Genomic DNA, 62,821 nt, shown 5'->3' on the forward strand with positions numbered 1-62,821 from the left:
CATGGAATGAAAAGACAGAAGCAAGGCAGCCTCAAAATAAGCATTTTTCCAGTACAAATCATGGCCAAACAGCAAACAAGGATAGGGCACCAATGGCATGCAAAAATGGCCCTAAACATGAGATTATGAAGCAACTCATGGCTGCTAACTCCAAATAGGTTAGGGCCCTTCAACAAAGTTGAAGAGGGGCCCAAAATATGATGTTTTCCAGAACTGTAAAAACCCCAAAAACAAACACAGGTATGGCTGCACTCCCATGCAAGAAAAAGGGCCAAAAGGTGGCCAAAGAGGCAAGTGGTATATACAAAGCCCAAACTGAAAAATTCCCTTCTACAACATTGAAGAGGGACCAAAAATAAGCATATTTTCAGAACTGTAAAAACTCCAAAACAATATACAAACATGCTAGAAATGCAATGCAAAATGAGGCTCAAAAGAGGCTATAACATGAAGTATGCAAAATATTCCACAAATGGCCAAAGACCCTTAATGAAACATGTTAAGAAGGTCAAAATAAGGCCATCTCTAGGCCTGTAAAAAGACCAAAAACAGAAGCATGATAGGCTGCCAAAGCATGCAAAAATGGGGACCAAAAGAGAGATATAACATGAAGTGACATATGGAGGTCCCAAACAGTGATGAGCCCTTCTTAAATATTGAAGAGGGGCTCAAAATAAGCCTATTTACAGAACTGTAAAACACCCAAAAATGGAAGCATAATGGGTTGCCAAAGCTTGCAAGAAAATTGACATACAAGGGGATATTGAAGCAAGTGCAATATGGGGGCCTCAAACAGGGTTGAGCCTTTAATGAAACAAGAAAATGAGCTTAAAATAAGGCCACTTTCAGTTTTGGTCGGAGCTCAAATCAATAAGCATGTATGGCTTAGAGATGGTGCAAAAATGAGCTAGAAAAGAGGGCAATTGGACTTACCTTTGAAGACTAACACTTTTGTTGCTTCTTGGACCAGATTTGGTGACTCTAAGCTGCTGGAATCCCCTCCTTTGCTGCTGGAACGGAGTGGTGATGGTAGAGCTTGAAGATGATGAAGAAATGAGGATGAAACTTGGATGTTTTGAGAAAATGAGAGAGATAGAGGGGGGGGTTGGATGCAAGACTTGAAGACAATTTTTTCTAACCCCCAAAACAAACAATGGCAGCTGGTTATATGGACCAAAAGGAGGGAGCAAAGGGAGGGAAAGAGTGGGAAAAAGGACCAAGTTCCTTTTCCCAAAAGATATTTCCCCCGGATACAGATATTTTGGGGGAAAAAAGTGCATAGCTGTAAAGTGCACACAGTGAGGAACAAGGCTGGCCACTTTCTGGAGCTTCAGGTGGCCGGCCGGCCACCCCCATGGCCGGCCGGCCAAGGGTCAAAAGGGTCAATGAGAATTAGTAGCCGACCATATGATATTGGTGGCCTCCCAGGTGTGTACATCACAACCATGTGGTTCAAAATTGCAAACTGTAAAACAGGAGAGAGAATAGGCCACTTTTAGGAGGGGTTCAAAAGGGTCAAGCAATATTACTGGCCGACCACTAACTTTTAGGGTCCTCCCATGTGTGTACATCACAAATATGTGGTTAAAAGTTCAAGAAAATGGCCCAAGGTTGTTCAACATTGGCTCGGAAGGAGGGGTTCAAAAGGGTCAAGCAACATTAGTGGCCAGCCACCAACTTTTAGGGTCCTCCCATGTGTGTACAACACAAGTATGTGGTTCAAAGTTCAAGAAAGTGGCCCCAAGGTGTTCAACATTAGCCCGGAAGTGTGAAAAACGGGCATCGGAGGGCGCCGGAGGAGTAAAAACTGGTTTGCCAAGATAATTTCTGGCCTCCCACCCTTCAATGACCTTCCTGGTTATAAAACAGAGGTACCTGCCAAAAATGAACGAAAACCGATGCAAAACGAGTGTTCGGGGGCCAAAACGCGCAGTTTGGGGTCCCGAAAATGGGCTGTTAAACATCGAAAGTGGTATTTGACCACGAAGTGGGTCTCTCAGACCTCAGTGTCCCTCAAAAGGGAGAAAATAAGATGTATGCCAAAAATCAGAGCAAACGGAGATGGTTAAGCGGTCCCGAACCGAGGCACACGGCCTGACGGTCCCGAAAACCGGAAACCGGGCTCCGAAATGGGCAAAATGGCCTGCGGCCACAAAATGTAGCCCACGGCCACTGAGAGATGGTCTACTGGACCTCTCCCTCCCCTCAGGAAAAGAAACAGAGAAAACCGAGTCTGGTTCGCAAACCGAGGCAAGGCACAAAAGAGGGTTCGGAAGTCCGGAGGCAGGGCTCGCAGCCGCGACTCTGAGACTTCTGAACAAGCACAACATGCAATATCACCAAGTGCTCAACTGGCGACGTCTGAGTCTTAAGGTCGGTCAAAAATGGGGTGTCTACAGTGAGTTTAAGTCCTCTAATGGAAAGAAGGCTCAAACTAAGAGTTATTTTAGGCATGAAAGAGACATCATACCGTTGGTAATGAACCCCCTAAGGGATTAAACCATTAAGCATGACATCTCAATTTCATGCTTTCAACAAACAAGTAGTTTGAACCACTTTCAAAGCAAAACAAAAGCCAAGAAATGAGGAAGGTTGCAGAGATTATTATTGCTGAAAATGAGTGAGAAAAATATAAATAAATGCTATCAATTCAAACAAGATGATGTCTAAGGCCTAGAACACCAAGCTTATGAGGATTATTGCACTACAAGCATGCAAAACAAAGCTCAAATGCAACTAACAGCCAAAATTAGTTCTAAAATAGTCTAAAACAATTCTAAAACATGCTGGAATTGAGCTAAAAAAGTCTAGATTAATATGCTAAAACATGGCACAATCTAAGCTAGTAAGCAAGACACAAGGAGGGGAGGCTAACCCCTCCAAATTTGAACTTCAAAACATGATTTTGGCTACTGAAAAAGCTCTAAAAATTAGTGTTTAAAATCTCAGAAAAAGATAGTAAAAGGGTGGGAAACACAAGGGTTGGGGCCTCCAAAACAAAGTATAAAGAAGGGTGAATGTAGACGCGCCCTTGAGGGCTTCATGCTACTACAGTTTGGACTCAAATGTCACGGTTCTGAATCTAATCCTGCAAAGTGCAATGCAAGACCGATAAATCACCAAAGAGTCCAAGTCCGGCAAATTATTTTGGAAAACTGATTTTTAAGAAAGAAGTGCCAAACATGGACTGCTTGCCAGATACAGAGTCGCCACCTAAATATTTTATTTTGAGAGAATTTAGGAAATCCTGACTCGTTGCCTAAGGCCACGTGTCCGTCATCACCAAAGTTGCCTCGGCTCAGGAACTTGGGTACGATTGAAGAAGGTCATCTATGAGCACCCCCGCTTGCCCGATCAAAGATCGGCCACTATTAAATATGATATCTTGTTTTTGAAAACATATGCGTTCTTATTCCGGTTATTAGCTAGAATTTACTAGGTGATGCGCACAATACACAAGTATAGACTAGATCGCCTAAATTAGAACAAAACATCTCATGTTTGTTTTGAAAATGGTTTGAAGGTGCTACTTGCAAGTAGGCTAAGACGTGGATTTGCCACCCTCAAGTGGACTTAAGAAAACATGATTTTGCCACTCTCAAGTGGGCTTGAAACATACATTTTGAATGAATTGTTCTAATTCAAGCAATCTAACCTTCATCCACAGGCATTCAGGCAGTTATATCACATAAGCAATTAGCCTCATGGCAAGCATGCTGTCATGTTAACACTTACACACAGGCAAGATGCTAAAACATAAACACTCACAGTGTACTCCGAGCCAAAACGAGAAACTAGTTAGAAATCATGCATGATCCTAGTTCATGTTTAAGATGGCTAATGCAACACCTACAAAATACAACTAGAAGTAGGCTCAACTATTCTAAAATGTCATGTGAAATGTAACAATTGGTATATGTATTCAACTTGGTATTGAAATACAATGCGGTTTGTATGATGCGCCGAGCCCTGTGCATGCAAGACAGATGAATGATGTAAACATGCGTAGCATAAGGATGCTAATTGAAAATGATCCTAAACTAACCATCAAAAGCAAGTAAATAAAAGGGAGAAAGACGTGGGGTTGGAGGACATTTACACACTCGCGCACACTTATTACAAAATTCGCCCTCTCGATGGAGGGTCCGAAAGAATAATGCAAATTGACTAATTAACTAACTAACTAACTAGCTAATTAATTATTACACAACACTTAACTAATTGAACAAATTAATTAAGCAACTAAAGCGGTAAAGAGGCCTCGGAAAGAGGGACAAATGCATGCATGCTCGGCTCCGCTCGGAAATCTATCGCTATGCTCATGCTGCCTCTGTTTACACTGTTCTGCACCTTTGAAAACTGTGCAAGTATCAAGGATGCTTCTGAATCACCTTTTAGGTGCTTTGAGAGGCCATCGGCCAAGGGGAACTAGTCATCGACCAATAATGGAGCCCTCGGCCATAAATTGGTAGCCGACTGGCACTGAAAATGGCCGACCGGCCATCTCTCCCTGCAGAATGTCGTTTGCTACAGCAGAGGACAAACAGAGCATGGCAATGCATTTTCAAGGCAATGTGTGCACAAACACCCTCCCTATCATGTCATGAACTCAAGGGAGTATGGTTCTCGACCCTCGGGCCATCAATCATGCATTTCAATGCATGATGGCCAAACGAGCCAAGTGTGTAAATCAATGTGGAATGAATGCGACAAAAAAAAAAACATATGAATGCCTAGAACTCTATTATGCTTGATCAAGAGCGTCGACAACCGAGGATTGAGACACGTTTCGTCACTTCAAGTACGAACGTTCCTCGTTCCCCGTATTTGGTTTGACACCCCAAACCAAGCACAATGCAATGCATGCAACCAAGTACAATGCAACATGGAAATCCAAGGCAATGTAACATGAGCATGAAAAATACAATGCAATGCAACCTAGTCAAGCATGTGACAAAATACAAATTAGCAAGCATGCAAAATGCAACCTAAACGCACAAACATGCAATATAATAGGCATACGACAACAATACCAACAACAAGGATGCGACAACATGCAATGCGATAAGCATGCAATGACACACAAACCACATGATCTATAGACTTACATTGAAAATGGATAGGCTTCAGCCACACCAAAACAGTGGCCAAAATGATGAAGTGATAGAATGAAACGCACAATGAGCATGTACATGCAATGGTTCAAGAGTTAAGGCATAAGGTCATAACACCCAAACATGAGTGAGGGGTGACAATCATGGTAGTATGGTGACACCATAAGCTCTGAAATTATGTTAAGAGTAATGCCAAATCAAACACATAACACAAGCAAGGCATGCTAATGGACTTCAAGTTCAAAGCTAGCCAAGGTACTTGAACCATGGCCATATCAACCAAGCCCCAAAGGACCAAGGTGACCCAAAACAGTCCCAAGGCAGTCCAAAACAAGGCTAAAACATGCATGGGATGAGGCCAAAACATGCTACAAAGGTGAGCACAAAACAAGACGCATACAAGGCCAAAAGGGGCAATTGCACTACACCTATTACAACCAAACATGGCATGACTTAGGCCAATAAAATCAGAGTTATGGCATGTTAGAATGAGCCCAAAAACCCACTTAGATGGCATCCCAAAGGTCTAAGTATGATGGCATGCACAATGACCTATTCTTAAGGCATGAAACACAAACTATCCAAAGCATGGAATAGGTGATAAATGCAAGTGTGTGACCATGAAACATGGACTGAAATTACATTTCACATGATGCCAAATCATGAAAATGCTTCAAGTAACACACGCTAATGAACTCAAGGCACAAAGCTTACAAGCTAGAATGAACCAAGGTTATGCAAAACAATGCATGCATGACCAAGACAACACCGAACAGAGTTTAATCATAGTAAAACATGAGGGAAAGCTCCTTGGAGTCGAGCCAAAACATGCAAGAATAGTGGTCTAAACACAAGATGCATGTTATGCAAACATGCAAGATTACTCTACAAGTATGTGAAGCATGCAAGATGCCGTCAAAACAACATGGAATAAAGTTAAGGCAGGTCCTAAAAGCCACTAAAAAGTGCTGAAATAGAACCAAGACATGCTAAGTAAACATGCTACTCTTATAAGCCAACACCCAAGCATATGAGACATAAGGAGAAAGGGGTGTCCCCCTTCTATACAAGACTCCAAAACCACTTCTCCACCACTGAAAATCCTCTGGATTTCAGTGGTGGGAAGGTCAAAATAAGATGATTCCAAAGCTCAAAAGTAAAGGCACAAAACGAGGCCAAACAAGGCCTAAGAGGGGGTAGACAACCCCCAACCAAAAAGTGACCTTAAGTAACCATAACAAGCATACAAAATTAGAACTTTTTGTAGTTTAGAGTCAAGTTTGAAACAATATAGAAGTATGTGTAAAAGCTTAAGCAAGAATAGGGTATCTAAAGTTTAGAATCTCACCTTTGAAGAACAACTTCAAGAACACAAGACCAGCAACTCTCTCTGATCAAAACCAGCTCAAGAACCTTAAAACCAACCTCCTAGTACCTCAGCACACTAGGATGGTGTAACTCTAGGTGTTCTAGTGCAAAAGTATGGACAAAATGCACTTTAGAACACAAATGCACACACAAATGTAGAGAGAGGGAGATATAGAGATAGATAGATATATAACTTCTCCTCAGATTTTTTTTCTAACCCTTGAGAAGGGAGGAGGAGCTCCCTTCTTATAGGAATCCAATTCCAAGGCTTCTTGAAGAAGCTAACACAAGGTGCAAATCCCTCCATACACGTGTATGGAGGGAATGAAATGTGCATGCCAGCTGTGACAGCTGGCGTAAAATGTCTGCCAAAAGAAGATGGAAAGGGGTCGGCCGGAAAATATGGCCGATTGACCAACAAAGGTGGTCGATCGACTAAAAACAGTGCCGATCGGCCAGCACCTTTGGCCGATGGCAAGAAAAATGGGTCGATGGCTTCATGCCTTGGCCAATGGGTTGAGGAAATGGCCAACAAGCCACCCTCTTCCCTTAAAAGCAAAAACACAAGTGCTTGGTCCACAACCAAGCACAAAGCAGTCAAGTTGAGAGATCTTGAGGCAAGGCGCGTGGCTGAGACCTCCGGGAACTCAAAACGAACACGAGCATAGATGATCATCGAGTGTTCAAACGATGACGTCCAAGTCTTGAGGACGGTCAAAAATAGGGTGTCTACAGTGAACCACCCCTCAACCTTTAATGGCCTTAAGACCCAAGTTTCAGCCCAAAAATACATAATTTTTACAATCCAAAATCAGTCGAAAAACAACAAGAAAAATAGTAGATAAAGCAAGCTAATAGACAAAGCTTTATACCTTTGAAAGGAAAAACACTTCCAAGCACTAAAACAAGGCAAATAACACCCTCTAGAGTTCAAACCAAGCTCAAAGACACCTCAGCTCAAATATGGAGAGATTTGGTTAAGGGTGTATAGGCAAATGTTGAGAGTGTATAGGCTAAAATGTAGAAATTTGCTAGAGAGAAAGGAAAAGTTTTGATCTCAAAATTTTCTAACCTTCAAACATGAGAGAGGGGTCTCCTATATATAGAAAACATGAATTCTCTACAAGGATATCCAACCCTACACGTGGGTGCAGATGCATACACCTGTGCAAATAGCTGGCACAGCTGCCATAAAATATTTGCAAAACAAACTGGTGGCTGGCCGACCATCACTGGTGGCCGACAGCCTAAAAGTGATGGCCGACAACCCAATAAAGTGGCCGGCAGGCCACCAAGGGTTACAGGCTTGAAGGACCAAGGCTTGGTCCAAAAAAAGGAGGAATGGAAGTCTACTAGGCGGATGCAAATCCTTTTGTTGCTGATATTAACAACATGGAAGATGTGTTGTATTATGAGGATTTGGGCCCAATTGTGATTGATGAGGAAGAGGTTAAGTCCTAGGGGAAAGGTTTGACAAATGAAGAGTTCAAGACCTTCATTGAGGAAGGTTTTAAACAAATAGGACATAAATTAGCCAAGCCAAGCTCGATGCAAAAGCAGAAAAAGCCTGTGATGGAGGAGGTTGCTGAAGATAAAGAGTAATGCAAGTACAAGTGATAGAAGAAGACAAGTTGGATAAGACAGCTAATGTAATTATATCTACTTTTTCTAGGCTTTTTTATTTCTTTTTAGAGAGTAAGTTTAGCCCTAAGTGTTTGCCCAATTGTTCTTGGGCAGAATGTGTTATCGATAGTAGCTCTCTGAGTTATAAAGAGGTGCAACTGGAACATTTGAAGGCTGCTCTTGCCAAGCTTGATGACCTCAAGGCAGATGTGCAGGACCCTTTAGATGAATATAACTTAGGAAGTAAGGCCTGTAAGAGGCCCATCTATGTAAATGCTAATCTATCTAATGAATGTAAGAGCAAAGTAGTTGGTTTGCTTTCTGAGTATGTGGATTGCTTTGCATGGAATTATGAAGAAATGCCTGAATTAGATAAAACATTGGTAGAGCATAGGCTCCCAATTAAAGGAAATTTCCTTCCCCATAAACAACCCCCAAGAAGAATAACCAATGAAGTCACCTTATTGGTTAATGAGGAAATTAAAAGATTACTCAAAGCAGGTTTTATTAGAAAAGCCAGGTATGTTAAGTGACTGTCTAATATTGTCCCTGTTATGAAGAAAACTGGTGAGTTAAGAGTGTGTATAGACTTTAGAAACTTGAATCCAGCAACTCCCAAGGATGAGTATCCTATGCCGGTGGCTGACTTGTTAGTAGACCCAGCAGCCAAGAGCAAGATTTTGTTCTTTATGGGTAGTCATGCTGGGTATAATCAGATTTTTATTAACCCAGAGGATATACATATGACAACATTCAAGTGTCCTGGTGCTTTAGGGACATTTGAATGGGTAGTCATGCCATTTGGATTAAAGAATATAGGAGCAACATACTAGAGGGCAATGAATTTTATTTTCCATGATTTGATTGGAAAATACATAGAAGTCTACATACATCATCATCAAATTTGACAGTTTTGATGACCATTTGGAATATTTACAGCAGACATTTCGAAGAACGAGGACCTACAAACTCAAGATGCTCCCCTGAAAGTGTGCATTTGAGGTATCTGCTGGAAATTTTTTGGGCTTCTTAGTACACCACAAAGGGATAGAAGTGGATGCTAATAAGGTCAGAGCAATTTTAGAGGTAAAGCCCCTAACCAATAAAAAAGAGCTGCAAAGTTTTCTTGGAAAGATAAATTTTTTGAGGAGATTCATAGCCAATTTGGCTAAGAAAACTTTAGCATTTTCTCCCTTGATAAAAATTAAGTCAGACCATGAGTTTAAATTGGAAACATGCCATCAAGAAGCTTTTGATTTACTCAAAAGGTACTTGATAAATCCTCTAGTGCTTATGCCCCCAGTGACAGGTAAGCCTTTGAAGTTGTACATCTCAGCTTCTAACCTGTCGATTAGTTGTCTATTAGCTCAAGAAAATGATATGGATCATGAACAAGCCATTTATTACCTAAGTAGAATGTTAAATGATGCTGAAACCAGGTATAATTCTGTTAAGAAGCTATGTTTGGCACTTTATTTTGCAGCCATTAAATTAAGGCATTATATGCTGCCTACAGAGGTATATGTGGTAGCAGAAACATATGTGATTAAATATATGTTGTCTAAGCCCATCTTGAAAGGAGACAAGACAAATGGATATTATTTTTAATTGAATATTGTCTCAAATATATGCCATAAAAAGCAGTCAAAGGACAAGCCTTTGCTGATTTTCTGACAGAACACCCTTGTACATCAGTCGATTTAGATTTATATGAGATTAATATGGTGGAGAATGAACCTTGGAGGTTGATGTTTGATGGTTCAAAGACAGATGAAGGAGTTGGGGCCGATATTGTGTTGATTGCACCAAACAAGCAAATATACCAATTTGCATATCAGTTAGAAGCACAACATATTCAGTCTTGTAATCAAGCTGAGTATGAAGCTTTGATAATTGGCCTAGAGGTGGCCATATAGTTCAAAAGTTGGCCATAGTGTTCAAAATTAGAAGTCTTCATGTTTTTGGAGATTCACAGTTGGTCATTAAGCAAGTCTTGAGAGAATTCAAGTGTGTGAGTGGTGCTTTGGAGGAATATCTAACTGAGGTCAAATGGTTAATCAGTTTCTTTGACCATGTCACATTCACACACAGATATAGATTAGAGAATAAAGAGGCCAATGAGATGGCTCAAGCAGCTTCTGGTTTAAAAATACCTAAGGGAGCTCAGGAAAAGGTGATTCGAATTAAGAGAAGAAACTTTTCTGCACTAAGGAATAGGTGTAGAATTTCTTGCCTATTTTTACTTTGGATGTGACAGAGAAAGATTGGAGGTTTCCTTTAATAAAATACCTGTCGAATCCTAGTGAAGAGAGTAATAGGCAAAAAAGGTATCAAGCCCTAAATTATGTTGTCATGGGAGATGACTTATTTAGGAAGGCACATGATGGTTTGACTTTACTTTGTATTGGTAAGGTAGACCAAATGAAAGCCATGGCTGAAGCAAATGAGGAAATTTGTGGGGCCCATCAGGTTGGTGATAAAATGAGATGGTTGATTAACTGGTATGGTTATTTTTGGCCATCTATCGGAAAAGATTGCATAATGTATGCAAAAAGATGTTAGAGTTACCAGAAACATGGCAATATTCAAAGAGTTCCAGCCATAAATCTTCATTCAATGGTGAAACCTTGGCCTTTTAGAGGATGGGCCATGGACTTGATAGGGCAAATTTTTCCAGCCTCTTCAAAGCACATTCTTATTTGCTAGTAGCCACTGATTACTTTACCAAATGGATAAAAGCAGTACCCTTAAAAGTGGTGATACTGACTCAAGTCATTGAGTTCTTAAAAAAGAATGTGATCCATAGGTTTTGTTTACCCTAATCCATTACTGTCAATCAAGGCACAGTGTTCAATGGAAATAAGATTAAAGGATTTGCCATAGAGTATGGCATTCAAATATTGAATTCCTCATCCTATTATACCCAAGCAAATGGGCAAGCTGAGGTAACAAACAAAATTGTCAAGAACACTTTAGAAAGGATGATTGAAGACAATCCTAGGGATTGGCATAACCTCCTATCAGAAGTACTTTGGGCTTATATAAATTCTAAGAGAAATAATACAGGCACAACCCCATATGAGTTGGTTTATAGGCATGATGTTGTATTGCCCTTAGAAGTGACAGTTAGATCTAGTCGATTGGTTAGACATTTAGATATCCCTATGGATGAATATATTGAAGCCATGTCGATTGAGTTGCAACACTTGGAGGAAAGAAGGATTATGGCCTTTAATCACTTGATAGCTCAGAAAAAGAAAGTTGAAATGAGTTATAACAAGAAAGTGAAAAGTAAAGTGTTTTCTGAAGGAGAGTTAGTGTGGAAAACCATTTTACCAATTGGTTTAAAAAGTCCAGAATATGGCAAGTGGTCCCCAAACTGGAAAGGTCCATTCAAAATACATAAGGTCCTTAGAAGAGGGGCTTATCATTTTGTTTCATTGGAAGGTGAGCCACACAGGAGAGTTATTAATGGTAAATACCTAAAGAAATATTATCTAACCATGTGGAAGTGCATAAATAAGCCATGACAACATGAAAATGAACATATGTGGCAAACCAAGAGAAGCCAGAATAAATATGAGATTCCATTAAAGATTGTGTCAAAAGTACAAGCAAGATGATTACATTCGGTTTAATCTTTTGAAAGTACATTGAAGCCTACTCCAAGCTTGAAGGGCAATTTGGTGCCTAATTTTATTTTGCCTAAGTCTAGTTTGGGCTTGTTTGATGACAGGTAGGCCACCTTCTGCTTGAAAAAGAAGGTTGGAATTTGTTGGGAAAGGTTGGCTTGTTTTTGTTCAACGGTAGCTTTCTGAGCTCTCACATGTGCCAGTTAAGCTTCCAGTTGAGCCTCTTCAGCTGTGAGAATAGTAAGCTGAGCAATAAGGGCTTGTGATCTGGTAGAGGCCTCAGTTAGAGCATTGACTGCTTTTCTCATTTGATCCACTTGAGTTTCAGTGCTTTTTGGCTCAGCATGAAATTGATTCATAGCTGCTAAGTGTTGTGGAAGCTCTAAAAGGAAGTTCTGGAAAGCTTGCACTTGGTCTGGGTCAAAAGCTTGAGGCACTAGAGGTGCAATGGCTTCCAGGCAGTTAGTCAAAACTATGGTGTGAGAAAGAGCCAGATCATCTAAGGATTGGTCAAGTAAACTGAAGAACTGATCCATCGAGTGTTGGTCTTCACTAGTCAGTTGTTTCACTCTTCCTTCGACAGAAAGATTGGCAACAGTTTCTTGTACAACAGAAATGCCCAGAAGCCAGTCTTGGATTATAGAAGAAGAGATAACTACAGGCTGTGGCAATAAGGGAGTGAAGTTAACAACTGGAGTAAATTAAAAAGAAAGTAATTTGGAGTGTTGTTACCTCTGTAGAGGGTATAGTAGTACCTTCAGTATGAGGTAGGATAGAGATGGTCAGGGCCTCTCTTGAAGGACTTTGGATTGGTGTGGTTTGCACCCCCATTTCAACAGTCAGTGATCTTTGAGAATGCATAGTGACCTTGCAAAATAGTATAAAGAAATGGTATTAGGCCATAGAGAGAATGTGAGAAGATAAGGTATATATTTGTAAGGAAAAAAAATGTTACCTGTGTTGGTAATGTTTGAGCAATAGAAGTATTGGTGGCCAGAACATCTGGAGTTGGTCCTTTGATAGGACTATGAATTTGAGAGGTTTGAACCCCCATGTCCATGGTGATCGGTGAGGATAAGGGTAAGGTTTCTTAACCAATAGAAACTTTAGGTGAGGGCTGAGCATAGTTGCTAAAAGGGTGTGTAATCCCCTCAGGAGAAGTCCTTTCTTCATTTGAAGATGATTCACTCTCCAAAACTTTAGTATCAGTTTTGTCAACTTCATCCCTTTGATTGTAGAGTGGGGCATGATTGTCTTGATGAATGTCATCATCTTGTTTAGGAATAGGGACATGGGCAGGAGAATTTCTATCGACAAGAAATGTATGGCTATCAACGTTGTCGGTTAAATCAATTAGACTTTCTCTGACATGGTTTGAGTCAATTGGAGTTTCTTTGGCATGGTGTCACGGGCCGACTCCTTTAGAGGCACAGAGGATCAATTTTTCGCTCGTGTGGTGCTCAAACTCCACCAAGTTTAAGCTTGCTATAGCTCATTGACAAATTGAGTGTTGATGGTCTCACCCGTTTGAACATTAGGGCCCAATGCTTTGTCAAGCAAAACAACTTCACAAGGAAGCTCCGTCTTCGCCCGGATGCCACAAGTAGGCCTAACGCCTCAAGTGCACCAAGCACGACATAAGTCATTTCATAGCGCCAAGCCTACCTCAAGCAAGGTGCTCGCCCAACTTAGGTTTATGTCACCAAGGTGCCTATCCACACAACAATGTGTTAGCAAAGGCCCTCGACTTAGCCAACAAGCCAACATTGCATGTTGGGTCTTTAATAGCACCTCGAAGTGTCGTAGGGTCCAGCATGCCTCAATAGATGCATATCGGATGGCCACTTGGTCATGCGAAGCCCACAAGCCACCGAGGGTCAATTTCTTGCCGACGGCGTAGTCCTCGTGCTAACACGGGTGTTAGATTCCGCCTAAGGCCATTGCGCACCTTAGTGTTGCACCAATGTGTAGCATGAGTAAGGCAACATCTTAATCTGTAGCTTGCTTGTAGCATAATGTAGTCCCTCAATGGACTTAGTCAATGCATAGCTTGATGCCTTCATTTGATAGCCCACATATGCGATGTCGCCTTCCAATCGCTTAGCTTAAGCCATGGGATCCCCTCGTGCAAGGTTGAACCCAAACCAAGCACTTGAGTCGGCACACGAGGCCTTTACTGGTGCCTCAATAGCCCATTCGGTCCAAAACGAGTCCCAAAGATGCCATATTGGGTGGCATAATGGAAACAACGTAGTGAACCTCTCCCTCGGGGAGGTACGCACAGTGCCTCCATTATTGCACCGTCCATGGGGTTTCCAAACCCATGTGGAGACTCTAGACACCCCTCTAGATGCCTAAAGCCCACCCTTGAGTTGCCCTAAGGTTGCTCACTTGAAACCCAATTTGGGCGGGGAGGTAGGTAGGTAGCACACCTTGCCTCCTTATATATGCTTGTTAAATAATTAGCCCTCTAGCAGAAGGAAACATCAATATGTTCGAGGAGTCATAATGATTTTTCATAAATTCCACAAGTTGAGAAAAATCATGAAACTTGGTCGGGAAAACACTTCCCCCAAGACCTCTTTCCAGTAAAAATTTCAACTCGAAACTCCTTCATTTGGATGCCCAAACAACGGGCCAAAATTCTGCACTGCATGTTGTTGCTATTGGTTGTTGGCTGCTGGCAGCGCTGGTTGACTACCAGCATGGGTTGCGGCCTTGCCATTTGCTAGCTATTTGTGGCCTACATGCCTTGGGCTGCTTGGGCCAATGTTAAGCCACATTGAGGAACTCTCAATGGCCACTCTTGAGCACTCAAATGGCCACACCACCACGAGCAAAACGTCACGGAGTTAGCCTTGCAAGGCAACCCGTGACACTCTCTTCCACTCCAACCATCAACGTCCTCGTTGATGTAGCACAAAGCTGATGCTGATGTGCGTGTATCGGCTCCTCTGATGAGTCCAACACCTGTATGTTGATGGCCTACCTTCAACGTCCAACTCTTTTAGCCAAGCGCCCCTCTAAAAATGGCCTCTGCCAAAGCTCCTCTGAGCGTCTCTATACTCCTCTAAGCATACTCAAGCTCCTCTGAGCTGACTCCTCTAGACGATGTTCCTCTAATGATTCCTTATGCTCCCAATACTCCTCTGAGCTAACTTGCAGTGGGTCATCGCATCACGACTTCCTCCTCCACTCCAGTTGTCGACGCCCTCGTCAACTCAATGCAAACCAACAGTTGCTCCTCAAAATGATTAAATAATGCCCTCTAGCAAGCACAAAGCCCTCTGGCTAATATCTTCAATAAACTCAGGTGTCTCTATACTGTGCCCTCTGGCTGCTATACATTAACAAGCTCATGCCTTTAAAGCCTTCTGGCTGATGCCCTCTGGCAAAGTCAATCTCTGAAGCCCTCTTGGTTGTTGTTCTCTGGCAAACTCAAACTTTAAAACACTTTAGCTGAAGCCCTCTGGCAAATTATAGCCCTTTATCTAATGCATTCTTTGCAAACTCAAATTTTCTCATGCTCTCTAGCAAAATGAAGCCCTCTGGCTTAACTCAAACTCGTGCCCTCTGGTAATGGGTAGCCTTCTGGCTGGATATGTACTTATAACCCAAAACTTCAATGCTCTTGTAAAAGTGTAGCCCTCAGGCTGAATTGAAGCCCACCAGCTTTGCTCAACTCGCTCTTTTTAACAAAGTGTAGCCCACCAGCTGAATATGCTTTTATAACTCAAAATTTTAATGCTGCTTTTAGAAATATAGCTCTCTGGCTGAAATGAAGCCCACTGGCTTTGTTCAACTCATGCCCTCTAGAAAAGTGTAGCCTACTAGCTGAATCTCATGCTCGTGCCCTCAGCCAAGCCCTCTGTCGCGACTTATATCTTCTGGCTAGAATTTGACTCATGCTGCTCAGTACCTCGGCCACTGCCTTCACTCGAGTTAGCTATCTCATTAAGCTCAAAGATTTCGCCTTTCAAACGCTCACCGCTCCTACCATCCACAAAGCTAGCCATTTCAACAATGATGCTCAAAACGGTGCACTGATCTTGGCACCAAATTATGTCTTGACTTTACAATCCCGCTACATGGTTGTCCTCCAACAACGATGATTTCATTCATCACCCTGCTCTCTAGCAAGCATGTACACTCGGTGCCTCTGTACATGGGAGTCAAGATCTCAAATTTTGTCTTGAAAATTTTCCGAACAAACCCTTTAAGAGTCAACAACCATGCGTCTGAAGATGCAAAACCACTAACAAGCACAAGTTGCAAATGCCACCACGAACGGTCGAAACATAGGCCCCCTGAAGCGAACCAGTGATAATGCCATACCACGTGCACGACTGCCAACGAAAATCCGTCTCTAAGGCTTAATAGATGAAGATCACATGCCCATAATTTGATACAAGCATTCCACAAGTCCAAACTGTAGTAAAGATCCCCTTGTAGCCAACAAAGTAACACAATCATGCCAACCCTGCTAGTTAGGAAGTAACTCGTCCACAAAGGTAGCTTACTTGTTCCACATTGTGCCCACAGTGTAGAAATGCTCACCAAGTCCACAAAGTGAGAGGGAAACACCAAGTTAGCAAGGAAACACTAGATGCCACAATGCTGCTCAATTCGCACCCTCAAGAACGGTTGTTGCATTTAAGGCATTGCTGAAAAATAGCACAATAGGCACGGATACCCCAAGATATCACCAATCAACTCCTGTAATTCAAACATGACCAGAAAACGAACAGCGGTCTTGTTTAGAGTCTAGAATGTCATACACGTCCCCCAGGATGAGTTTCATGCAAAACTCCTTCAAGCAGCAGCATCGGGGTCCACGGAAGAATGATATCACAAGATAGCTACATGTCCGCTCTAGATCGAACTCACCCCAAATGAGTGATCTAGCTCTGATACTAACTGTCACGGGCCGACTCCTTTAGAGGCGCAGTGGATCAATTTTTTGCCCGTGTGGTGCTCAAACTCCACCAAGTTTAAGCCTGCCATAGCTCATTGACAAATCGAGTGTTGATGGTCTCACCCGTTTGAACATTAGGGCCCAATGCTTTGTCAAGCAAAACAACTTCACAAGGAAGCTCCGTTTTCGCCCGGATGCCACAAGTAGGCCTAACGCCTCAAGTGCACCAAGCACAGCATAAGTCGCTTCATAGCGCAAAGCCTACCTCAAGTAAGGTGCTCGCCCAACTTAGGTATGTCACCAAGGTGCCTAGCCACACAACAATGTGTTAGCAAAGGCCCTCGACTTAGCCGACAAGCCAACATTGCATGTTGGGTCTTTAATAGCACCTCGATGCGTCGTAGGGTCAAGCATGCCTCAATAGATGCATATTGGATGGCCACTTGGTCATGCGAAGCCCACAAGCCACTGAGGGTCAATTTCTTGCCCACGGCGTAGTCCTCGTGCCAACACGGGTGTTAGATTCCGCCTAAGGCCATTACGCACCTTAGCGTTGCACCAACATGTAGTATGAGTAAGGCAACATCTCAATCCGTAGCTTGCTTGTAGCATAATGTAGTCCCTCAATGGACTTAGTCAATGCATAGCTTGATGCCTTCATTTGATAGCCCACATATACGGTGTCGCCTTCTAACCGTTTAGCCTAAGCCACGGGATCCCCTCGTGCAAGGTTGAACCCAAACCAAGCACTTGAGTTGGCACACGAGGCCTTTAGTGGTGCCTCGATAGCCCATTTGGTCCAAAACGAGTCCCAAAGAAGCCATATTGCATGGCATAATGGAAACAATGTAGTAAACCTCTCCTTCGGGAAGGTACGCACAGTGCCTCCATTATTGCACCGTCCACGGGGCCCCCAAACCCACGTGGAGACTCTAGACACCCCTCTGGATGCCTAAAGCCCACCCTTGAGTTGCCCCAAGGTTTCTCACTTAAAGCCTAGTTTGGGCGGGAAGGTAGGTAGGTAGCACACCTTACCCCTTTATATATGCTTGTTAAGCAATTAGCCCTCTGGCAGGAGGAAACATCAATATGTCCGAGGAGTCATAATGATTTTTCATGAATTCCACAAGTTGAGAAAAATCATGAAACTTGGTTGGGAAAACATTTCCCCTAAAGACCTCTTTCCAATAAAAATTTCAACTCAAAACTCCTTCATTTGAATGCCCAAACAATGCGCCAAAATTCTGTATTGCATGCTGCTACTACTAGCTGCTGGCAGCACTGGTTGGCTACTAGCATGGGCTGCGGCCTTGTCGTTTGCTAGCTATTTGTGGCCTACATGCCTTGGGCTACTTGGAGCCAATGTTAAGCCACGTTGAGGCACTCTCAATGGCCACTCTTGAGCACTCAAATGGCCACACCACGCGAGCGAAACGTCATGGAGTTAGCCTTGGAAGGCAACCTGTGACACTCTCCTCCACTCCAACCATCAACGTCCTCGTTGATGTAGCACAAAGCTGATGTTGTAGTGCGTGTATCGGCTCCTCTGATGAGTCCAACACCTCTGTGTTGATGGCCTACCTTCAACGTCCAACTCTTTTAGCCAAGCTCCCCTCTAAAAATGGCCTTTGCCAAAGTTCCTCTGAGCATCTCTAAACTTTACCTTTTGCCAGTATTCTTGAAATGCCAAGTTCTCTTCTCGAATGGCTTCTCTGCCAATACTCCTCTGAGCATACTCAAGCTCCTTTGAGCTAACTCCTCTAGACGATGTTCCTCTAATGATTCCTTATGCTCCTAATGCTCCTCTGAGCTAACTCGTAGTAGGTCGTCGCATTGCGACTCATGGCCAGGGATTTCTGATTCTTCTGAAGAAGAGGCCACACCAAGAAAAGTGATAACCTCATTTGTTCCATGACGTACCCCTCTAAGAGGGAAAGCCATTAAGTCCCCTAAAGTTATTCCTTGGGGGATGTCAGACAGAAGTTGGGCTAATTCAAGGGCCAACTCTCTTAGGCCTGCTCTCTCTTGACCAGTTTGTGCTCTCTCTTGGCCAGTTTGTTCTTCATAATGGGAATGTTAGTGCTCTAAGTTGGTTTAAGGAGAGGGAAATTTGGTCTGGTTTTTAGGCAAATGAGGGGGTAGATTGATTTGAGTTTCAGGCAATTCCTCATGAGAAGAATGAGATACAACTGGAGAAAGAAGTTTTCTCCTCTTGTATGTCTAAAAGAGAAGAGGAAAATGTCAGTACATTAAACATAATGTGTACTGGTTTAACAAAGTTTGAATGAAATCTATACCATTATAGGTAGAGAGGAAAAGCTGCTAGAAGGAGAAGAGATTGGTGCAGCAGGAACTATAATTTGAGAAAGAGCTGGTTGATCTTGTCTTCTTTTAGACCTTCTCTCAAGGGCTGCACCACCCTCCAATTGTGGTTGAGAGGATAGAATTCCTTGAATTTCCTCTTGTCTATTCTTGGTTTTCCTTTCAATCTCAACACCTTGGTTGTAAGGTATGAATCTTTCACAGCTAATGGTGTTCAAAGGATTGCCTTTGTACTTCCTTGATGAGTTTATTGGAGCCTTGCCTTTGTTTTTAGGGCCTGGAACAGTCTGGGCAGGCATCTCTATAACCAAAAGAGTGGCCTTGACAGGAGATTTGGCTGCATTGAGGAAATAGAACAAATCAGTATATTACACACCCAAGGAAAACAATTTTAACAACAAATATAAGGAAATACAAGTGTTTACCAATGCTCATTTATACTCTTTTTTTGTTGTCAGGGTGCACATTCCAGAGACAGACTTGAACTTCCTTGTCAAAGATTAAGGCACTCATGAGAAGCCATCATTCTTTGAATCTTGTGGTAGTGTAGGGTGTGGTGTTGCAGTAATAAAAGCTGAACTAGTCAAATAATTCCTGATTCTTAGCTAAGAGAGCCTCCACATCTGAGGGGTCTTTAAATTGAAGTCTGGCCCTAACTTGTTCATGAATTGTGGGGTGGAAATAAGGGTAAGGAACAGCTTGATATAGATCCATTTGCCTGGCCCATTGGCAAGGGTTATAGCTGTCAAAGTTGCAATTTGAGAGTCTGCTAATGGAGATAAACCCTCTCACCAAAATATATCTTGGAGTAAGGATCTGAGCCCAAAAGATTTTTTGTTTTTGTCTCCAGTCATCATCCAGGGTTTGGGGCTCAACATTAATATATGTGAGTCTAGATGAAGTAAAATGAAATTGTTAGAAGGGGATAAAAAGTTAAGGATCTCTGTCGATAGGTAGTTCATAAAGAGTGGTGAACGCCTTAGTGAAAGAATTTGAGGTAGCTGGTCTAAAGGAAAGAAAAAATTCAGCATAACCTTCACATCGTGAGAGATATGGAGTTTGGGGGGTAGGCTTGATTTCAGGGAAATAGGCATAAAGCTAGGCTTGGAAAAGCCAGAAGGGGCCACCACAGTTATGATCAATCTCTTTATCAACTAAAGAAAAAAGGCCTCTGTACAGAGTGCCTAATCGAAAAGGAACAAAAGCCAGTTCTATGCCCTCTTGGATGCAAGTAGCAAGGACTAAGTATTCCTTGGTAATTTTAAAACCAGGAGCACACAAGAAGTGTTGAGAAAGCCACAATAGGTAAAAGGTTGTTCTCTCTTCATCTGAGGGTTCAAGGCCAAACTTTTGATACTTGGTTTGGAATTTTCCATAACTAAGGTCGGTATCGAGTTGATAGATGTCTTGGGGGCTAAAAGTGCACTGATATGTTGGCCAGAAGTAGGGAGGCCAGTTAAGTGAACGACATCAAAAATGATGGGAGAGATCATACCACATCTCAGGATGAGGGAGTTGCAGGATACAGACAAAAAATAGGCAGCAGCACTGATGGCCTGTTTGTCCATGTCTAGGGCAAAGGTTGATAGCCTGATGGCATCATAATTACCTAAAGCCCTCCATAGATCAATATCGTACACTATTATTCGCTGGACCCATAGTCTCTAGTCAGGGTTAGGTTTTTGCCATGAGCATAGAGGGTTAGGGCTTGAGTCCCAATGGTACCAAGCTAGCTTCGCCTTATTGAAGAGCATCACTTCGGTGTCTACAATAGGGTAATAATGAGTAAGTTCGTCAAGAATGATGGCAATAAAAGTAGGGGCCAATTCCCCTTGGGCAGGGCTATCACGACGTGGAATAATGCAGCTATTGAAGATGTGTTGATGGAGTAGCTGCTGGAAATCAATTAGGAAACGTTGTACATGTAACGTTTCTATTTGTTTCTTTCCTTTGGTTTAAGCTTGTTTGGGCACCATAGAAGTATGTGAGCAAAAGGGTTTCGAAGCAAAAAGGTTGAAGAGTCGAAGTACAGAGCAAGGTAGAAGAAGTGAGAATAGTAAAGTGATGATTTGAATTCTGGCATTCAAATAGCTTATGGTGGACCCTCTGATTGAACTTGGGCCTGTTACTAATAATTGGGCTTAACAGTTGGGCCTATTTAATTCGTATTTTTGGACCAAGTTTAGCATCTGGTAGGTATTTGGGCTTTGGTATGTGGATTTGTCTTTATGAACCCAAATGTTCATTATTATGAACCGCCCAAGTATATAGGTGTCAAATTGTTCCTTCTAATATTCATTCAAAACAAAAACATTTTTTTGTCTTAAATGAGGAAGGCATTGTTGGCACTAAAATTTATTTTTCTCTGTCGAATAAGCATAACAAAGTACAGAGAGCTGATCCAGCAGATGCTAAGGAAAAAGATCACGAGCTTATAATGGGATGTGGGTCCCAGAATGCAAAACAAGTGATAGGAGTGAAACAGTTAAAGGAGCAGATGTGGCAGACGCAGTTTTTCCTGTCGATTCATCTGATAGTGCAGTAGGATGTAGCCAAACGTGGCCCAAGTGTCAAGCCATGAAGTTAGGCATGCAAATGATGCAGGATACATGTCTTGTTTGCAAGAGAAAGAGAAGACTGTAGCAGAAAAGCATTTACCAGCGTTTATAGAGATCATGGGCAGTTATACAAGAAGTTGAGGTAACTTGTTCCATGGTGGGACACATGGCAGCAAAGAAGTAACAAGGCCAGCAGCATAAAGGCTTGAAATTCGAAGTAAAGAAGGATATTTTCAACAACATTCAAAACCCATGTGAAATTAGGAGTAGCATAACTTAATTAGCAATAGCCTTTGTACTTAGGAGTATTTTTTTTTTGTAATTTAGCCTCTGTGGCTAAGTTTTCTTCTGTCGATTGTAATACACATTGAACTTGAAATTTAATTCTTGTAATTAAGTGGCAAGTTTACTTGTTCTTCAATCGAATTTCAGTTTATTCACACTTGTTTCTTCGCATTACAACCTCCAAAGAAGTCCTTGAAACTGTCAAGGCATAGGATATTCAAACCACAATTGCTTGATCTGTTGTTGTTTGTGAAACTTTGGTTGTTCTTTCGATTTGACCCAAACTAGATTTTTGCTAACATATTCATTGTTACATATTTAACAAATTAGATTGACGTGTTACATCTCTAACAAACTACTTACTTTTAACAAATTTTCAATCCATCATTACATAATTTATTAACTCTCAATCCAACCATTTCCCTTTTTCCCTCTATATCATCGACCTTGACGCAATCGGATTAGAAAGGAGATTGGTGTCAAATGGCATATCAATGTAGATAGATCGGAGATCCACGTAGTACAAGCATGGACATGGGTAATTATTCTTCGTATTCGAACCTCACAAACAACAATAAGATGATGGAAATGGTCTTGAAGTGTTGGGGCGGGGGTGGGCTTGACAAAGGTAGGAATTTGTGATGATGATGAGGAGGAGGAGGAGGGAGAGAGAGAGAGAGAGAGACAGAGAGATAGTGAAATGCGGTTGGTGGATGTTGAGAACTTGGGAGGAGGAGACAAAGGATGTGATATGGTGTGGTTAAGTGCACAAGAAAATTAAGATGGGTGATTACATGAGATATACTATGTGAATAGTTGATTTTACTCTTAAGTAATAGGGAAATTATTAAATATTTTCGGAGTACCGCGTCTGTACTCTTTAACCAATTATTATTCAATATGTCTTTTTATCTTTCTCAATCACTCAACACAATACCCCACCTACCCACATTCTCCACCAATCATAATACTATGGAATATCACGTGTCCATATATTAGTGGCTGTTACTGTTAGTGGAAAAGAATGCAAAATTACGTTAAGGAGTCAAATGTACTTTAAGACTATTTAGAATTATAATTTATGTATTTTTATTTGTAATGTTTAGATTTTGAATAGAGGTGGACAATATAAAAACTGGTGTTGTTGAAGGTGTTTCAGCAAGTAATTTCAGTTGTATTGAACTTGCTTTGCCTAATTTATTTTCTCAGCTGAGGTCATGATACAAACAAAAGAGTATTAAGGTTGATAAAATATTGATAAAATATTCCCCCATTTGCGTGCCCAATGTCAGTGGGTTAGTCAGAGTAAATGTTTATGATCGGAGGTTAGATGGTAATGACAATCTGCAAGTGTAGTTTCTTTTCCCTATGGATTGTCAATGCGAGTTAGTCTATTATGGGAATGGTTATTGTTCAATCAACGACAAGCAGGTGCCATGGATGGTGAAGTATCGACTTGAAAATTTGAATATTAAAAGGGGGATTGCATATTGTAAAATGAAAAGGTATCTGAAATATTCTATGAGTGACATGCCAGAAGATTCACAAATAAGGGCCCCATATATTGTTGTGTTATCTAAAAACTATACTAATGAAAATGTTGATGTTTGGCCTTATTCTCCAACGAAGGCCATTCCGATTCTGATACGGACTAAGTCTGTGGGTTTACCGAAGAGGCGAAAAGATTTGTTGTTAAGAGGTTTTGGGGAAAGTGATTCAATTATTCATGAACACAGAGGTCGTCTGAGTTTGTCTAAGATTGATATACACTGAGGTGGTGATGGAACTAGTGATATTGATCCGAGTCTGTCGATTTCGGAGGTTGGTGTTAGCAAATAAGAAATTGATCGTAGAGGATCAGTTGTTATGGATCTAGCAGAATTTTTTGATGTTTTAAGAAATGTAATCATTACTGTAAAAATAGTGATGTGACTCAAGATGTAATAGTTGATGATAAGGGAAATGTAGTAAGTAAATAAAACTTTGAGTAGCTTCATAAATAAAAATAATAAAATTTTTCATTAATCATGACAGTGGTTACATTAACATCAAACCATTCTCTCATTTTTTAGGACATTACATCTAACCAGCTACTGTCCCCATTAGTTAATATAATACAAGAAATTCCTCCTCTAATAGTGAGATTGGTTGGAATTTAATAAATACATGGAAGTCTCTCTGGCAACCTATTAAATTTTTCATTAATTCGATAGGGACTGTCAAGTATTTGATGTCATCTATGACGTTGTACACGGTGTTTTGATCGTAGTCCTTGAAGCTTATTCTGCCGGAAAAATAATTGTGTCATTCGAGACTTCTGGTCGAGGCGGTTTTGCCTGTTCTTGAGAGTCCTTCGAGGTAGAGGGAGATTGGGCAAATGGGTCGCTGCTCTGGGTTCTATTATCAGAGGAGGAGGAGAGTTCTTCATCAGTATATAAATTATTGATATTATTTTTGTGTATCCCTAATCTAATCCAATCATCTTCCCTCCAAACAGAGAGACAATAATTTTGACATAACTCGTATTTAGTGGCTGCTACTGTAATGATCATGTGACTTGCATATGATCATCTTCTATCTACAATTCTAACTTCTGTTATTAATTGTGCTAAATTAAAATAAATCGTAAAATTTATTATCAAATGTGTTACAATTAAAATGATAGGAACCAAATTGACACAAGTGTTAGACTTGAAGGACCATTAGTATAATTTGTCCTATTTGTTTTGTTTTGAAGCAAAAACTCCACAATAAGTCACATCATTTGTAAGAGCCACAAGGAGAAATGCAAGGCATTATGGCATGTTTGGTTTGAATAAACTATTTTCTAAAATTATTTTGACAAAAATAATAATAATAATTTGACAAAAATGAACATAAAAAAACTTATTTTAAAATTTTAAAAATTATTTTTGTCCTTAAAAAGGATAAAATTATATAAAAATTGTAAGTAATTCTGATTTTTTTTTAATTTTTTTTCACCAAATTATTTTTTAAAGAAAATTTTTGAAAACAGATTCCTAAAAAAACAACAGAATGGAGAGCTTCCAAGACAACCCTCTATACAAGAGCTAGATGGAGAAACATCCAGTCTACCCACTAAAACCGTATCGATCAGCCACAATAGATGGTTCCGATGCTCCGAACAGACTTTTAGTGAATCAATCTGTCACAATGGACGGTTTCAATGGTCCGAACGAACAGATGCGGATGCATTTTTTTGTCTAACAAAAAAGTGCTGCCGCTATGCCCGCATGTATATACAAGAAAGAAATAAGCAAAACAAATCAAACTAAATCCAGCTCAGCTCCATATATAAATATGCTAGAGATTTCAAAATTTTTACCAAATATCTCACATGTTTGATAAAAATTTTGAGATCTCTATCATTTTGCAATCAAATATGGTTGAGAGTAGCTTCAAGAAAATTGAAACAGCTTCAATAAACAGAAGATTTCACATTTGAGTAGAGCCTAAAATGATTGGATAGAAAAATGACAATCTGAGAATTTCATATATAATGTTACATCACCGGCACCCTACATCCCTAAAGCAACCGTAAAAACAAGGCTACTTGAGTATGTACCTCATATTAAAATTAAAAACAAAAAAATACTGTACAGTACAACTGTTCTACTGTTGATGTTTTAACCCAATTACTAATAATCCCTATTATATCATCCAAAGAATGGAATGCCATTTTCATTCTTTGCAGGGTTGAGGGCTTTTTACATGGATTGGTTACTCCCAGGAGGTTTAGAAATCAAAGAACGCAACATCATCAACAGGGGCAGTTTCCGGAGAGTATACATTGCATCCAGAAGGAACAGGAACTTCTAGGGCCCCAGAAAAAGATTGATTCTCCAACATCCAATCAAATTGGAAGTCCGGTAAGCCTGGATTTGTGTTTACAGGAATCTGGGGATCAAACCCTGTGACAAGAGGAGGATGATGATAAGTCAGCCCTGGAATTTGAAATAGGGAATTATCTGCCAAAGGTTGGTTGCTCTGGCAGCCAGTTGGGGCAACCCAACTTGAGTCAAAATCTGAAAAACTTGGATCCACAGCACTTTGAGTCTCGTTTCCTTGCTGGAAGCCATATTGGCCATCATTTGCTGCAGGAATAGGCTGACTACTATACACTTGGGGTTGCGAAGGCACAGGATAGACAAAGCTGCTGCCCATGTTTGGCCGTGAGGACACTTGCGGTTGACAAGACAAAGGATTTTCGAAATTGCTTCCCATGCTTGGCTGGGAAGAGACTTGCGGTGAAGGCACTGAATCGACAAAGCTGCAGCCTATGTTTGGCTGGGAGGATAGTCGGGGTCCAGAAGGCACTGAATTCAGAAAGACACTGCCCATGTTTGGATGTGAGGATAACAGGGGTTGAGAAGGCACTGAATTCTCCAAGCTGCTGCCAGTGTTTTGCTGGGAGAGGTTCTGATATGCTTCTGAGTCTGAAATCATTCCACTTGAAAGGTCTCGCCACCTAGTGGGATTGTTATCATTTGAAGCTGCCACAGGAGAGGGATTTCTGGAGAATTGAGTTGCATAATTGTTGTCAGATGAGCCATATCTAGTTCGATTTGTTGCCAAAGCAACTCTAGTTGATCCTGCTGCCCTTTTGAAAATTGTGTGGGAATTGATATATGGAGGCCCTGAATTACCAAACCTTCTGTCCCTTCGAATGATATTATTACGGGTACTAAGCAACTGCCGAGAGACCAAATCTGGGTGGAATTTGTTTCTTACATATACAGACTGTTGGCTTCTGCCTTGATCTGTGATATTTGGGACGCCAAAACTGGTAGGCATAGAGCAAGCACGGATTGTGGCTGACCTGGAGATCTGATTCTTTGGTTGCAGCTGTGTGATTGTTGGCGGTGGTCGAATTGAGCGAGAAGTGTCAGGAAATTTAGGACCTGGTAGTGGGGCTTTATTCCCTTGCTTGAAACTCTGCCTCTGAGATTTCCAGAACTCATCTTTATCGGTAGCGTGACAATGGTCATTTCTGGAAGTGCCATTGCCCCAATTGACACATGGTGCAAGTGAGTCACATACATAGCAGTGGCACTGAAATTTAGCAAAGGTTGAAATCAAAACAGCAGAATGCTTACAAAGGACTACAGTACCATCCAGTACTTTTTAGAGAGACCGAAATTTAAAAAGGGTGATCGTACCTGAGGACAATGCCTCTCATGCAGAGAGGAAGTGAAAGGAAACTTAGCACAGAGGTGGCGAGCGTGAGGGTAATCTCTGCAAGCAATCTGTGATCACAGAAAACAAAGAATATAACAAACAAAAAAATACAAAGCAATTTTATAAATAAAATGTAGTAATGTTGTGTGTGAAAGATGGGCCAGAAAGGGAGAAAAAAAAAAAAAAAAAAGGCCAAATGCAAGACATTGAAGCAAATCAAATGGTGCAGCATTGGGCCTAAAATAGATAAGACACGAGAATAGTCGCACTTGATCACATTTCAGGCTTCTATCAGTAAGAAACATTGGAATGTCAGCTGATTTCAATTCATTCTCAGGCTACATGATAACTAACTTGGCATTATTCAGATGTCAGCATTGGTATTGCTAAAATAATTCCTGAATCCAATCATCAGTAGTTTCTCCTCCCACTGCATATACCAAATGATTTCATATCCTCCAAATAAGTCATTCATGTGGTCCTATAATTTCTTTTTAATTTATGATTGTACATTTTTACCTTTGAATACGAATATTGAATATGAAGCAAATGATGCAGCAATGATGCCACTAGAAAATCGGGAACCAAATAAGTACATCATATGAGAATAATCTCCATTCAGGCTTCTTTCAGTAAGCAGCACTGGATTTTCAGTTTATTTTATTTAATTCCCTGAGTGAATGATAATTTAGTTTGTTAATTAGATGTGGAACGTTAATATTGCTCCAAAAATTAATGATCCTAATCAGCAATAAATTCTCCTATCACTGCAGTCCTTATATATCAAACATATCCTTGACAATGCATCTTTCATGTGATCCTACAACTTTAAATTTATGGTTGTACTTGTACATTTGCAATTTCAAGTGAAACTAATTTAAATTAAAGGAGAATCAGCAGGAAAAATAAAATTAAAAAAATTGATATAGGACAGTGCTTTTATGGTGGTTTAAAGCTGAAAATCGGTGGGAATTTTAGGGTTCCTATTAATGAATGGAATCAACTAGGTATAGGATTAATAAACTAAGAGAAAGAGATCAAAACAACTGTTTATGAGCTGTGAATAGTAGACTATGAATAGTGAATTGAAACAGAAAAGAAAAGAAAGAAGAAGAAAAAGTCTAGGCATCACACTAAGGTTAGGGTTGCATCAACCCAACCCAAAAGAGGCATTACACATGACTTTATATAGACTTCGAGACAACCTTTTCCAACTAAGACTTCAAAATAGGAAATTACTAATATTTTGACTTCCAAAACTGATCTAGGACCAAATAAAAAACACAACAAAACAACCCACGTGCGACCCCTATTGCATATGTCAACAAATCTAAAAATTACCAAAATGCCATTGACCTAAAAACTCTAAAAAGCAAAAAATAACCATAAAATAAGACTCTAATAACACTAGTAACATAATTATCTAAGGATCCTATCGGTTTCTCTTTGAAATCATACCAATGTCCAAATATCATTGCTTCTTTGAATTTAACCTTCCTTGAGCTTCTTACACTCTGCATCAACAATACATTTAAAAATAAAAATAATTTGGAAAACAAGACCACCAAATTACCAATCAAACAAGCACTTGCTTGCCCTACCAAAAAAAGTTGAAAAAAGAAAAAGAACACATGCACACGCGCACATGTGACCAGAGAAGGTCAAAAAGCATAAATTCATTAAAGGAAGGAGACATACGTATGAAGTCCCCACCCCCACCCCTTTGCCGAGTGCCAGGCCCCACCGCCCCCATCCCATCCAAAGAAGGCAGGGCAAAAAAAATGAAAAAGACAAAAAAGCAAGCAAACAAACAAACAAAAGGAAAGAAAGGGAGAGATTTTTTCTTCTTTAAGAAGTAAATAATTTTCATTAAAAGCACCAAAAGGGGTACAACCGATATATATACAAGACTTATATAAAAACTAAAAATCTTCAACAAAATTCAGCTCCCCTAAAATCAACAAAAGAGAAAAGAAGATATATTTATTTTGTGCTTTAGGGGAAAATGGTTATTAAGGTGACAATGGATTTCTTAATCTCTTAAACTCTAGGCTAATGCTATGCCTTGATTTTGTCTTCTATTGACCTTACACATGTCTAAAATGCTCACACTAAATTAGTTCTTCCTCTCTACACACACACTAAAAAAAAAGAAAAAATATACATCAAGCATAACCATCCATATCAATAGAGCTCATCTTCATTATTTTGCTAAGCTAATCTTGTGAACTTCCTCCAAAAGAACCTACAAAACAACGCCAGCCATTTTGCAGTTCCATAAAATTGTACAATCAATCCAATAATTGGAAACTAGTGCTCGACACAAGAAGGGGGAAATAAAAATGGAGAAGCACTCATGTCTATTGCCTATTTTCCTCATAAAATGCCAAAATGCTATCTGTGAGCTCCATCATGAAAAAGTTAGAGAGAGAGTTTTGTCAAATTTTGAATTTGCAAATTTTGGAAAGTGTTTTGACACACAATTTGTAAAGATTTTTGGGAGGACTTGCCAAAATTTAGCTTTGGCAACGGTTATCGCATGCTGTCAAAGATGCACTTAGAATTCCATCAAATAAAAGCATTGTCTAGACCCTCCAAAAACTCGAACAAACAGATATCTCACTTTGCTAATAAACTTACAAAAAGGTTGACAACCCATTGGGTCATAGGCCAGGCCAAGCAGTCCCTTCGTCCCAAACCTCTTCTTCAAAAGAAATTTTTTTTCAAATCCATCAAGCCAGCACCCCCTACCATCTTGAATTAACAATTTAATTTTGACTAATCTTCAACAAATGGACCAAATTTGACCGGTTTATGAATTATGAGTGAGTGCCTAATTCAACTGAAGAGAAAAATTAACACAAAAATAAATAAATCAGAGCTGCTTATTTCCCAATAAAATTCTTTGATTTATAGCATTCAGTTCCATGAATTCGTCTACCATTCAATCTCCAAGGCAATATAGGAGATAATTCTACACCCTAATTGTCTTGATAATCACAATCTTTTCTATCGTAAGAGGATGAATTGAATGAATGAATGAATGAATTGCACAATAAAACTAGTGAATTTGCAATACCTGCCCCTTCTCGCCAACAATGGACAAATCATCCGAATCACCTTCCGTATTGTTCTCGATCTCGATCGCAACCGGTTTATCTGGATCACCCTCCAATACCACACAATCATCATCCAAATCTTTCGGCTTCGCAGCAGCAACACTAGAAGACTTTGACGACCTCTGCTTGTGATTCGCCACAACTTCACTCACCACCACCACTTCATCAGAGTCATCCGCATCGTCCAAAAACTCCGATATCCAATCATAATCATAATCTTCGTCCGAGCTTATATCGAGTACCACATGCGTCGACTCCATCGAAGTTCACACTAGTGCCTAGGTTTTTCAACAATTTTCGCCCAAATTCTCGAATCTTTCATGTGTTTTCCTCTTCCTTCTCACTGTCATCAAAGATATTGAAAGGAAATAGATGGAATCTTTGATGGGGTTTCCAAGAAAGTACCTGCTGTGTCAAAACGTCTTTCTTACGATTTCTCGCATTTACAATTTTTTTTTCCTGGAAACTACCTGACAACGATAAAATTAAAAGAAAAGAAAAAAAAATTGATTCGATGGAGGGTTTGAGAGAAAGCGCGCAAGAGTGACTGAAGAAAAATAGAAACCCTAATTTAGAGAGAGAGAGAGAGAGAGAGAGAAACCCTAGTTCCTGAATAGGAAAAATGCTTTGCAAAGCTAGGGTTTCATACATGGAAAGACATTGATTGATGATGGTGCATACGGGGGGGTCTGGTGACTAACTTCTTGTGAAGTGCAGATGAGATGAGTCACGACTCGCGACGACGACTCGTGTCGTCGGTGTTTTTTTTTGTTTTGGTTTTGTTTTGTTTTTTTTTTTTTTTGTAAAGTACCATCAGGCCACCCAAACCAAAAAAATAAAATAATGGGCTTTGGGTTAGATATGGACCGGCCTTTTAAGCCCAAACAAAATTTGGACAAATCACTCGAAAATCCTATTTAAAATATGAGAAATTTATTTAGTTTCATAATTTTTTTTGATACTCTCAAAAGTGCATTACATATTTTTTTTCTTCGTTCTTTTTTGTGCATTCATTTTTCTCTGCCTCTTTCTCTTCTTGATTTTCATCGACCACGTCTTACTTCTTCTCTTTTTCTTTTTAGTATATAGTCACCAACAACTACCATTGATTAAGGTTCATTGGCAACCACCGACCATTGACTTCTTACTTCACCTTCACTGACGGCAAAGGAGTCCAAAGAAGAAATTGAATAGATCTAGAACTGATTAAATATAAACCAAAAATAGTTGTCAGAGTATAATATTCTCTCTATATCTGTTTATCTCCTTCGATCTCTTAATTTTTTCAACATTTTCTCTACTACACACTTCTATTTTCTATTTTAATAAAGAAAATTTTCAAGTTCTGAACAAATTATTTTCAAATTTTAGTTACAGACGGTAAAAATTGTAAAATTTTATAGTTTCAATTTTTTTTGTGGTGACATGAATTATACTTTAAAAATGTAAAATTTTATAGTTTTATAACATGGTTTTCAGTTTAATTAATAAAGATAAATACTTAATAGAATTATACTTTGAAACTGTAGCATTTTATAGTTTTAAAACTTAATTTTCAGTTTGATCAATATTGGTGATTATTTAAACCCTATAAAATTTTAAAAATAATATAAGTTTTTTTCCTATTCTTACTATTTGTTTTTTTTTTTTCTTCCCCTTTTTAATTTATCAATATTTAGTACATTTTGTTATGGTTTTTAATTATAATTTTTTCGTTTATTCTTATTTTTTTGGACAATATTCTGAACATTCTGGTGAGTCTCCAACGATATTTTTGACATCCAGCAAACTTTTTGAACATTCCAACGACTCGCAGTGACATTCAGAACACTCCGTATAATTTCTAGCAATACTATTACGACTTCCCGATGATGTTGAATATTCCGGCAAGTTTTCGGTGACCGTCTGATGGACGTCTAGCGGTAGTAGAATGTGGCATTGTTTTTCAATTTATTTATAAAAAAAAAAAAAAGAATTTTTTGGTAACAATTAAAAATATATATGACTAATTAGTGCGAGTGTTTTGTTTTGGAATAATACTATATATACCAATTAGTTTACTAAAACTAGTGTACTAATTGATAAAGTGGCATAATATAAGATATTTTTGGTATTTGTAATTTGTATAATGAGTGGGGTCAATAATAATGTCATAACTAGAGATGAGCATAGTCTGGATTAGGATAAAATTAGGATCAATCTGTTATCTACGGTTCTTGAAAAATTAGAACCAATCTAATCCTTTTAAATCATGGAACCGGTTTAGGAGCACAAATTCATATAATTAAATAACAAAAAAAATTATAGAACATTTTAATTTCATAAAAATATAAACATATCATCATATTAGTTTTGCAATAGCAACTTGTCTTTCCATAATTACGACGTATTGTTCTAGAATTTAAACAATCAAAAGAAAATGGTTCCATCATAAGTATTTAGACCATTACAAATTAAAACTAGAAACTAACAAATAAAAATAATAAAAGAAGATACTATGCGAGTTTAGATTTAGATTTAGATTTAATATGGAATAAGAGAAGATACTATGCGGGGGGTGTATAATACAAATATAAACTATTTGTATACGGTTCAGATCGGTTCCAATCTGGAATCATGGGATTCAATCCGGGACTGATCCGTGGACTACGGATTTTTAATTTTTCAATCTAGAATCAAACCACAGATTCAAAAAATCAATCCAAACCTACCGAATTGGATTGGACCAGATCAAATTATGGATTTCATGGATTCCTTGCTCAGCTCTAGTCATAACTAGTATTTGTATACTAGTTAGTACACTAATTGATACATGTAGCACCACTATTTGTTTTGGGACTAAATAGATTTTGAACTTTGTATATGAGACTTATCAGTAAATGCCCCATTTGTTTTTTTGTGGGAGGGTAAGTTTGGAAACTCCCTACAATAGCTAAAGAGTAAGAATAAAGATATATGTTCAAATTAGTGTATCAATTAATGTATTAACAAATGATATGACATAATTTTAGACGCTTTGAGTCTTTATAGTTTATATAATGGGTGAGATCCATAGTTTTAAAATGACAATGTCATAATATATGTTGATACACTAATCGGTATACTAATTGGTGCATGTAGCATCACTGAAAAAGTAATAGTATTAAGTGTATCAATTAACACACTAATTAGATACAATATTAAGCAGGACCATGTTAAGTGGTGGAATCCATATGTATGTTTTAGCGTACCAACTAACACACTAACTGCATACAATATTAGGTAAGACCATGTTAAGTGGTGGAACTCACATGTATGTTTTGTGTCTTAGTATGTTAATTGGTACACTAATTAGTATTTCTAATATTAATTGAAAAAATGAAATTCTTAACTGATCTCTTATATAGTAATAAAATTACGTGACTTATTAGTTTAAATATATTTATTATATCATTGAAAACTATTAATTGACTTAATACTTTATTACTAAAATGGGTCATTTGTTATTAAATTAGACATTTTAATGGGTAAGATATAATTTTTAAAATCACAATGGACCATTCGTATTTTAAGCAAACTTTTTGTAATTTGCCCAATAAATAAAAACATAAAAAAAATGTTTGGGTAATATAACATAAAAGATTTATTTTCTTTTGTGTAGTCTATATCCAAACAAGATATGAGAGAAATCATTATATTTTATCTCTTAGACCATCTCCAATGCTATATCTAATATTTTATCAAATTTAGATTTGATGAAAAACGACAATTGTTTAACCTTCAACCCTTTCATCAAATCATATCAAATGAGGGAAGAATCAAAATTTTCATCAAATGAAGAAAGTCTTTCATCTTTAATCAAATTTAAATTATTATCGTTAGACTGGACGTCATCCTGAATGTCCACCTATAGTAACTTTGACAACTTTTTTTAATTCATTTATGGATGTCCTCCTAGGCAATTAGAGATGTGAAAAAATCTAATGAAAATTTTAATTTTAGTATTAGTGTGAATGATATCAAATTAAAATTTTCATCAATTTTTTACTAAATTTGATGAAATTTTTTATTTAATATTAGAGGTGCTCGCTCTTGGCTAATCAAACAAAAGGAAAATAAATTATAATATTTTAATTTATTTTTTCTCTCTCTTTATTTAGCAAATAATTTATTTCCTTGGCTAATCAAACAAAAGGAAAATAAATCATAATATTTTTTTTTCTCTCTCTCTTTCTCTCGAATTAGGAAATAATTTATTTCATTCTCTTTGATAAATATGCCGACATAAAGTTAAGCCTCGTTTAAGAACATGCTATTTTAGTAACTTTTTAACTAAAATATGAGGTAAAAAAAAAAGAGAAATTTTTTTTAAGGTCCCTAATAATAGTAATTTAGAGGATAAAGGACACACAAAAAAAAAGAATGATGTCTCAGGTCCCTCAACTAATAACGCGCACTTTTTATTTACTTCTTGGACCAAAATACCCTTCACAATCAATAGGGAACTTGAACTACATTCCGACAATTGATCAGTTTCATACTTCACATCCAACCATCTTCAGAATTAGGGTTTTCGAATCATCTTCACTATCGACATCAGGGTTTCATCATCTTCTACAAAAATCTTTTCCATTCCTTCCTCACAAATTTCTCTGATCTCATTTTCATTGTTCATCGTCATCTCAATTCATCTTCTTCACAGTGTATCTTCATCTCAAGGCATATCAGTTCGTAATTAGGCTTTCATACTCACTCTGGTAAGTTTTTCTACAATCCAATGAGTTTTTATCTGGAAACGCAATTAATTACATTTTATATTAGCCTTCCATTAATTAAGGTTTCAATTTCGTAATAAAAGCAACATGAATTTAAAAAGTGTTATTTCTCTGCGTTTTGAACTTATTCTTGAACATTGTTGTGTGATTTTGTCTGTAAATTTCTCTGGTTTCAGAATTTCTCTGGTATTTGCTTGATCTATGTTTTTTCTTTGAATTTTCTATGACATGTTTATTCCCCATTTGTTTTTGTTTATTCCTCAATTTTCTCTGGCATGGTTAATTTCTCTGTGTAATTTTCAAATTCAATTCATTCAAATTTCTCTACTCTACAAATTTCTCTGCATTTTAATTTTCTCTGGAATATGTAATTTTCTCTATCATTTTCATTTTCTGTGCTTGCTAGATTTATGTTTCTTTCTTGAATTTTCTCTGGCTATATTTTACATCTATATGTAATTTTTAGCAATTATTCAAAATTTCCTTGTCATGTTTATGTTGCTTTGTTTATTTTTTCTGTGAATGAAAATGAACTGTGGCTGCATGTATTCCATATTGCTTTTCTCCCTTGTGTTTGTCTGTCATGTTTAATTTGCTCTGGTTGTGTCTGTAAATTTTTCTGGTATTTTAATATTATGTGGCTTGCTAGATTTATGTTTCTTTTTTGAAATTTTCTCTGGCATGTTATTTTGTTCAATTCTTGGTTTCTCTGTTCTGTAAGTTTATGTGGCATGTTTACGTTACTTTATTTTTTTTATCTTGCTAATTGTGAAATGAAAATTTTCTTTGGCTTGCCATGTTTATTAGTACTCAGCCATTTAATTTTCAGTGTCTAATTTTCTCTGACATTGATAATTTTCTCCAGCCACCTTAGTTTTCTCCCTTATGTGTAATTTTCTCTGGGAATGGAAATGAACTGTGGCTGCATGTATTCTACATTACTTTTCTCCCTTGTGTTTGTCTGCCATGTTTTAAATTTTCAGTGTCTAATTTTCTCTAACATTTATAATTTTCTCTAGCCATCTTAGTTTTCTCCCTTATGTGTAATTTTCTCTAGGAATGGAAATGAACTGTGGTTGCATGTATTCCACATTACTTTTCTCCCTTGTGTCTGTCTGCCATGTTTTTAATTTTCGGTGTCTAATTTTCTCTTATATTTATAATTTTCTCCAGCCACCTTAGTTTTCTCCTTATGTGTAATTTTCTCTGGGAATGGAAATGAACTGTGGCTGCATGAATTCCACTTTACTTTGCTCCCTTGTGTCTGTCTGCCATGTTTTTAATTTTCAGTGTCTAATTTTCCCTAGCCACCTTAGTTTTCTCCCTTATGTGTAATTTTCTCTGACATGTTCAATTTTCTCTAGCATGTTCAATTTTCTCTAGGATTTAACGTTGACATTTTTATGTTTTCATTGTCTAGAAATGGTGAAACGTAAAACCAGCAAAACACCAAAAACACCAAGAAAGAAACAGAAACTCTATGAGTCTTCTTATGATCTTAGATCAAAAAGCAACAAAACACCACAAATTCCTTACCAAAAAACACAAGTCCAAGGTGATGAAACAATAAGCATCAAGATGAGTACCCCAACTTCAAAAGACTCAAGCTCAAGGGGGAAAAAAACTATTAAACTCCAAAGAAAAAGAGCTCCTTGCAGCATGTAATATTGATCCAAGCTCTCATCTGTTGTCTCCATTTTTGAAACACTTAAATTCAATTCAAACCACCTTGAAAAGCTTCAAAAGACTCCATTTTGGTATTTGATCCAACCTCTAACCACTGGAAGGTTGGATCTAAGGAAGTCTAGGAAATCTGATGATGATGTAATTGTAATAATCCAATGTTACCATGAAAAAACGAAAACATTCACAGTTGATAAAAAGAACTTGACCTTTACAACCAATGACATGGCCCTGGTTTTTGGTTTGCAAGGTGGTAAAGGAGCCATGTCACTAAAACACTCAAAAAACCCAAACACTGCATTCCTAAGGCGAAGATTCTCAAAGGACACAAGACTCATTGGTCCTGTTCTTAAGAATGCCTTGGATAAAACAATGAAAGGCAAGCAACCAACTGACTTCAAAGATGTAGCAATCATTGTTACCTTGTACTTGTGTCTCACCCTATTTTTTGCTACAAGTGAGAATTCAATAGGGTGGATTTTTATCAAGTACGTGGAACCTCTTGAATCAATGACGCAATATGATTGGCCAAAAGCAATCACAGTAATATTGATAGATTCTATCACAGCATTGCACAAAACTCTAGAAAAAGTTATGGGGTGTGTCATTGCATTGCTGGTAAGTAGAATTTCCATTCAAATTTACAGTTATGATACTTACAAATTTGTATGTTTAGAAAAATTAATTACTTCAATTTCCATCACAGTATTGGCTATGTGAACATACGGATATCATCAACTGGGAAGATAATAACACAATTGAATTCCCAAAATGTACCAAATGGAACCTGCAAAGCTTGACCAAACAGCTACATAAGACACCAGGCCACTCTCTTGCACCTCGACAGGTTAGATTCCTATTGTTATTGAAATCTCAGTGAAATTTTAAAATTTCTCTGACCACTGGTTTGTTTCCCTCCTTGTGCCTTGCTTGATTTGATCAATTTTCTTTGCGATGCAATATCTTATATGGAATAACATATGTACCTTGACTAATTAAGATCAATTTTCTCTAAAATTTCAATTTATGTTGCTTTTTTTATTACCACTGGTTTATTTCTACCCTTGTAATGAATTCTATCTGAAATCCAAATTTCTCTTACCACAATTATAGTAACATTAATTTATATGCCTTGATTGATTTTCTCTGATATCTAAAATATATTGCTTGTTTCATAATTTTCTCTGGCCTATAAAATTGTTTCTCCTTAATTGGTTTTCTCTGACCACTGGCATTTGGTAGATCTTCTTTGAATTTTTCTCTTAGTGAAATTTTAATATTTCTCTAATAAAAGAGACTCCTGTTATAGAAAGATAACAATGAGCTAGCTAAAACCCCATAAGAGGAGTTTTGTCTTGGTAAAAAGAAGAAGAAAGAAGCAAAAAAGGCATTGGCCAAATTCAAGAAGACATTAGAAGATTCATCTGAAGAAGAAGCAGGGAATGAAGAAAGAGAACGCAACAAAGAGGGAGAAGAAGCAAGCAATGGAAAAGAAGATCAAGTAAGCAGTGCAGAAAATGAAGAAGTAGAAGACAAAGAAAAAAATGAACAGAAAGAAGAAGAAGACAATGAAGAAGAAGATGAAGGCACTGCAACCAAAGATGAAGACGTAAACAATAAGGAAATTGATAAAGAAAAACATAATGAGCTAATGGACTAACATCATGATAGCATTTGTGGCTCAACAATGTATCAGCCTCAAGAATCTGAGGAATCTAAGGATGCTCAAATTGCTAATCTACATCAAAGACTGAAGACACTTTCTAAATCCAAAATAGAATAAGAGAAAAATTGGAATGAATTACTTCAAGAAAAGGACATTTCAATAAAAACCTTGACATCAAATAACTCGGAACTTCAAGAAATAAATAGCACAAACCAAATGAAACTAAGGATGTTGGAGATTCAAAAAGAGTATGATAAAAAAAAACAATTCAATAATTGAGATGTTCAATTTCAAAGCTTGAAACTGAAAATGCTAGATAGCATAAACAAATTCAAGAACTATCCGTCCAACTAGCAACACAACCTTACGGACCACCAACACAAGTTCAACCCCAAGGTTAGTGAAAATCTTGAACCACATAACTCAGAGAAATTTGTATTTATTACAATTTTCTCTGTCAATGTTAATTTTCTGTGGAAGTTAAATTTTTCTAACCACATTAGTTTGGCCAGTTTGATTTCTGCTGCTTATTTGATTTTCTCTGTCTATTTACATATTTGATTTTTGGGGCTTGCTTGATTTTCACTGTGTATAATTGAAACGGAAAGAACAACAACCAATAACCTAGCAAGAACAAGTGGCACACAAACAACAACCAAAACAAAAGACAAAAGTCTATGGTAACTGAAAAATATTGAATCAAATAAATTTACATATTGAAATATAATCTATTACTTCAGAGAAATTTAACTTTTACTGATATTTTCACTGTCTACAGTGAAAAAAAGATCCTACATCAATGATAAAGAATTTAAACGCAAAAAAAAAGGAAAGAAAAGCAACAAAATCTAGACTTTCAATATCCCAAAGTTGTGAAGGTGACTAGAGGTTCAAAGCAAGCTACAAAGCAAAAAGAGCAAACCATTAAAAACAAAGAAGTACTTGATGTCGATGACTACGTCTTACCTCAACCAACAAGCATCAGAAAATCTTGAGTTTTTCCATAAACTCTACCGGTTGCAAAATTTGTAAAAGAACATGTAAAAGATATCTTGCAGCACATATCAAATGTGTCTGGACTTAAGTAAAAGATATCTTGCAACACATATCAAATGTGTCTGAACATGTAAAAGATAGCTTGGTATGTTACTACTCTTTTATTTGATTTTCTTTAGAATTTACTTACTACTTTCTTTTGTTAAGATACTTCTTGAAGCTAGTTGTGTCACTAGTCTAATTTTCTCTGGCTAGTTGTGCGCATTTAAAATTTCTCTGTGTGTATATTTATGAAATTCTTGTCATTTTAACTCTCTCATAACCATTTTTTGATTTTCTCTGACCACAAAACTTCATCAAGATGATGAAAAGTCAAACTTTTCGAGTCTCATTATTTGACAAGCATATTGAAACCGCATGGAGGAACTATAGGTTCCTATGTTTCCCAACATACCAGGGGCAATGAGAAGTCAACAGATGGAAATCACTAAACCTTACTTGTCTTGGACAAACAAGACAATTTGTAGAGGTACTACAACTCACTAAGGCCAATGAGGGATGATGCACAAGACAAATTTATCAAAGATGCAAAATAATTGGTAACGAGTGTAAATTTCTTCGATTCATGATAATGTTTATGTGATGATAATTTTCATAGAATCCCATTAATTTGTGTGTAAATTTCTTTGTTATTTAAAATTTTTCTTTTTTTTACAGTAAGATTATGTGGAAAATTTTCTGAAAGCTTGCCTTGAAAGAGAGGCATAATCACAACCCTCTTTTAAATTGATAGACTCACAAAACACAAATTATGACTTTCAATATGTCGACAATGCTCCACAACAAGCCAATGATTCGTAAGTTTCATACAACATCTATAAATAAGATAATCTAATTTGAATGTTTCTTAAAACTAACTATACTTATAATTTGTATGCAGTGTAGATTGTGGCCTCTTTGTATGCTACATAATGAGACAATATACCAACCACGAACCTATCAGCTCGACATTGTCGACACAAGACGTAAGGTTGATGTGGGCAGAAATCATAGAGAGATTTGCGACCGAAGTTGGCCAGTCATGGACAGAACCAGTTCAAATACTACTAGAAGAAGAACCAAAAGTATAATAGTGAAAGGAAAACAATGCCCACAATGTAATTAGGATCAAATTTACTTTTTTTTTCATACATTGAAGGAAAGATGATGTTTGACATATATATATATATTTTTTACTAATGTAAATTTCATAGTTATCAATGGTTAAATATATATTTTTTTATAATGCGTGCTAAGTGGTGATTGTCAACACAATCCACATAGAGAAAATTGTCTGAAGAAATTTCTCTGGTATGAAGTTACTAGAATTTCACAGAGAAATTTAACTCGTATCGTGCTAAGAGGGTGCCTATATGATCATGTAACTTGTAATGCACTCTGTTGGTACAAAACAATCATCAAATTCAAAAAACACAATGCACGCACTAATTTTATCTACTATTGGCAAATTTCTCTAGATGAATTTGACCTCACAAAACACAATGCACAGAGTAATTTTCTTTGCTAGTGGCAAATTTCTCTAGATGAATTTGACCTCACAAAACACAATGCACAGAGTAATTTTCTCTGCTAGTGGCAAATTTGTCTAGATGAATTTCACTAATATTATAAACACACTGCCTATAGTATGTTTCAACAAACACAATGCACATAGTAATTTTCTCTGCTATTGGCAAATTTCTCTGGATGAATTTGACTGATATTATAAAGGCACTCCCAAAGTATGTTTCTAAAAACACAATACAAAAAGTAATTTTCTTTTCTATCGGAAAATTTCTCTAGATGAATTTGATTGGTATTATATACACACTGTCCACAAAGTACATTCCAAAAAACAAGATACACAAAGTAAATTTATCTGCTACTGGCAAATTTTTCTGGATTAATTTGACTGGCAATATAAACACATTGCCCAAAGTATGTTTCAAAAACATTGATCTAGAAATTACAGAAAAAATTTCAAAGAAAATAATAAACACAACGCACAACAGACACGTTATTTTTATAATAAGATCTTTTAACATCCTCAAATATATTATTCAATCAATAAAGTGCATTATCCTCAACTATTTAACAAAGGTTCTTTGTATGTCCTTTTATTATGGTGACCAATACTCTCACATCGACTACACTTCATCACCCCTTTAAACTCTCTAGTAGAAGCAATTCTGTTCTTCTTTGGCCTCCCAGTTAGTCTCTTACTCAATAGAGGTAAAATCATAGCATCATCAATGCTAGACACAGGTTTTTCAACAGGTGGAACTGGGCCAATCGAAAACAAGTATGCTTAACGATACATATCAGCATGAAAAAATGGTTCAACAAATGAATTCAAATTCTTTCCACTCGTAAAAATTGCAGCAACATCATGTTAACATGAATACCCATTTATTTCCTATTTTCGACATGAACAAGTTCTCAACCCAAGATCAACCATAACCGAGGGAAAATAATGCACTTCAAACACATTATCAGATAATAAACTCACATTCCATGTCCTCTCATTCATGAAATGCTTCTCTAACACACTATCTATACGAAAACAGAGAACTTTATTCCATTTACTAGAAAGTAGCCTCCTATCAGACCTCATATTCATGATTTGCAACCGTATCATGTCCACCAAATTTGTTATTGGCAAGTGCCGAGCTTTACGAATCCATGAATTGAATGACTCAACAACATTTGAATACATTTCACCATAATGTTTCCCCTCAAAATATGCATCACTCCAATTTTCATATGGTAAATTTCCCAAGAAAACACTTACAATGTCTCCTCCCTCACTTTTTATTTCATTTAACTTGAAATGAAATGATGCCTTTGTTGGCGCATATGCACATTCTGAAGACTTGGACACAATCGTCTCCCTAACCAAATTTGTGTTTCCACATGATAACCTATCCCTCAAATTTCTTTTTAGATGTTCAAGACAAAATCCATTATAGTAATTAGGGAAAAACCTATCAATTCCTTCCACAATACTACAATGTCAATCTAATATGAAACTTATCACCCTCTCCGATCCTAATACTTTACATAAATGTTCAAGGAACCAACACCAATTGTCTTTATTCTCAGCATCATCAACTGTCACGACCCAAACCCGGTACCCAAAGGCATGGCGTCGTACCAAGATAAAAATATTGTAATTAGAATAATTTTGTAGTCACAGCGCAAGCGGATAATATTAATTAAAATAAATAACTGGGTACCAACTGTTTATTTATAAGGAAATAAAACATAGTTTACTTGAACTTCATGATATTACAAGAGTCTAATAATAAAAGATAGAAAACAAAATAACATAGCGATTCATTTTCCATCTTGATCCCGCTAAACTTCGTCACCTGAAAGGGGTAACAGCTATAAGCACATAGCAGAGTGAGAAATATTATACTATGAGGGGCACAAAATGGCCATGGATATTTATTTAAACTAAAACATTAACATAAATTGAGTTGAGTTGAATACACAAATTAATTAAGTGCCAGAAACTGAAATAATCACTGTAACCACGGTACATCACTAAGTGACAATCACTACACTGGTCAATGGATCCACGACAAACACTGGACCACAAAGTGGTCAAACACTAGCCAATGGTTATTTAAATCCCCCAAGGCATGAGACTCCCATAGTGGTACTCACAAAACATATTTTCATATAAGGTCATAGCCAAATATTCTTTAAAAGTAAATCAAACATATTCATGGGTTTCCTTTTAAGCAATTAGGGTTCAGAAAATAATCCACGTCACTGAAACCTTTATAAAACATAACTTTTATTAACATACTAATGAAACATAACTTGTATAAAATAGATTTTGGTAAGTCAAAACATATATAAAATATATTTTGGTGACTCAAGGTATAATATAACTCACCTTAAATTAATTCATTTATCCTTTCTTTCCACCAACACTCAAGATGCTCACCCGTGCGTCCTCTCTTATACCTTTTTTTCTTTCCATTGCCTTAACTCGCCACTCTTCCTATTTATAGGAAGGTGAAACGTGGGTAGTAAGTCTCAGAAATTTCCAAAATTTGACGCGTGTAAAACTGAGTCTACCCTTATCCGTTTTATTTATTAACTTGTTTGAATTCTATGACTATTGACTAATCCAGTTTCTTGGAACTTAGACATGTTTTGACCATTTGTTTTTAATTTAAAAGTTATTATCTTCTTTGGTAATTCAAGATGACTCCTAAAATTATATATGACTATAAGTTAGGTTCACGTCTAAAACCTCACTACTCAACTATAAATCACCACTTACCACTTACTAAAATATTTAATGTGTAATGTTTCACGACGTATTTCTTTAACCATAAAATTCTCAATCTCCTAAATTATGCATTTATTTATTATTATTTATTTATTTATTATTATTATTATTATTTATTTATTTATTTATTATTTTTAATTTATGAGTTCTATTTATCGTAATGTTAAATTTAAAACATTCGGGTGTCACATCAACGACAAAAGCTATAGAAAAAAAAACCTACAAAACAAATAGGAACAAGCATATTAGATATACACATGCAGAGAAAATTAGAATAATAAACAACCAAAGAAATTTAACACTGCCAAAATCCAAAGAAACTTCACATAATGGCCAAATCTAGAGAAAATTCATACAGTAGCAACATCTAGAGAAAATTCACTGAAAATTCACACAGTGGAAACATCCAAAGAAAATTCACTTAGTCACCAACTCTAGAGAAAATTCGCGCAGTGCCAACACCCAGAGAAAATTCACTTAGTGACCACATCCAGAGAAAATTCACACAGTAGCACATCCAGAGAACACAGTCCCCACCTCCAGAGAAAATTCACGCATTGGCCATCTCCAGAGAAAATTCAAAGTGTCAGAGAAAAATCATAAAACATAACCACAAAAATAGAAAATTCACTCAATTCCCACATGTATAGAAAATTCACATACTTAGAGAAAATTAGATATATTTACAATTACCTTTATTCTCATCTTTCCCCATCGCAGCAGGCATAACTCCTTTGTATCGTCCTTTAAAAAATGTTCCATCAAGAAACAATAATGATCGATAATATTTGAAACCAGCAATGCATGTATGAAAAGCCATAAACACTTTTTTGAAACATTTGTTGTCTTCAAAATTTAACTCAAAACGATTACCTGGATTATTCTTCAATGCCCCATCAAAATACCACCGTAATTGATCGAATGATAAACAAGAATCCCCATATGTACTACATTTTGCTTTTTCAACCCCTAACCAACCACAGTTATAACTGATCGAGACTCCATACTTGTCTTTAATTTCTTTGATAACATCCACTAGATGAGTTAAAGGTTTTGCACTTATCTTTTCAAGTATCAGCCCAGAAACTAAGCTGGAAGTCATCCTATCATATTTACTAGTACGAATTGCCACACCACACGTATGTTCATTGTTCAAAGTTCTTATGTAAAAGAACCCATTTGTTTTTTCAACTGAAGTATGTACACGCCACATACATCCCTTTGATTCCTTATATGCACATTCTGCCGTAATCCTCAGCTTTTCATTTTTAATATACGTAAACTGAAAACTAACCTCAATAGCATACTTACATAAAACAGTACGGAACTCAACCACACCACCCTCAAACTTTTGTCCAACACTCGTAATATTATTTCGCCAACCAACTGACAATAACACCTTTTCTTGGTGAGAACAAAACTTAGAGAGCGAATTCCTTTCAATATCCACGAGCCTATCACCTTCACCACGCACATCATCTACCCAATTAGACCTCACTTCATCCTCTTGATCAGAAGTACTACACCTAATAACTGAAACATCAATTATATCAACACCACGTGCACAAACAACTCTCAACATATTCAGAAAATCAATATTATTTCAAACTATACAATTCGAATGGCCGGCAATACAATATGAAATACATATCGTCTAAGGTTTCAAATTCTTCCATGTTTTACACAAAATGCCAACCAATTCCTCAAAATTCAACTCGCATGAAACATTAATAACAATAGTATCATTCCCGTATTTGCACAGCAACAACACTGCATTGTCCATCTAAACTGAAAGAAAAAATACGAAAAACAACTTGTTCAATATAAAAACACTTCACAAGAATAACATAAAAGTCCAGAAAAATTTCTAATAATTCTAATTTTCTCTAGATTATAATAACAAGCTTATAATTTTCTCTGGACTCAAATAAAACTCCAAAGAAATTTACAAACTTATATTCACCTTCAAGATAACAAAACAAAATCACAGAAAAATTAATGAATCAAGAAAAAATTACAGAGAAATTTAATGCTAACTATTAAACACAATCATAGACAAAAATCTCACAGAAGATTTGCTATGAAATTATAGGTTTCTCTGTAATTTTCATTGGACTACAAGCTTACAATTTTCTCTGTGTGATTGTGCAGTATTGCACTCAAATCAAAATCTAGAAAAATTTACCAACTTATATTCACCTTCAAGATAACAAAAACAAAATCACAAAGAAAATTAATGAGTCTATTGAAAATCACAGAGAAACATAACAAAGAAAATTAAAGAGTCTAGGGAAAATTATAGACAAAATTAATACTAATTATTAAACACAATCACTAACAAAAATCATATAGAAGATTTGTTATGAAATTATAATCTTTTCTGTGATTTTCACTAGACTAGAAGCTTACAATTTTATCTGTGATTTTCGTTGGATTATAATAACAAACATACAATTTTCTCTGGAATACAAACAAAAGTGCAGAAAAAGAAAAAAAAACTACAGAATAAATGAAAAGTGCAAAAAAAAAAAAAAAAAACAGAGCACAAAACTTAGGAAATAGCAGAAAAACAGAGCTGGTCTCCAAACACAAAGAACAAAACTTATCATTGATATACATGTAACAGAGAACGAAAAATCAACTCCAAAAATCAAAATCAACTCCATTGTCAAATAACAAAGAATGAAAAATCAACTTCAAAAATCAAACAAAATTACACTAAGCTGGCTTTTCTTTTACATTGATCAAAACTGAAAATAAAAACCTAATTCAAAATACACTACAAAAACTTCTCTAAAATCAGAGTCTTTACATACAAATCAAATGAAAAATAAAAAAACTTACACTAATTATTAAACTTACGTAATTCAACTCCACTAGAATTTCGAGCTTCAACACGACTTCAACTTCTACACGAGCAATGAAAAACAACTTCTACACGATCAACGAAAATTAACTTCTATACGACTACAAAATCCCTATAAAATCTCCACGAATATTTGTATTATCAAAATCTATGTCGCCTGTATATTATAAAGAAAGGTAAAATAGCTATTTCATAAACTAAAATAACATTGAGGGACCTTAGGCATCAAAAAATAATATTGTGAATCTCTCCTCATATTAAAAGTTTGGTAGGGACCTTAGACCAATTTCCTCTAAAAAAAAACTAATATGTTTGGAATAACTTTTTGATTTTTACGAAAAGATGTGCAAAATGTAGAGAGAAAAGAGAATTTTTGACTTTTTGGTATAGGTTATTGGTTATTGGTTTTTTTTTTTTTTTGGGTGACTTTTTGGCTTTTGGACTAAAAAGTGGTATTTAATATTCAAACCACAATATTGCAAATAGGAATATAATTATTTTTAAACCACAAGCCAAACAAGGAAGAACAAATTCAATAAACGGTAAATTGCAATAAACTCCCTTAAATTATGACTAAGGCCTCATTTGGGAACAAGCTATTTTAGTAATTTTTGACTTTTTACGAAATATGTACAGAAAAGTAGAGAGAGTATAGTGACTTTTTAGCTAAAATAAGTACTCCCCAAACGAGGCTGAATTTGCATTTTACTTGCCTAAATTTCAACATCAACAGTTAATCACTTCAAATATATGTTATCACGATTAACCCTTTTGTTAGAAATTTGTTAAAAATTTACATAAAATCAGATCATACGTAAAATATATGACACAATTATTAAATTTTTAGGGCAATAATATCATTATTTGGTGATTCCGTTTGTTCTTTGCCACTAAGTTAATGAAAACAAAAGTGCAAATGAAAGCATCATATTAGGATGTTATTATCCTTCAAAAATTATAAAAAGTATTCAGCTTGTTTGGTTTCGATTTTCAGAATTCACTTTTTAGAAAATTGAATTTTTTTATTTTTCATATATATTTTTTTGTTTTCACTGAATTTTTCAAATATTATAAGCAATTATTTTAATTTTTAGATATATTAAACATAAATACACTTAAAAAGTATAATATTGGTGGAAAAAATCTTTAGAAAATTCACTAAATACTAAAAATAAAAAATAAAAAAATACACAAATTTAGTACATTTTTCGTATTCCTGTATATTTATTGATTTTTTTAAAAAAAAAATTACAAAAAATTTACTTTTAAAAAAGTAAAAAAATTGCTTAAAGTTTCAAAAATATTAATTAAAAACAAAAAAGGGGGATTTGGTGATAGCCCCCTCGCTATCTAATTTGTCTTTCAAAAGGACAAGAATTATATAAGTACTTTCAAAATCCCCTAATATTTTAAAATTTGTTTCTTTTACTATATTACCCTCATATCTATCAGCTCTCCTATTAAGTCATCTTCACTATATATTTCAGAGTAAAATTTTACTCTGTATAAAAGTAAAATTTTACTCTGTATTCTGAAACTAAAAGTAAAATTTTACTCTGTATGAAAGTAAAATTTTACGCTGTATGAAAGCAAAATTTTACATTCTGAAACTAAAAGTAAAATTTTACTCTGTATGAAAGTAAAATTTTACTCTGTATAAAAGTAAAATTTTACATTCTGAAACTAAAAGTAAAATTTTATTCTGTATGAAAGTAAAATTTTACTCTGAATAAGAGTAAAATGTTACACTCTGAAACTAAAAGTAAAATTTTACTCTGTATAAAAGTAAAATTTTACTCTGAAAAACTAATAAAATGTTAGACTCTATACAAAAGTAAAATTTTACTCTGTATAAAAGTAAAATTTTACTCTGAAAAATGAGTAAAATGTTAGACTCTACACAAAAGTAAAATTGTACTCTGTATAAAAGTAAAATTTTATTCTGGTTCTGTCAAATGAAAAAAACAGAGCAATAGAACCAGAGTAAAATTTTACTCTGGTTCTGTCAAATGAAATTAGATAAAAAACAACAAAAATAAATAAAAAACAAACAAACAAACAAAAACAAAACAAATTAATCAACAAATCAACATATCTAATTGAGAAGAAAAACTTCTAAAACTCGATCAACAATCACAAATCTCAATGAAAAAAATACATGTGTTCAACAACACTCATACACACAAATATATATATATATATACACATATATTCAGAACTCAAATCTGTGTTTAAAAAAATATGTATAACCAAACAACTCCACCCGCACTCTTCTCCACGTGGTCATTGCGAACTCGATGGATCTTCAAATTGCAATAGAAGCTTCAAATTGAGTCTAATTTCGCTTAAAGATAGCAAACACAAGTCTGATTGCGATTTAGTTAGCGAAGTTGATCTGTAAGTCGTTCGAACTTAGAGTTTGCAACCTTTAAGCCAGATGCAAACTGAAATCGCAATTCCAATTAGAACTTGAAATCCAAAGTTCTCATCGAAGTTGACTCAAAGAGCAACAAGTCACAAGAGAGAACCCAAGGTCAGATCGCGAAGGACTCCAGTTCGTAATCGCGAGTTCCAGAAGCTTGAATTCGGGTTGATTGTCGAATCGGATCAATTTTGCGATGAAGTCCTTAGTTTCTTAACAGACGCAAATTAGATTAAAGCTTCAAACTAAGCTTCAATTCAAATAAACAGGTCAGATTGTGATTGCTTGAATCAGGTCAGTGTTCTAGGTCAAAGGTTGAATGAATCTTAGGCTTAGATGAACTCGATTTTGGCTGGCCAGAGTCATAGAGACCAAGAAGGTGGAGAGAGAGTGGGTGGAGAAGGTGGGAAGATTTAGTTGAGGGTATAATAGTCTAAAAAAATATTTAAATAATAAATTTTGTCATTTATGCAAGATTTTATAATTATGAAGGGGTTTAGAAAATTTAATTTTTTTCTTATTCCTTTTAACAATGAAAGGAAGGTAAAGAGGGTTTATAGCCAAATTTCCCAACAAAAAGCTAAGAAAAACTAAAAAAACTCAATTTTTAGAAAATTAAATCCATAAAATTGAAACCAAAACACTGATTATTATCTAAAAAATCAATAAGTATATAATATATTTCACCTATTAACTGATTTTGTTTAAGTTCTATGACAAAATTATAACAGAATAAGTGAAGTTAATAAAAAATAATTAAATGTGATTAACAATTGTGTTTTAAAGTTTATGAAGTGAAATGCAAATAAATTACGCGTATAATTTAAGGATATTCACTATAATCTATTCTTCAATAAAAAGAGTACTTTTACATATATATTTATATATTGTGAGCATAGAGGTATTGAAATAATTGTTTTCCTTCGTCCCACCCTGCTCCGTTCCACCTCGTATCTCCAGTTCAGCCTCACATAGATTTTTATTTACCTCAATGAAGAAGTGGGGGTGGGGGACGAATTTTGCTTCCTTCTAATTATATTTATTAAATATGTATAATATGTAATTTAATTTTTTATTATAACAAAATTAAAATCACTAAAATATTATATATTAATTTTTACTCAATTATTTTTTATTTTATATCTTACCATTTTCATATAAATTAAAATTTGCATCAAACCCGACCCATGAACATAACTCACTTCTATTAGCATAGTTGCCGTTTGGCAACAATTTTTTTGACTAAATAAGTATAAAAAGACAAAATATATTAAATAAATTAATAAGATAAAATATTATATTTAAATTATAGGACAAATTACACTAAGGGTCCCTGTAATTTAGGACTTCTTTCACTCTAGCCCTTGACCTTTCAATTATGATATATTTGATCCTGAATTTTGAATCTCATTCCAAATAAGGAGAATTGAAGGCACCGTTGTTCCATTTCAAGAGTAAAGTCATTAATTTGATAAAATATAAATTAGTTTGACAAAAATAAATTTCAAAAAAAAATTAATTTTTAAAAATTATTTCTACCCACCAAAAATAAAATTATATAAAAATGATAAATATTTTATATTTTTACCAAATTAATTTTTAATATGTGTTTTGATGATAATCATGTAATGAGTGATTATTTTTGTTTATATTTTTGAATAGTTGTCCTGTAATAAATAGTTATATTTATTAATCATAAATATTTTTGGATAATTATCATGTAATGGATGGTTATTATGTTTTTAATGTGTAATCGTTAGGTTTAATATATGAAATATTTAGTTTTAGATTTTTTGATTTAATGGATTGATTTAATAATGACATCTAAGTTGTCGAAATATTTGACTTTTATAAAAATAAAAACTAATTTAAAGAAAACAAATATCAAAAAAAAAATAAAAATTATTTATACCCTCTCAAAAGATAAAAATTATATAAAAATAATGCATCTTTAATTTTTTTTACCAATTTAAATTTTAGTTTCTTAAATTATTTTTTTTCCCTGAAAATAGATTCTCAAAAACAAACAAAACAAAATTTTATAACAAAGAAAATTCCACGACTATTCATTAAAAAAATACCATTACCTTTCAAACAAAATATAAGATAACCAATATAAAATAAATTGTATAACGATTCTATTTTAAAATTAACTGTTTGTAAAGAAAATATTCTTAAATAAGATTTAAAGTTCAAAAAAAAAATATCACAATTAAAAATAAAAAATTAAAGTCACAAAAGTCCTAAACTAAAAAATTATTAGTGTAATTTGCCTAAATTATAATTATTTTATTTTATTTCTTAGCACCATAGCATCCAAACTCAAAAAAACAAAAAACAAAAAAATTCTTCTCAAACATCCTCACCCCTCTTCGCCCGGCCGCCGACTAACCATCTCAGGTGCCTCTCTTTCTCAAGCGTGCGTTTGTTCAATATTGCCTTTGAAAGCCGCGACGACCTAATCGATGAGAACTTGTGAATCATGCATATTTTGTATTTCTGCTTGGTTGTTGGATTTTTGTTATTTTCTCAACTCAAATGAATGTTTTGTTGCATATATCAATGTTTGGTTGTTCATGTAACCCCCCCCCCCCCCCCCCCCCCCCCCCCCCCCCAAAAAAAAAAAAAAAAGTGTTCAAATCTACTAGGGTTTTGTATCACCATGCTATTTGCAAGGTATTGGATTATTTATTTATTATTATTTGTTTTGGTGAGTATGCAAGCTCTTGCATGATGATATTCTTACTATTAGAAATGGAAAGTGCCTCATAAAGGATGTACCCACATTGAACTTTTTTCAAGTTTTAAAAATGGAACTATGGGTTTAAACTATACTGCTCTGCATTAATTGGTCATAACGCTGCTGTATGATATACCATTGTTTCTCAAACTTCAGCAGTAAACAATTGGAGGTCAATTTTATAATTTCAAGTTTTGTTGTATAATTTGGAAATATAGTTTTCTATGCCAGTCTAGAGAGGACTTGTCATCTTTGTCATGGGGGAGGGGGGTGGGAGTAATTTTGTAGTTTGAACCGTGATCCATAGTTAGTATCTAAAAGCATTTCTTCATTACTTCGTGGTACAAGTTCTGTCCAACGATAAGTGCATATGCATATGCTACCAACGTGGTGCACACAAAAATCTACTATTTTGATTCCCAAGTGTCTTCATTTGTCATATGTTGGTGCCTCCGAAGTGTTCATACTACCTTTGTTGGTCATGTATGATAATTCAGTAAGTTTTAGCTAGATACTGAAAACAAGAACTGAGATAAGTACTTAAATATTATAGATAAGTGATTGGTGACTTAAGCTCATTTAACGGATCTAAGGTTCAAATCTTCTGGTGTCACAATTCTATAGTCATATTGGTTGTCAGTAGGCTTTGTTTGTGTGTAACTGTGTTATAGACTTACAGTAATTGCTTAAATTCTTAGTATCAACTTGCTTGTACATTAACACATTTATAGATGCTATGTTTGTAGTGTTGAGTTCCTAGTCTCACTTGAGTGACAAATTCTTATTCCAATTATGGATAACTCCCTTTTCTTGGTTTCTTGCTAGTTGATTTATGGGTTTTTGAGATAAGATCGCACCTTATCCCATGTTATCTTCTAGACAGTATGCCTAGGAGATGGATTCCTAGCTGTACACCATTCTTGGTCCAAGTCTCCCACCTACTGGTTGTGGGTTTCGACCTATCTTCCAGCCCATACGTGGTTGGATTGGCCCCAATCATTTGGTGCTAGTTAGGTTGACCAGGGAGATGGGCCAACCTAGGTACCAAAATTTATAGCCCTCAATTAAATGCTTTATTTATTAGTAGTGTGATCCATGGGCTTTAGGAACATTAACCAATTTCCATTGGCAATGTGGTGTCTTTATCATGTTCTCTTTAAGGTTCCACAATTTGTAGAAAACTTCCCATCAGGGATAGTGGTCAGGGAAAAAAAAAAAAAGCCTCTACCTCTTCTATTAGAAAGTGTGCTTATATATATTGATTTGAGATTAGGAGTGTGTATTTTGGTTTGTGTTTTGTGGCCATTTTGCTCTCAATTGTTTAGGAAAAGAGGATAAAAAGATGAATACACGAGGACCGTTCTTACTAGGCTATTTTTATGCTAGTATTTTTCTATTGATATTTTCATTCCTTGTAGAAATAAGTGGCTTTGATGGTCGGTTTTCCCTTGGAATTTGTTGGCTGATAACTTCATTGTGTTGGTTTTTTGAGAATATATATGCTTCCTCTGAAGCATATATGTTAAGGAGCTTTTTATGTTTAAGTCATCAATTATCTTAAAAGCTTAAATTATTAGGAAATAGCCTCACAATATATATCAAGCTATCCAAAACCTTCCTTTATATGCAATCCCGTCTTGTATGTGGAGATTCAAACAGACATAAATAGAGAGAGAAGCATAATTCAAATGAAGAATAAACGTAATTGGAGAGACTAGAACCCAAGATCTTGTCCAACTTGAGCTGCGATACAATGTCAAGTCACCAATTGTCCCAAAAGGTTAAGCTCGTTGGAAATGGGCTCAACAATGTATATAAAGCTATGGTGTCAACAATGCATATTAAGCTATCCAACGCTTCAAATACAAGGGTCATGAAAAAGTCTATATGACACTTTTGATGTTTATTTAAACATCTAAGAAGCACGGACACTTCTAGGAAGGTGACGTATCCGTGTCGGGTACGTGTCGGACACCGACACTCTTTGGACACTCTCAGGACACGTGTCCGACACTCTTCAAAACGTGTCCTATTGTTTAAAGACTTGGACACTTAAAGGACACACGTGTCAATCGTTTAAACACACGTGTCTAACGATTAGACATACGTAAAACTAATTATAAGTTTGAACAAAATAACTTAAGATACAATAATAAAATAAAAACCATATAAATTTATAAGAATTAGTGTCATATTGCATTTTTTATTATCTTTGAATGATATATTCATATATATATAACATGTAATAAATATATAAAATTATGTATTTCATGCGTGTCCTCCTCGTGTCGTGTCCTGCATTTTTTGAAAATTAACGTGTCAGCGTGTCCGTGTCGTACTCGTGTCGTGTCACGTGTCCGTGTCCATGCTTCTTAGTTAAACATTGTAGATGAATTTTGAATGCTTACATGCTACTTATTAAATATTTTAATTTGATTATTTATCATAAGGAATTATTTTGTCAATTTCTTTTGCAGGATACTATAGTGATGCAGAGTAGTGTTTTGGCACTTACAGATCTGGCAGTGCTGCCTATTAGTGCAGTTTTAAATGCCATCAAGATGATCAAGAATGAAGGACTGGAGCAGATTGATCCTCTAATCATCACTCAAGCTTCAGTGCTAAGTATGTTTCTCATCCTTCACTATAAATTTAAGAATCCAATGTTCCAACTCACAAATTACATGCATATCTCAATTTTCTTAGTGGATATGTATTTTTGGAAGTCTGATAAATGACTCAATACCATCTAAGAAGTAACTTTCCTTTTCCCCTCTCTCTCTCTTTTGGTCTGTCTCTGCCTTCTTCTTTTTTAGTTTACTATGCAAGATATTTTGGCAACCATTTGGATGTTTGGGTAGCATGTGAGAAGAAGCTTGTTCTTTTTGTTTTTCTTTTGTTCTTTGTCGTCTTCTTGAAAAAAAAATAAATAAATAAATAAATTGTGAAAGAGAAAGAACAAGAAAGCTTTTGTATTGAACAAGGACTATTATTTAAAGTCAAAATGAAAATTTTGAAAGCAAAATATCCCAGAAACTACTGCCATCATTAGCATCAAGTGTCAGTATTTCATCTCACAAAATATTGATATAAATAAAGGATATGGATTTACATTAGATATATAAACTGAAAATTTTAAAAAGCTACTCTTATTTTCTCTACCCCAGTTGATAACCAATTTAAAAAAATCAGGAATTTTGATAACCATACAAGGACTTCCAAGAGACTAACCTGATTGTCCAAAAAAATGATTGTGTTAAGGTCAAACATGGGGGAAAAAAATAAAAAAAGAATTGCTTGGTGGAGAGAGAACTACAGAAATATGACACATGCAGGGAGAAGAAAAATATGTCTAAACAGAGAAGCAGGTATAAGAAAGTCTACGATTAGATGTTGAACTGTGATATGAATGAACGATAAATGCAGTGGTTGTTGGCACCGAGTTATGAGCCTCCAGGGCTTACTATTCCCGCCCCAATAGCACAATAATATTTTCACTTCCTCTAAAAACCAATCAATGCAATGCATAATGGAAACTCATAAATAATGCTATGTGGTCATCCATGCATCAACTTAAAAACTGGGCAATATTAAACAACACTAGATCTCACCAAGATGCTAGACTAACTTTTGGGCCGAAGAATGATGGAAGATCTAGTCCTTTTTTTTCTTCAGTTTAATTTAGTTTGAATGTGTATTCTATTTATATCAGCTTCCTATTGTTGACTGTGATTAGTGCAGGTCAGCTGCCAGTGGATTTGTCATCTGTGGATCGTTTGAATTTCCTGGTGATCAGTTGTTTGGGGAGATCTCAAGTGTGTTGAGGCCTGGTGGAATGGTCCTACTTCAACAGTATTCTGTATCTGCAACAGGGGAAATGGTGACGTCACAGTTATGTTGTTTCTTTCTTGGTGGAATATCAAATTATAAGGGACTTATTTCTGTCTTTTTGCAGAAAACCTCTTCTCTTGAGCTCAAGTTACTGGTGGCAGGGTTCCTAGATGTACAGGTTTTTCCTGTGAAGTCAGTTTTACAATCTGAGGGCGTACAGCCCGTTGGGGTGAGTATTTTTTTTTTTTGTTTTTTCTTGACACGAAAAATCACCCCACCCTTCTTGGTCAAGTGAAAATAGTGAGCCCTGACTGTTCTTTGAATGTGTGTCAACCAGTATTATCAATGAATTTCAATTCTCCATCTGCAATTGCTGTTCCCCGTCTATGAAGGATAAGGTAAAATGAGGAGACCTTGTGGATGCTTATAACATGCACAAAGCTTTTAATTTTATCTTTTTTCTTTGCAGGAAAATATGGAAGCGTATTATTGATTTCTAACTTTAGGTTTGGGTTTTGAGTTGATGTCCCAAATCTTTTGGAATTATGAGGAATTTCAGAATCATACTAATTACACAACCCAACACGCAGTTGTTGCTCCTAGATGTCTTTGTCAAACAGTGAAAATGATGATTTAAATTGATTAGGTTATTGTTATTGTGTCTCACAAAACATGGATTTGAATTTGTTTCCTTTTCTCAACAGATTAAAGCCAGGAAACCTTCTTGGAAGATTGGTTCATCCTTTTCTCTCAAGAGCAAGCCCGCAAAAAGCTTGCCCAAAGTCCAGATTGATGATGATATGGATTTGATTGATGAGGATAGCCTCTTGACTGAGGAGGATTTGAAGAAACGTCAGTTGCCACCTAGTAAGACAATGACATTTAAGTTCTATTGTTTTGAATGTCACACTTTCCCTGATTATATGAATTTTGTTCCGTGTAATTTTTCTCTTAACTTGTAATTCACACATTTAATTAACATGTGTACGTAGTTGGTGATTGTGAAGTTTCAAGTACGAGGAAAGCCTGCAAAAATTGCACTTGTGGAAGAGCTGAGGAAGAGGAGAAGGTACAGAAGCTAGGACTGACTAGGAACCAGCTGAACAATCCTCAATCAGCATGTGGCAGTGTATGTGCTTTGTTAAATTAATTTTTTTTTGTTTGTAATACCGATTGCTGTTTTCTTATGGCATCTCTAGACTGGATTAGGTTTTATATACTTGTTTAACAAATAAACGCGTAAACTTTTAACTGCCATGACAGAGTCGTGGAACTTTAATTTTTTTTTCTTCTTATATTTATTTGTTTTCTATTGAGTTCAATTTGCTCTTGCTTGCAGTGTGGACTAGGTGATGCTTTTCGATGCGGCACATGCCCTTACAGGGGTCTACCTCCATTCAAACTTGGTGACAAGGTGCGTTTTAAGATAGAAAGCAGTTTGAAAAGTTCTCTTTTTTTCGCTCTTCTTTTTTTGTCTATATAGCAATGAGATGCCAAACATGAACGAATTCACAGGTTACTCTTTCTGGGAACTTTCTTGCGGCGGACATTTAAGAGATTGAAACTGGATGTGTCCCTCGTGCGTTGGGCCTTCAGACGCTATATGATTGTCAGCGTCTATGAGCGAGTGTCTTCTTCAACATGTGTTTGATTTAGTCTAGTCATCTTTTTCTGCTTGTGACTCAAAAAACTTCTAAAATGATAAACGAGTAAAAATGCTCAGTTTATAATCAACAAAATTTTGATTTGAATGGAGAAGGGAATAATTGATTTTGGTTTGTTGTGTATGAAAGTTACAGTTGTCTGACAAATCTCTCATGCAGAGAGAGAGAGTGAGCCTTCAATGGTTAAGAAGTTCATTATTGGCAAGGGATGAGGAAGAAAAATAATTAAAAGAAAATGGAGTTTATAAAACAGTGCAAGTTTGGTTAGAAAACAAGTTTAATTTTTACTACCAAACTAAAAATAAAAATCATAGTAGTGCAATTTTGCTATTGAATAAGAGTTGTACTTAGGTCTCGTTTGTCAGTTATATATTTTAGTTAAAAAATAAAAAGTCACTATAAATTATCACATCACTCTCTTTATTTTTCTGTATATCTTTTCATAAAAAGTCAAAAAGTTACTAAAATAATATGTTCCCAAACAAGGCTTTAGCCACGTTTCAACTTTGCTAAAGAAGGAATAATTGATGTACAGATAAAACTTTTGTACAAAATTATGTGACTTTTTATAATTCCTCCATATTTCCATTCAATACACTCACATGCAATAAATGAATAAAAAATAGAACAGTGATTTATTAAAAACAGAAGAGTATTCTATATATATATATATATATATAAATATTTATATATTTATTTAAGTTATACTTTTAGAAAATGCTACCATATACACTCTATATTTCATAATAGTTCGTAACTTTTATTTTAAAAGTATAGAGCATTATTTTGAAGAAAAAAAAAAAAAAACTATTTCGTGAATGGCACAAATAGCCTAATAGTATTAATTAATAACTTTTAATTTTAAGAAGTGAGAAAAGTAGATTTAAATAAAAATTACAAAATATAGAAAAATGTATCATTTAAATAAATATTCTAGGAGTACCATGTGAGATAATATATGATCTAAAACGACTATTTTATATCATTTTGTGATAAAAGTTAGAAATAATGAATTCATGATATGTAGTATGAATTACACATAAATTTGAGTTTTTTTTTTTTTTTTGTTGGTGTAGCTAGATAATTAATTTGTTAAAATCCTTTTTCTATCTATAACTTTTTGAAATAAAATCATTAATAATATTAAAATAAATAATTTATATAATGTGATATAGATATAAAAATTAAAGAACGGGTGTGTCACTATTGTGGCATTTACAATTTCTGAGTGAGAAAAGAAAAATATAACATTTTGTGTTATGTTATTTATGTAAATAATAGATATTCAATATAATAGGCTAATAATTTATTTGGGTCAGCCGTGAGTTTCCGGAGGCGTAAGGCGAAATAATTTTCCCAGGCCTTCTAATATTTATAAAAAAAAAAAAAAAAAAATCACCCTGTTTGATTTAGAGTTTTCAAAAATAATTTTATGAGTTTGCAATTTGTATTTTTTTATATTTGGTATTTTTTTAAAAAAAAAATCGTAACTATTATACTTTTTAAGTATCTAGATTAGGTGTATCTACAAAATAAAATAAAATAAATTACATAAAATATTTAAAAAAATCCACTAAAAAAACACATAATTGGGCCTTAAAGAGAGAGTTAAAAAAAAAAATTAAAAAAAAAAAGGCCAAATAGAATGGGGCTAAAGACTAATACATACACATATATTTTATTTTTTATTTTTTCAATTGGCTAACAACTAACACTTCTAAATATTTTTTAATTGGGCATTTTTTCAATTGGGTCAAATATAATTTTTTTGGCCCTTAAACTAGCCTAAATTAATGAAACAAAATTGGGCTATTTTCGAAATTTTAATATAGTATAAAACTAATGAATCTACGAGCCTTTTCTTGGGTCTTAGGCATAGGTCTTGCTAGTCTTAGTGGGTATTTGGTATTGCTTAAAAATAGCTTAACTCAGCTTTTGGCTTAAGTTAAGCTATTTTGAGTGTTTGGTTCAGCTTAACTCGGCTTTTGGTAGTTTAATTTAAGCCAAAAATCATGAATTTTAAGAAGTGGGCTGGGAGGTGTAGACGTCCCCGAACGCCCCGGGAGGGATGGCTCCCCCCGTTCTGTTCGTATTGGGCTCACTACAGTTCAGGACTCTCAAATTGTCACGGTTCTTAATCTGAACCAAAGAGTCCAAATCCGGCAAATCGTTTCGAGAAAACAGATTTTGAAAGAAGTGCCAAACATGGACTGCTTTGCCAGATACAGAGTCGCCACCTAAATATTTTATTTTGGGGAAACTTAGGAAACCTTGACTCGTTTGCCTAAGGCCACGTGTCCGTCATCACTAAAGTTGCCTCGGCTCGGGAACTTGGGTACGATTGGGGAAGGTCACTTCGTGAGCACCCCCGCTCGTCCGATCAAAGATCGACCTCTACTAACTATGATATCTATTTTTAAAAACATTATGCGTTCTTATTCCGGTTATTAGCCTAGATTTACTATGTGATGCGCACAGCATACAAGTATAGACTGGATCGCCTGAATTGGAACAAAACATTACGTGTTTATTTTTTAAAGTGGTTTGATGGTGCTACCCGCAAGTAGGCTAAGACGTGGATTTGCCACCCTCGGGTGGGCTTAGAAAAAAAACATGATTTTGCCACTATCTAGTGGGCTTAAAACTCACAATCAACGAATTGTTCCAATCCAAATAATCCAACCTTCACCTACAGGCATTCAGGCAGTTATATCACATAAGCAATTAGCCTCATGGTAAGCATGTTATTCATGGCAGTCACTCACACGCATGCAAAGATGCTAAAGCATAAAACTTACCGAGTACTCAAAGCCAAAACAGAAGCTAATTAGAAATCCATGCATGATCCTAATTAGAAATCCAAAGATGGGAATCAAGCCTTACGTAGTTCGGGGTTAAGGTACACTCGGGTATTTAACCTCTCCTTTTGCGCTCTAACTTTTACCAAGGCCGCCCTTCCGGGTTTTCAACCTTGCGAGCTATGTTCTTCTTTTCTTTTCAATTCTTTTCATTTCTTTTCTACTTTGTTCATTCTTTTTCAAAATTTTTCATTTCTTTTTCTTCATTTCTTCTTTTTTCTTGTTCTTTGCATTTTTCTTCTTTTTCTTTTTGTTCTTTTTCTTGCTCTAACTTTTGCCTGGGTCGTCCTTCCGGGTTTTCAGCCCAGCGAGCCTCTCAAGGGTAAAAGTGTAGCTTGGTCCATATCAAATGGTTCTGAGATCTCGAATCCGTCTGAATCCAAGAGAGTGGCTGTTGTTCGCTGACGATGCAGGAGTCCATCCCATGGAGGCTGAATTTGCCCCTAGTGTTTGTGGATAGGAACTCGGTTGTCCTTCAACAATGTCTTTTTCTTTCCTCCCTTCTGGGGTTTGGCATTCTTGCCAATCTTCATCTTGGACTCTTCGAGCACATTTGAAATTCTTGCCCCTAGTTCGAGGGGTGCTCCTGATCTAGCTTCACAAGCTTCTTGATCTGACTTTGTTGCCGCTAATTCACGGACTGCTCTGGATCCGGCCACACAGGCCTTACATTATAGTTAACTTTTGAACTTTCTGAGTTCTTGTCCAAGGTTTGAAAATGAGGAGTCGAGTCTCGAGGCTGAGAGCGATCCCAAGCTGCACAATCTCAAGAGCGATTCCACACAGGTCTTCGCAGGACCGCGTAAAATATATATATATATTTTTGAAATCTTTTAAGAAAGCGACTAATCGCTCGCGCTGAAGACGGTGTGGGATCAATCTGGATCAAGCCAAGATCCTTCTCAGTACTCACATTAACAAACATGATTTCATTCATTAAGGGCTTAGCACACCTTTCTTTCTCTCAATTTGATCAAAGTTTTGCAAATCCCGAGGAATTCCTTCCCCTTTGTTTTCATCACAATGTTCAAAAGGTTTTGAAAAACTTACGTCAATGCAATGATTTTCAAAGCACAGAAAAGCAGGTGAAAAGCACTGTCGTTTCATTCAGAACTTCTGGCACAACTGGCACAAGGCAGAAGCGAACACAAGAATGTGAAAATCACTGCTGTTCATTCAAATCTGTTGGCATTTCTGGCTCCAAGACAGAAACAGACTCAAAAAAAAGCAAAAAGACAAACACAAAACAAAACAGTGATGCCCGAGGTAACACCCCCGGAATTACCTGACTCTAACAAAACAGGACTGACTCGGTACAACAAGACAGACCCAACTGACTCAATAAGAAAAGACTGACTCTGTACGACACAACAAGACTGACCCAATACCCAAGTCAGAAAGCACAAAAACTGGTATTTGCATATTGCTCAGAACAGTGCATGCCATTCCCACATCTGGAGTTAATCGAGCGCTGCCTACAGGTGGTTCATCCCCCGATCACATCACACATTATCCCCCAAGTTCACCGATCCAGTGCCGATAGACTTTGCAGAGCTCGCGCGGGAGGATGACCCTATTGTCAAATAGATCCTGTACTTCATGGCAAAGACGGAAGCAGTCGTCGGTAGTATGGCCAGTTTGTTGATGGTACGTGTAGTACTGGGTAGCATCATGTGTAGCCAGAAGAGGGTTCGGGAGAGGCCGAGGCTCAAGGGGTTTGAGATAGCCTTGTCCAACAAGGACTTGGAGAGCTTTGGACAAAGGCATATAGAGGGCATGGAAGACCCTCTGACCTCGGGGTTGGTACTTCAAGGTTTGTGGATTTTTGCAAGTAAAGGGATTGGCAGGTGCTGGCCTGGTTTGTTGCTCTTTTCTGAGTGCAGAATTATAGCTGAAAGGAACGTTTCTGATACAACGACCCTTCTCCCAGCTTGTCCCTTGATTCAAACTGCCCCCAACTTGAGTGGCGAAAATGTCGTCCACAGTTTTTGTAACAACTGCGAGCACTTGCTCTTTGTTCAGTCCCTCGGCTTTCAAAGCCTCAACAGCTAACAGAAGATGTTCATGGGGATCCATGTCCGCCCCTACCTTGTTCTTTCCATTCGCCTCCACTTTGCCAAGGGATTGGCCTTCCTCAAATGCAGCCCGTCCCAAGATCAGGGAGCCTTTTGACATGAAGTTCCCGGTATGTGGTGTGGTCGATGATGGAGCCAATGTCCCGGAGGCCAGATCTGTCACGGTTCTTTGAAGATCTTTAATCATTCCCATCAACTCAGAAGTAGTGGGTTCACGGGTTTGAGATGGTTGAGGTTCAGGTGCACTCATCATGCATAAGTCCATGCTTTCTGGAATAAACACCTCAGGCTTGGGTAGATGGGCCGGGGTGATGTATATGCTGGGGTTATAGGTGGATGGCAGTATATGGATGAGATTGAGGTAGGCAGGAGATGTTTGGTCATTGGGGTCTGAAGGTGAAGCTATCGTCTGATTGTCGATGAGATTTTGGATCTCATGACGAAGGCGGTAGCAACGGTCGGTGCCATGACCGCGCTGCTGATGGTACATACAGTACTTGGAGGGGTTATGTCTGGCTGGGAGTGGGTCAGGAAGAGTTTGAGGATCGAGGGGTTTGAGATGCCCTCTTTCCATCAAGGCTTTTAGTGCGCTAGTCAGGCTCATATAGAAAGGGGTGAAAGTTCTACCCTGAGCTCCGGTTGGGCCGGCGGTTTGTAGGCTTGGATTGGCAAAAGGGTTGGTTGTGGCGACTGTATTGATTTCTGCGGGTTTGGGAATAGCGCTACTACCAGCATTGGCACTCCCTAAAATCACCCTCCTTGTCGTTTCACTTGTTCTGAGAA

The 62,821-nt window shown here is 36.4% G+C and overlaps 2 protein-coding genes across 2 annotated transcripts; one reads left to right on the forward strand and one right to left on the reverse strand.

Moving 5' to 3' along the window:
- Positions 1-25,299: 25,299 nt before the first annotated feature.
- On the reverse strand, positions 25,300-30,955 carry LOC114299398 (uncharacterized). Its single transcript, XM_028244121.2, has 3 exons — positions 30,096-30,955; positions 26,998-27,084; positions 25,300-26,890 (listed from the first exon to the last, which is right to left on the reverse strand). The coding sequence occupies exons 1-3, from the start codon at positions 30,393-30,395 to the stop codon at positions 25,574-25,576; spliced, it is 1,704 nt and encodes a 567-aa protein (XP_028099922.2). The 5' UTR covers positions 30,396-30,955; the 3' UTR covers positions 25,300-25,573.
- Positions 30,956-51,173: 20,218 nt separating this feature from the next.
- LOC114317449 (anamorsin homolog) lies at positions 51,174-57,214 on the forward strand. Its single transcript, XM_082899332.1, is given in 8 exon segments — positions 51,174-51,270; positions 54,088-54,235; positions 55,352-55,381; positions 55,384-55,670; positions 56,146-56,308; positions 56,434-56,570; positions 56,781-56,855; positions 56,957-57,214. Coding segments are annotated over 7 exon segments (867 nt in total). The 5' UTR covers positions 51,174-51,270; positions 54,088-54,099; the 3' UTR covers positions 56,996-57,214.
- The last annotated feature ends 5,607 nt before the right edge of the window (positions 57,215-62,821 follow it).

The sequence above is a fragment of the Camellia sinensis genome, chromosome 12 (assembly GCF_055761805.1).
Source record: "Camellia sinensis isolate YWXY chromosome 12, ASM5576180v1, whole genome shotgun sequence".
In the NCBI taxonomy this organism is placed as follows: Eukaryota; Viridiplantae; Streptophyta; class Magnoliopsida; order Ericales; family Theaceae; genus Camellia; species Camellia sinensis.

What these genes read in the sequence shown, in the direction of transcription:
- LOC114299398 (XM_028244121.2), bottom strand. Translation starts at nt 30,395, where the DNA reads ATGGAGTCGACGCATGTGGTACTCGATATAAGCTCGGACGAAGATTAT. An exon ending in TTGTTGGCGAGAAGGGGCAG is followed by an intron (nt 27,085 to 30,095) that starts GTATTGCAAATT and finishes CTGTGATCACAG; the next exon opens with ATTGCTTGCAGAGATTACCC. An exon ending in ATGAGAGGCATTGTCCTCAG is followed by an intron (nt 26,891 to 26,997) that starts GTACGATCACCC and finishes GCTAAATTTCAG; the next exon opens with TGCCACTGCTATGTATGTGA.